The sequence below is a fragment of the Ranitomeya imitator genome, chromosome 1 (genome assembly GCF_032444005.1).
Source record: "Ranitomeya imitator isolate aRanImi1 chromosome 1, aRanImi1.pri, whole genome shotgun sequence".
Lineage (NCBI taxonomy): Eukaryota > Metazoa > Chordata > Amphibia > Anura > Dendrobatidae > Ranitomeya > Ranitomeya imitator.
The window spans coordinates 1,213,949,076-1,214,003,110 of record NC_091282.1 but is presented as its reverse complement, the minus strand read 5'-3'; the positions used below and the strand labels follow the sequence as shown (position 1 = coordinate 1,214,003,110).

Below are 54,035 nucleotides of genomic sequence, written 5' to 3'. Positions count from 1 at the left end.
GGGTGTAATGTGGAGGAGGAATAGTCTGCAGGGTGTAATATGGGGGAGGAGGAGGAATAGTCTGCAGGGTGTAATGTGGGGAGGAGGAGGAATAGTCTGCAGGGTGCAATGTGGGGGAGGAGGAATAGTCTGCAGGGTGTAATGTGGAGGAGGAATAGTCTGCAGGGTGTAATGTGGGGAGGAGGAATAGTCTGCAGGGTGCAATGTGGGGGGGGAGGAATAGTCTGCAGGGTGTAATGTGGGGGGGGAGGAATAGTCTGCAGGGTGTAATGTGGAGGAGGAATAGTCTGCAGGGTGTAATGTGGGGAGGAGGAATAGTCTGCACGGTGTAATGTGGGGAGGAGGAATAGTCTGCAGGGTGTAATGTGAGGAGGAATAGTCTGCAGGGTGTAATGTGGAGGAGGAATAGTCTGCAGAGTGTAATGTGGGGAGGAGGAATAGTCTGCAGGATGTAATGTGGAGGAGGAATAGTCTGCAGGGTGTAATGTGGAGGAGGAGGAATAGTCTGCAGGGTGTAATGAGGGGGAGGAATAGTCTGCAGGGTGTAATTTGGGGAGGAGGAATAGTCTGCAGGGTGTAATGTGGGGAGGAGGAATAGTCTGCAGGGTGTAATGTGGGGAGGAGGAATAGTCTGCAGGGTGTAATGTGGAGGAGGAATAGTCTGCAGGGTGTAATGTGGGGGAGGAGGAATAGTCTGCAGGGTGTAATGAGGAGGAATAGTCTGCAGGGTGTAATGTGGGGAGGAGGAATAGTCTGCAGGCTGTAATGTGGAGGAGGAGGAATAGTCTGCAGGGTGTAATGTGGAGGAGGAGGAATAGTCTGCAGGGTGTAATGAGGGGGAGGAATAGTCTGCAGGGTGTAATTTGGGGAGGAGGAATAGTCTGCAGGGTGTAATATGGGGAGGAGGAATAGTCTGCAGGGTGTAATGTGGGGAGGAGGAATAGTCTGCAGGGTGTAATGTGGGGAGGAGGAATAGTCTGCAGGGTGTAATGTGGGGGAGGAGGAATAGTCTGCAGGGTGTAATGAGGAGGAATAGTCTGCAGGGTGTAATGTGGGGAGGAGGAATAGTCTGCAGGCTGTAATGTGGAGGAGGAGGAATAGTCTGCAGGGTGTAATGAGGAGGAATAGTCTGCAGGGTGTAATGTGGGGAGGAGGAATAGTCTGCAGGGTGTAATGTGGAGGAGGAATAGTCTACAGGGTGTAATGTGGAGGAGGAGGAATAGTCTGCAGGGTGCAATGTGGAGGAGGAGGAATAGTCTGCAGGGTGCAATGTGGGGGAGGAGGAATAGTCTGCAGGGTGAAATGTGGGGGGGAGGAATAGTCTGCAGGGTGTAATGTGAGGAGGAATAGTCTGCAGGGTGTAATGTGGAGGAGGAATAGTCTGCAGAGTGTAATGTGGGGAGGAGGAATAGTCTGCAGGATGTAATGTGGAGGAGGAATAGTCTGCAGGGTGTAATGTGGAGGAGGAATAGTCTGCAGGGTGTAATGTGGAGGAGGAATAGTCTGCAGGGTGTAATGTGGAGGAGGAGGAATAGTCTGCAGGGTGTAATGAGGGGGAGGAATAGTCTGCAGGGTGTAATTTGGGGAGGAGGAATAGTCTGCAGGGTGTAATGTGGGGAGGAGGAATAGTCTGCAAGGTGTAATGTGGGGAGGAGGAATAGTCTGCAGGGTGTAATGTGGAGGAGGAATAGTCTGCAGGGTGTAATGTGGGGGAGGAGGAATAGTCTGCAGGGTGTAATGTGGAGGAGGAATAGTCTGCAGGGTGTAATGTGGGGAGGAGGAATAGTCTGCAGGCTGTAATGTGGAGGAGGAGGAATAGTCTGCAGGGTGTAATGTGAGGAGGAATAGTCTGCAGGGTGTAATGTGGGGAGGAGGAATAGTCTGCAGGATGTAATGTGGAGGAGGAATAGTCTGCAGGGTGTAATGTGGGGGAGGAATAGTCTGCAGGGTGTAATGTGGAGGAGGAATAGTCTGCAGGGTGTAATGTGGGGAGGAATAGTCTGCAGGGTGTAATGTGGAGGAATATTCTGCAGGGTGTAATGTGGAGGAGGAGGAATAGTCTGCAGGGTGTAATGTGGGGAGGAGGAATAGTCTGCAGGCTGTAATGTGGGGAGGAGGAATAGTCTGCAGGATGTAATGTGGAGGAGGAATAGTCTGCAGGGTGTAATGTGGGGAGGAATAGTCTGCAGGGTGTAATGTGGAGGAATAGTCTGCAGGCTGTAATGTGGAGGAGGAGGAATAGTCTGCAGGGTGTAATGTGGGGAGGAGGAATAGTCTGCAGGCTGTAATGTGGGGAGGAGGAATAGTCTGCAGGATGTAATGTGGAGGAGGAATAGTCTGCAGGGTGTAATGTGGGGGAGGAATAGTCTGCAGGGTGTAATGTGGAGGAGGAATAGTCTGCAGGGTGTAATGTGGGGGAGGAGGAGGAATAGTCTGCAGGGTGTAATGTGGAGGAGGAATAGTCTGCAGGGTGTAATGTGGGGAGGAGGAATAGTCTGCAGGGTGTAATGTGAGGAGAAATAGTCTGCAGGGTGTAATGTGGAGGAGGAATAGTCTGCAGGGTGTAATGTGGAGGAGGAATAGTCTGCAGGGTGTAATGTGGGGAGGAATAGTCTGCAGGGTGTAATGTGGAGGAATATTCTGCAGGGTGTAATGTGGAGGAGGAGGAATAGTCTGCAGGGTGTAATGTGGAGGAGGAATAGTCTGCAGGGTGTAATGTGGGGGAGGAATAGTCTGCAGGGTGTAATGTGGAGGAGGAATAGTCTGCAGGGTGTAATGAGGGGGAGGAATAGTCTGCAGGGTGTAATGTGGAGAGGAGGAATAGTCTGCAGGGTGTAATGTGGAGAGGAGGAATAGTCTGCAGGGTGTAATGTGGAGGAGTAATAGTCTGCAGGGTGTAATGTGGGGAGGAGGAATAGTCTGCAGGGTGTAATGTGGAGGAGGAATAGTCTGCAGGGTGTAATGTGGAGGAGGAGGAATAGTCTGCAGGGTGTAATGTGGGGGAGGAATAGTCTGCAGGATGTAATGTGGGGAGGAATAGTCTGCAGAGTGTAATGTGGAGGAGGAATAGTCTACAGGGTGTAATGTGGGGGAGGAATATTCTGCAGGGTGTAATGTGGGGAGGAGGAATAGTCTGCAGGGTGTAATGGGGGGGGGAATAGTCTGCAGGGTGTAATGTGGAGGAATAGTCTGCAGGGTGTAATGTGGGGGAGGAATATTCTGCAGGGTGTAATGTGGGGAGGAGGAATAGTCTGCAGGGTGTAATGGGGGGGGGAATAGTCTGCAGGGTGTAATGTGGAGGAATAGTCTGCAGGGTGTAATGTGGAGAGGAGGAATAGTCTGCAGGGTGTAATGTGGGGGAGGAATAGTCTGCAGGGTGTAATGTGGAGAGGAGGAATAGTCTGCAGGGTGTAATGTGGAGAGGAGGAATAGTCTGCAGGGTGTAATGTGGGGGAGGAATAGTCTGCAGGGTGTAATGTGGGGAGGAGGAATAGTCTGCAGGGTGTAATGTGGGGGAGGAATAGTCTGCAGGGTGTAATGTGGGGAGGAGGAATAGTCTGCAGGGTGTAATGTGGGGGAGGAGGAATAGTCTGCAGGGTGTAATGGGGGGAGGAGGAGGAATAGTCTGCAGGGTGTAATGTGGAGGAGGAGGAATAGTCTGCAGGGTGTAATATGGGGGAGGAGGACGAATAGTCTGCAGGGTGTAATGTGGGGAGGAGGAGGAATAGTCTGCAGGGTGCAATGTGGGGGAGGAGGAATAGTCTGCAGGGTGTAATGTGGAGGAGGAATAGTCTGCAGGGTGCAATGTGGGGGGGGGGAGGAATAGTCTGCAGGGTGTAATGTGGGGAGGAGGAATAGTCTGCAGGGTGTAATGTGGGGAGGAGGAATAGTCTGCAGGATGTAATGTGGAGGAGGAATAGTCTGCAGGGTGTAATGTGGAGGAGGAATAGTCTGCAGGGTGTAATGTGGAGGAGGAATAGTCTGCAGGGTGTAATGTGGAGGAGGAGGAATAGTCTGCAGGGTGTAATGAGGGGGAGGAATAGTCTGCAGGGTGTAATTTGGGGAGGAGGAATAGTCTGCAGGGTGTAATGTGGGGAGGAGGAATAGTCTGCAGGGTGTAATGTGGGGAGGAGGAATAGTCTGCAGGGTGTAATGTGGGGGAGGAATAGTCTTCAGGGTGTAATGTGGGGGAGGAGGAATAGTCTGCAGGGTGTAATGTGGAGGAATAGTCTGCAGGGTGTAATGTGGAGGACGAGGAATAGTCTGCAGGGTGTAATGTGGGGGAGGAGGAATAGTCTGCAGGGTGTAATGTGGGGGAGGAGGAGGAATAGTCTGCAGGGTGTAATGTCGAGGAGGAGGAATAGTCTTCAGGGTGTAATGTGGGGAGGAGGAGGAATAGTCTGCAGGGTGTAATGTGGGGAGGAGGAGGAATAGTCTGCAGGGTGTAATGAGGAGGAGGAATAGTCTGCAGGGTGTAATGTGGAGGAGGAGGAATAGTCTGCAGGGTGCAATGTAGGGGAGGAGGAATAGTCTGCAGGGTGTAATGTGGAGGAGGAATAGTCTGCAGGGTGTAATGTGGGGGAGGAATAGTCTGCAGGGTGTAATGTGGGGAGGAGGAATAGTCTGCAGGGTGTAATGCGGAGGAGGAATAGTCTGCTGGGTGTAATGTGAGGAGGAATAGTCTGCAGGGTGTAATGTGGAGGAGGAATAGTCTGCAGGGTGTAATGTGGGGAGGAGGAATAGTCTGCAGGGTGTAATGGGGGGAGGAATAGTCTGCAGGGTGTAATGTGGGGAGGAGGAATAGTCTGCAGGGTGTAATGTGGAGGAGGAGGAATAGTCTGCAGGGTGTAATGTGGGGGAGGAGGAATAGTCTGCAGGGTGTAATGGGGGGAGGAGGAGGAATAGTCTGCAGGGTGTAATGTGGAGGAGGAGGAATAGTCTGCAGGGTGTAATATGGGGGAGGAGGACGAATAGTCTGCAGGGTGTAATGTGAGGAGGAATAGTCTGCAGGGTGTAATGTGGAGGAGGAATAGTCTGCAGGGTGTAATGTGGGGAGGAGGAATAGTCTGCAGGATGTAATGTGGAGGAGGAATAGTCTGCAGGGTGTAATGTGGAGGAGGAATAGTCTGCAGGGTGTAATGTGGGAGAGGAGGAGGAATAGTCTGCAGGGTGTAATGTGGAGGAGGAATAGTCTGCAGGGTGTAATGTGGGGAGGAGGAATAGTCTGCAGGGTGTAATGTGAGGAGGAATAGTCTGCAGGGTGTAATGTGGAGGAGGAATAGTCTGCAGGGTGTAATGTGGAGGAGGAATAGTCTGCAGGGTGTAATGTAGGGGAGGAGGAATAGTCTGCAGGGTGTAATGTGGAGGAGGAATAGTCTGCAGGGTGTAATGTGGGGAGGAGGAATAGTCTGCAGGATGTAATGTGGAGGAGGAATAGTCTGCAGGGTGTAATGTGGAGGAGGAATAGTCTGCAGGGTGTAATGTGGGGGAGGAGGAGGAATAGTCTGCAGGGTGTAATGTGGAGGAGGAATAGTCTGCAGGGTGTAATGTGGGGAGGAGGAATAGTCTGCAGGGTGTAATGTGAGGAGAAATAGTCTGCAGGGTGTAATGTGGAGGAGGAATAGTCTGCAGGGTGTAATGTGGAGGAGGAATAGTCTGCAGGGTGTAATGTGGGGAGGAATAGTCTGCAGGGTGTAATGTGGAGGAGGAATAGTCTGCAGGGTGTAATGTGAGGAGGAATATTCTGCAGGGTGTAATGTGGAGGAGGAGGAATAGTCTGCAGGGTGTAATGTGGAGGAGGAATAGTCTGCAGGGTGTAATGTGGGGAGGAATAGTCTGCAGGGTGTAATGTGGAGGAGGAATAGTCTGCAGGGTGTAATGTGGGGAGGAATAGTCTGCAGGGTGTAATGTGGGGAGGAGGAATAGTCTGCAGGGTGTAATGTGGGGGAGGAGGAATAGTCTGCAGGGTGTAATGTGGAGGAATAGTCTGCAGAGTGTAATGTGGAGGAGGAGGAATAGTCTGCAGGGTGTAATGTGGGGGAGGAGGAATAGTCTGCAGGGTGTAATGGGGGGAGGAGGAGGAATAGTCTGCAGGGTGTAATGTTGAGGAGGAGGAATAGTCTGCAGGGTGTAATATGGGGGAGGAGGAGGAATAGTCTGCAGGGTGTAATGTGGGGAGGAGGAGGAATAGTCTGCAGTGTGCAATGTGGGGGAGGAGGAATAGTCTGCAGGGTGTAATGTGGAGGAGGAATAGTCTGCAGGGTGTAATGTGGGGAGGAGGAATAGTCTGCAGGGTGCAATGTGGGGGGGAGGAATAGTCTGCAGGGTGCAATGTGGGGGGGGAGGAATAGTCTGCAGGGTGTAATGTGGAGGAGGAATAGTCTGCAGGGTGTAATGTGGGGAGGAGGAATAGTCTGCACGGTGTAATGTGGGGAGGAGGAATAGTCTGCAGGGTGTAATGTGAGGAGGAATAGTCTGCAGGGTGTAATGTGGAGGAGGAATAGTCTGCAGAGTGTAATGTGGGGAGGAGGAATAGTCTGCAGGATGTAATGTGGAGGAGGAATAGTCTGCAGGGTGTAATGTGGGGAGGAATAGTCTGCAGGGTGTAATGTGGAGGAATATTCTGCAGGGTGTAATGTGGAGGAGGAGGAATAGTCTGCAGGGTGTAATGTGGAGGAGGAATAGTCTGCAGGGTGTAATGTGGGGGAGGAATAGTCTGCAGGGTGTAATGTGGAGGAGGAATAGTCTGCAGGGTGTAATGAGGGGGAGGAATAGTCTGCAGGGTGTAATGTGGAGAGGAGGAATAGTCTGCAGGGTGTAATGTGGAGGAGTAATAGTCTGCAGGGTGTAATGTGGGGAGGAGGAATAGTCTGCAGGGTGTAATGTGGAGGAGGAATAGTCTGCAGGGTGTAATGTGGAGGAGGAGGAATAGTCTGCAGGGTGTAATGTGGGGGAGGAATAGTCTGCAGGATGTAATGTGGGGAGGAATAGTCTGCAGAGTGTAATGTGGAGGAGGAATAGTCTACAGGGTGTAATGTGGGGGAGGAATATTCTGCAGGGTGTAATGTGGGGAGGAGGAATAGTCTGCAGGGTGTAATGGGGGGAGGAATAGTCTGCAGGGTGTAATGTGGGGGAGGAATAGTCTGCAGGGTGTAATGTGGGGAGGAGGAATAGTCTGCAGGGTGTAATGTGGGGGAGGAGGAATAGTCTGCAGGGTGTAATGTGGAGGAGGAGGAATAGTCTGCAGGGTGTAATGTGGGGGAGGAGGAATAGTCTGCAGGGTGTAATGGGGGGAGGAGGAGGAATAGTCTGCAGGGTGTAATGTGGAGGAGGAGGAATAGTCTGCAGGGTGTAATATGGGGGAGGAGGACGAATAGTCTGCAGGGTGTAATGTGGGGAGGAGGAGGAATAGTCTGCAGGGTGCAATGTGGGGGAGGAGGAATAGTCTGCAGGGTGTAATGTGGAGGAGGAATAGTCTGCAGGGTGCAATGTGGGGGGGGGAGGAATAGTCTGCAGGGTGCAATGTGGGGGGGGAGGAATAGTCTGCAGGGTGTAATGTGGGGAGGAGGAATAGTCTGCAGGGTGTAATGTGGGGAGGAGGAATAGTCTGCAGGATGTAATGTGGAGGAGGAATAGTCTGCAGGGTGTAATGTGGAGGAGGAATAGTCTGCAGGGTGTAATGTGGAGGAGGAATAGTCTGCAGGGTGTAATGTGGAGGAGGAGGAATAGTCTGCAGGGTGTAATGAGGGGGAGGAATAGTCTGCAGGGTGTAATTTGGGGAGGAGGAATAGTCTGCAGGGTGTAATGTGGGGAGGAGGAATAGTCTGCAGGGTGTAATGTGGGGGAGGAATAGTCTTCAGGGTGTAATGTGGGGGAGGAGGAATAGTCTGCAGGGTGTAATGTGGAGGAATAGTCTGCAGGGTGTAATGTGGAGGACGAGGAATAGTCTGCAGGGTGTAATGTGGGGGAGGAGGAATAGTCTGCAGGGTGTAATGTGGGGGAGGAGGAGGAATAGTCTGCAGGGTGTAATGTCGAGGAGGAGGAATAGTCTTCAGGGTGTAATGTGGGGAGGAGGAGGAATAGTCTGCAGGGTGTAATGTGGGGAGGAGGAGGAATAGTCTGCAGGGTGTAATGAGGAGGAGGAATAGTCTGCAGGGTGTAATGTGGAGGAGGAGGAATAGTCTGCAGGGTGCAATGTAGGGGAGGAGGAATAGTCTGCAGGGTGTAATGTGGAGGAGGAATAGTCTGCAGGGTGTAATGTGGGGGAGGAATAGTCTGCAGGGTGTAATGTGGGGAGGAGGAATAGTCTGCAGGGTGTAATGCGGAGGAGGAATAGTCTGCTGGGTGTAATGTGAGGAGGAATAGTCTGCAGGGTGTAATGTGGAGGAGGAATAGTCTGCAGGGTGTAATGTGGGGAGGAGGAATAGTCTGCAGGGTGTAATGTGAGGAGGAATAGTCTGCAGGGTGTAATGTGGAGGAGGAATAGTCTGCAGGGTGTAATGTGGGGAGGAGGAATAGTCTGCAGGGTGTAATGTGAGGAGGAATAGTCTGCAGGGTGTAATGTGGAGGAGGAATAGTCTGCAGGGTGTAATGTGGGGAGGAGGAATAGTCTGCAGGGTGTAATGTGGAGGAGGAATAGTCTGCAGGGTGTAATGTGGAGGAGGAATAGTCTGCAGGGTGTAATGTGGAGGAGGAATAGTCTGCAGGGTGTAATGTGGAGGAGGAATAGTCTGCAGGGTGTAATGTGGGGAGGAGGAATAGTCTGCAGGGTGTAATGTGAGGAGAAATAGTCTGCAGGGTGTAATGTGGAGGAGGAATAGTCTGCAGGATGTAATGTGGAGGAGGAATAGTCTGCAGGGTGTAATGTGGAGGAGGAATAGTCTGCAGGGTGTAATGTGGAGGAGGAATAGTCTGCAGGGTGTAATGTGGAGGAGGAGGAATAGTCTGCAGGGTGTAATGAGGGGGAGGAATAGTCTGCAGGGTGTAATTTGGGGAGGAGGAATAGTCTGCAGGGTGTAATGTGGGGAGGAGGAATAGTCTGCAGGGTGTAATGTGGGGAGGAGGAATAGTCTGCAGGGTGTAATGTGGGGGAGGAATAGTCTTCAGGGTGTAATGTGGGGGAGGAGGAATAGTCTGCAGGGTGTAATGTGGGGGAGGAGGAATAGTCTGCAGGGTGTAATGTGGGGGAGGAGGAGGAATAGTCTGCAGGGTGTAATGTCGAGGAGGAGGAATAGTCTTCAGGGTGTAATGTGGGGAGGAGGAGGAATAGTCTGCAGGGTGTAATGTGGGGAGGAGGAGGAATAGTCTGCAGGGTGTAATGAGGAGGAGGAATAGTCTGCAGGGTGTAATGTGGAGGAGGAGGAATAGTCTGCAGGGTGCAATGTAGGGGAGGAGGAATAGTCTGCAGGGTGTAATGTGGAGGAATAGTCTGCAGGGTGTAATGTGGAGGACGAGGAATAGTCTGCAGGGTGTAATGTGGGGGAGGAGGAATAGTCTGCAGGGTGTAATGTGGGGGAGGAGGAGGAATAGTCTGCAGGGTGTAATGTCGAGGAGGAGGAATAGTCTTCAGGGTGTAATGTGGGGAGGAGGAGGAATAGTCTGCAGGGTGTAATGTGGGGAGGAGGAGGAATAGTCTGCAGGGTGTAATGAGGAGGAGGAATAGTCTGCAGGGTGTAATGTGGAGGAGGAGGAATAGTCTGCAGGGTGCAATGTAGGGGAGGAGGAATAGTCTGCAGGGTGTAATGTGGAGGAGGAATAGTCTGCAGGGTGTAATGTGGGGGAGGAATAGTCTGCAGGGTGTAATGTGGGGAGGAGGAATAGTCTGCAGGGTGTAATGCGGAGGAGGAATAGTCTGCTGGGTGTAATGTGAGGAGGAATAGTCTGCAGGGTGTAATGTGGAGGAGGAATAGTCTGCAGGGTGTAATGTGGGGAGGAGGAATAGTCTGCAGGGTGTAATGTGAGGAGGAATAGTCTGCAGGGTGTAATGTGGAGGAGGAATAGTCTGCAGGGTGTAATGTGGGGAGGAGGAATAGTCTGCAGGATGTAATGTGGAGGAGGAATAGTCTGCAGGGTGTAATGTGGAGGAGGAATAGTCTGCAGGGTGTAATGTGGGGGAGGAGGAGGAATAGTCTGCAGGGTGTAATGTGGAGGAGGAATAGTCTGCAGGGTGTAATGTGGGGAGGAGGAATAGTCTGCAGGGTGTAATGTGAGGAGGAATAGTCTGCAGGGTGTAATGTGGAGGAGGAATAGTCTGCAGGGTGTAATGTGGGGAGGAGGAATAGTCTGCAGGATGTAATGTGGAGGAGGAATAGTCTGCAGGGTGTAATGTGGAGGAGGAATAGTCTGCAGGGTGTAATGTGGGGGAGGAGGAGGAATAGTCTGCAGGGTGTAATGTGGAGGAGGAATAGTCTGCAGGGTGTAATGTGGGGAGGAGGAATAGTCTGCAGGGTGTAATGTGAGGAGAAATAGTCTGCAGGGTGTAATGTGGAGGAGGAATAGTCTGCAGGGTGTAATGTGGAGGAGGAATAGTCTGCAGGGTGTAATGTGGGGAGGAATAGTCTGCAGGGTGTAATGTGGAGGAGGAATAGTCTGCAGGGTGTAATGTGAGGAGGAATATTCTGCAGGGTGTAATGTGGAGGAGGAGGAATAGTCTGCAGGGTGTAATGTGGAGGAGGAATAGTCTGCAGGGTGTAATGTGGGGAGGAATAGTCTGCAGGGTGTAATGTGGAGGAGGAATAGTCTGCAGGGTGTAATGTGGGGAGGAATAGTCTGCAGGGTGTAATGTGGGGAGGAGGAATAGTCTGCAGGGTGTAATGTGGGGGAGGAGGAATAGTCTGCAGGGTGTAATGTGGAGGAATAGTCTGCAGAGTGTAATGTGGAGGAGGAGGAATAGTCTGCAGGGTGTAATGTGGGGGAGGAGGAATAGTCTGCAGGGTGTAATGGGGGGAGGAGGAGGAATAGTCTGCAGGGTGTAATGTTGAGGAGGAGGAATAGTCTGCAGGGTGTAATATGGGGGAGGAGGAGGAATAGTCTGCAGGGTGTAATGTGGGGAGGAGGAGGAATAGTCTGCAGTGTGCAATGTGGGGGAGGAGGAATAGTCTGCAGGGTGTAATGTGGAGGAGGAATAGTCTGCAGGGTGTAATGTGGGGAGGAGGAATAGTCTGCAGGGTGCAATGTGGGGGGGAGGAATAGTCTGCAGGGTGCAATGTGGGGGGGGAGGAATAGTCTGCAGGGTGTAATGTGGAGGAGGAATAGTCTGCAGGGTGTAATGTGGGGAGGAGGAATAGTCTGCACGGTGTAATGTGGGGAGGAGGAATAGTCTGCAGGGTGTAATGTGAGGAGGAATAGTCTGCAGGGTGTAATGTGGGGGAGGAGGAATAGTCTGCAGGGTGTAATGTGGAGGAGGAATAGTCTGCAGGGTGTAATGTGGGGGAGGAGGAATAGTCTGCAGGGTGTAACGTGGAGAAGGAATAGTCTGCAGGGTGTAATGTGGGGAGGAATAGTCTGCAGGGTGTAATGTGGAGGAGGAATAGTCTGCAGGGTGTAATGTGGGGAGGAGGAATAGTCTGCAGTGTGCAATGTGGGGGAGGAGGAATAGTCTGCAGGGTGTAATGTGGAGGAGTAATAGTCTGCAGGGTGTAATGTGGGGGAGGAGGAATAGTCTGCAGGGTGTAATGTGGAGGAGGAATAGTCTGCAGGGTGTAATGTGGGGGAGGAGGAATAGTCTGCAGGGTGTAACGTGGAGAAGGAATAGTCTGCAGGGTGTAATGTGGGGAGGAATAGTCTGCAGGGTGTAATGTGGAGGAGGAGGAATAGTCTGCAGGGTGTAATGTGGGGAGGAATAGTCTGCAGGATGTAATGTGGGGAGGAATAGTCTGCAGGGTGTAATGTGGGGAGGAGGAATAGTCTGCACGGTGTAATGTGGGGAGGAGGAATAGTCTGCAGGGTGTAATGTGAGGAGGAATAGTCTGCAGGGTGTAATGTGGAGGAGGAGGAATAGTCTGCAGGGTGTAATATGGGGGAGGAGGAGGAATAGTCTGCAGGGTGTAATGTGGGGAGGAGGAATAGTCTGCAGGGTGTAATGTGGAGGAGGAATAGTCTGCAGGGTGTAATGTGGGGAGGAGGAATAGTCTGCAGGGTGTAATGTGAGGAGGAATAGTCTGCAGGGTGTAATGGGAGGAATAGTCTGCAGGGTGTAATGTGGAGGAGGAATAGTCTGCAGGGTGTAATGTGGGGAGGAGGAATAGTCTGCAGGGTGTAATGTGGGGAGGAATAGTCTGCAGGGTGTAATGTGGAGGAGGAGGAATAGTCTGCAGGGTGTAACGTGGAGGAGGAATAGTCTGCAGGGTGTAACGTGGAGGAGGAATAGTCTGCAGGGTGTAATGTGGAGGAGGAATATTCTGCAGGGTGTAATGTGGAGGAGGAGGAATAGTCTGCAGGGTGTAATGTGGAGGAGGAGGAATAGTCTGCAGGGTGTAATGTGGGGAGGAATAGTCTGCAGGATGTAATGTGGGGGAGGAATAGTCTGCAGGGTGTAATGTGGAGGAGGAATAGTCTGCAGGGTGTAATGTGGGGAGGAGGAATAGTCTGCAGGGTGTAATGTGGAGGAGGAGGAATAGTCTGCAGGGTGTAATGTGGGGGAGGAGGAATAGTCTGCAGGGTGTAATGTGGAGGAATAGTCTGCAGGGTGTAATGTGGGGGAGGAGGAATAGTCTGCAGGGTGTAATGTGGGGGAGGAGGAATAGTCTGCAGGGTGTCATGTGGGGGAGGAGGAATAGTCTGCAGGGTGTCATGTGGAGGAGGAGGAATAGTCTGCAGGGTGTAATGTGGAGGAGGAATAGTCTGCAGGGTGTAATGTGGAGGAGGAATAGTCTGCAGGGTGTAATGTGGAGGAGGAATAGTCTGCAGGGTGTAATGTGGAAAAGGAATAGTCTGCAGGGTGTAATGTGGGGGAGGAATAGTCTGCAGGGTGTAATGTGGAGGAGGAATAGTCTGCAGGGTGTAATGTGGAGGAGGAATAGTCTGCAGGGTGTAATGTGGAGGAGGAGGAATAGTCTGCAGGGTGTAATGTGGGGGAGGAGGAATAGTCTGCAGGGTGTAATGTGGGGGAGGAGGAATAGTCTGCAGGGTGTAATGTGGGGAGGAATAGTCTGCAGGGTGTAATGTGGGGAGGAGGAATAGTCTGCAGGATGTAATGTGGAGGAGGAATAGTCTGCAAGATGTAATGTGGGAGGAGGAATAGTCTGCAGGGTGTAATATGGAGGAGGAATAGTCTGCAGGGTGTAATGTGGAAAAGGAATAGTCTGCAGGGTGTAATGTGGGGGAGGAATAGTCTGCAGGGTGTAATGTGGGGGAGGAATAGTCTGCAGGGTGTAATGTGGGGAGGAGGAATAGTCTGCAGGGTGTAATGTGGAGGAGGAGGAATAGTCTGCAGGGTGTAATGTGGAGGAGGAGGAATAGTCTGCAGGGTGTAATGTGGAGGAGGAGGAATAGTCTGCAGGGTGTAATGTGGAGGAGGAGGAATAGTCTGCAGGGTGTAATGTGGTGGAGGAGGAATAGTCTGCAGGCTTCTCTCTCTCTCGGCGTTTCTTCCTCCTTTCCTCCACACACATGGCGCTGAGTGATTTTCCTGTGTTTGCTCTTTATCTTCCCGCGGAAACAAAAGAATCAATATATAGTTCCGGAATGGACGTTGTCGGACGCTTTATCGGGAGCACTGACCGGAAGTCTTGTGTTATTTGGATTGTGTGCACTGTTCATCACATGGAGGGAACAGGTGAGTAATACCCCGATATACAGCGACCACAACTGCACCTCACCCCGATATACAGCGACCACAACAACACCTCACCCCGATATACAGCGACCACAACAGCACCTCACCCCGATATACAGCGACCACAACTGCACCTCACCCCCGATATACAGCGACCACAACTGCACCTCACCCCCGATATACAGCGACCACAACTGCACCTCACCCCGATATACAGCGACCACAACAGCACCTCACCCCGATATACAGCGACCACAACAGCACCTCACCCCCGATATACAGCGACCACAACTGCACCTCACCCCGATATACAGCGACCACAACAGCACCTCACCCCGATATACAGCGACCACAACTGCACCTCACCCCCGATATACAGCGACCACAACTGCACCTCACCCCGATATACAGCGACCACAACAACACCTCACCCCGATATACAGCGACCACAACAGCACCTCACCCCCGATATACAGCGACCACAACTGCACCTCACCCCGATATACAGCGACCACAACAGCACCTCACCCCCGATATACAGCGACCACAACAGCACCTCACCCCCGATATACAGCGACCACAACTGCACCTCACCCCCGATATACAGCGACCACAACTGCACCTCACCCCGATATACAGCGACCACAACAGCACCTCACCCCGATATACAGCGACCACAACAGCACCTCACCCCGATATACAGCGACCACAACTGCACCTCACCCCGATATACAGCGACCACAACAGCACCTCACCCCGATATACAGCGACCACAACAGCACCTCACCCCGATATACAGCGACCACAACAGCACCTCACCCCCGATATACAGCGACCACAACTGCACCTCACCCCCGATATACAGCGACCACAACAGCACCTCACCCCCGATATACAGCGACCACAACTGCACCTCACCCCCGATATACAGCGACCACAACTGCACCTCACCCCCGATATACAGCGATCACAACTGCACCTCACCCCCGATATACAGCGACCACAACTGCACCTCACCCCGATATACAGCGACCACAACAGCACCTCACCCCGATATACAGCGACCACAACAGCACCTCACCCCGATATACAGCGACCACAACTGCACCTCACCCCCGATATACAGCGACCACAACTGCACCTCACCCCGATATACAGCGACCACAACAGCACCTCACCCCGATATACAGCGACCACAACAGCACCTCACCCCGATATACAGCGACCACAACAGCACCTCACCCCCGATATACAGCGACCACAACTGCACCTCACCCCCGATATACAGCGACCACAACAGCACCTCACCCCCGATATACAGCGACCACAACTGCACCTCACCCCCGATATACAGCGACCACAACTGCACCTCACCCCCGATATACAGCGATCACAACTGCACCTCACCCCCGATATACAGCGACCACAACTGCACCTCACCCCCGATATACAGCGACCACAACTGCACCTCACCCCCGATATACAGCGACCACAACTGCACCTCACCCCCGATATACAGCGATCACAACTGCACCTCACCCCCGATATACAGCGACCACAACTGCACCTCACCCCCGATATACAGCGACCACAACTGCACCTCACCCCCGATATACAGCGACCACAACTGCACCTCACCCCGATATACAGCGACCACAACTGCACCTCACCCCGATATACAGCGACCACAACTGCACCTCACCCCGATATACAGCGACCACAACTGCACCTCACCCCGATATACAGCGACCACAACTGCACCTCACCCCGATATACAGCGACCACAACAGCACCTCACCCCCGATATACAGCGACCACAACTGCACCTCACCCCGATATACAGCGACCACAACTGCACCTCACCCCCGATATACAGCGACCACAACTGCACCTCACCCCCGATATACAGCGACCACAACTGCACCTCACCCCGATATACAGCGACCACAACAGCACCTCACCCCGATATACAGCGACCACAACTGCACCTCACCCCCGATATACAGCGACCACAACTGCACCTCACCCCCGATATACAGCGACCACAACTGCACCTCACCCCGATATACAGCGACCACAACAGCACCTCACCCCCCGATATACAGCGACCACAACTGCACCTCACCCCGATATACAGCGACCACAACTGCACCTCACCCCCGATATACAGCGATCACAACTGCACCTCACCCCCGATATACAGCGATCACAACTGCACCTCACCCCGATATACAGCGACCACAACAGCACCTCACCCCGATATACAGCGACCACAACTGCACCTCACCCCCGATATACAGCGATCACAACTGCACCTCACCCCGATATACAGCGACCACAACAGCACCTCACCCCGATATACAGCGACCACAACAGCACCTCACCCCCGATATACAGCGACCACAACTGCACCTCACCCCGATATACAGCGACCACAACTGCACCTCACCCCGATATACAGCGATCACAACAGCACCTCACCCCGATATACAGCGACCACAACTGCACCTCACCCCCGATATACAGCGACCACAACTGCACCTCACCCCGATATACAGCGATCACAACAGCACCTCACCCCGATATACAGCGACCACAACTGCACCTCACCCCCGATATACAGCGACCACAACTGCACCTCACCCCGATATACAGCGACCACAACTGCACCTCACCCCGATATACAGCGACCACAACTGCACCTCACCCCCGATATACAGCGACCACAACTGCACCTCACCCCCGATATACAGCGACCACAACTGCACCTCACCCCGATATACAGCGACCACAACTGCACCTCACCCCGATATACAGCGACCACAACAGCACCTCACCCCGATATACAGCGACCACAACTGCACCTCACCCCCGATATACAGCGACCACAACTGCACCTCACCCCGATATACAGCGACCACAACTGCACCTCACCCCGATATACAGCGACCACAACTGCACCTCACCCCCGATATACAGCGACCACAACTGCACCTCACCCCGATATACAGCGACCACAACTGCACCTCACCCCGATATACAGCGACCACAACTGCACCTCACCCCGATATACAGCGACCACAACTGCACCTCACCCCGATATACAGCGACCACAACTGCACCTCACCCCGATATACAGCGACCACAACTGCACCTCACCCCCGATATACAGCGACCACAACAGCACCTCACCGCCGATATACAGCGACCACAACAGCACCTCACCCCGATATACAGCGATCACAACTGCACCTCACCCCGATATACAGCGACACAACTGCACCTCACCCCCGATATACAGCGACCACAACTGCACCTCACCCCCGATATACAGCGACCACAACTGCACCTCACCCCGATATACAGCGACCACAACTGCACCTCACCCCGATATACAGCGACCACAACTGCACCTCACCCCGATATTCAGCGACCACAACTGCACCTCACCCCGATATACAGCGACCACAACTGCACCTCACCCCGATATACAGCGACCACAACTGCACCTCACCCCCGATATACAGCGACCACAACTGCACCTCACCCCCGATATACAGCGACCACAACTGCACCGCACCCCCGATATACAGCGACCACAACTGCACCTCACCCCCGATATACAGCGACCACAACTGCACCTCACCCCCGATATACAGCGACCACAACTGCACCTCACCCCGATATACAGCGACCACAACTGCACCGCACCCCCGATATACAGCGACCACAACTGCACCTCACCCCCGATATACAGCGACCACAACAGCACCTCACCCCCGATATACAGCGACCACAACTGCACCTCACCCCGATATACAGCGACCACAACTGCACCGCACCCCCGATATACAGCGACCACAACTGCACCTCACCCCCGATATACAGCGACCACAACTGCACCTCACCCCCGATATACAGCGACCACAACTGCACCGCACCCCCGATATACAGCGACCACAACTGCACCTCACCCCCGATATACAGCGACCACAACTGCACCTCACCCCCGATATACAGCGACCACAACTGCACCTCACCCCCGATATACAGCGACCACAACTGCACCTCACCCCGATATACAGCGACCACAACTGCACCTCACCCCCGATATACAGCGACCACAACTGCACCTCACCCCCGATATACAGCGACCACAACTGCACCTCACCCCGATATACAGCGACCACAACTGCACCTCACCCCCGATATACAGCGACCACAACTGCACCTCACCCCGATATACAGCGACCACAACTGCACCTCACCCCGATATACAGCGACCACAACTGCACCTCACCCCCGATATACAGCGACCACAACTGCACCTCACCCCCGATATACAGCGACCACAACTGCACCTCACCCCCGATATACAGCGACCACAACTGCACCTCACCCCCGATATACAGCGACCACAACTGCACCTCACCCCCGATATACAGCGACCACAACTGCACCTCACCCCCGATATACAGCGACCACAACTGCACCGCACCCCCGATATACAGCGACCACAACTGCACCTCACCCCGATATACAGCGACCACAACTGCACCTCACCCCCGATATACAGCGACCACAACTGCACCTCACCCCCGATATACAGCGACCACAACTGCACCTCACCCCCGATATACAGCGACCACAACTGCACCTCACCCCCGATATACAGCGACCACAACTGCACCTCACCCCGATATACAGCGACCACAACTGCACCTCACCCCCGATATACAGCGACCACAACTGCACCTCACCCCCGATATACAGCGACCACAACTGCACCTCACCCCGATATACAGCGACCACAACTGCACCTCACCCCCGATATACAGCGACCACAACTGCACCTCACCCCCGATATACAGCGACCACAACTGCACCTCACCCCCGATATACAGCGACCACAACTGCACCTCACCCCCGATATACAGCGACCACAACTGCACCTCACCCCCGATATACAGCGACCACAACTGCACCTCACCCCGATATACAGCGACCACAACTGCACCTCACCCCGATATACAGCGACCACAACTGCACCTCACCCCCGATATACAGCGACCACAACTGCACCTCACCCCCGATATACAGCGACCACAACTGCACCTCACCCCCGATATACAGCGACCACAACTGCACCTCACCCCCGATATACAGCGACCACAACTGCACCTCACCCCCGATATACAGCGACCACAACTGCACCTCACCCCCGATATACAGCGACCACAACTGCACCTTCACCCCCGATATACAGCGACCACAACTGCACCTCACCCCGATATACAGCGACCACAACTGCACCTCACCCCCGATATACAGCGACCACAACTGCACCTCACCCCGATATACAGCGACCACAACTGCACCTCACCCCGATATACAGCGACCACAACTGCACCGCACCCCCGATATACAGCGACCACAACTGCACCTCACCCCGATATACAGCGACCACAACTGCACCTCACCCCCGATATACAGCGACCACAACTGCACCTCACCCCCGATATACAGCGACCACAACTGCACCTCACCCCGATATACAGCGACCACAACTGCCTCACCCCGATATACAGCGATCACAACTGCACCTCACCCCCGATATACAGCGACCACAACTGCACCTCACCCCCGATATACAGCGACCACAACTGCACCTCACCCCGATATACAGCGACCACAACTGCACCTCAACCCCGATATACAGCGACCACAACTGCACCTCACCCCCGATATACAGCGACCACAACAGCACCTCACCCCGATATACAGCGACCACAACTGCACCTCACCCCCGATATACAGCGACCACAACTGCACCTCACCCCCGATATACAGCGACCACAACTGCACCTCACCCCGATATACAGCGATCACAACTGCACCTCACCCCCGATATACAGCGACCACAACTGCACCTCACCCCCGATATACAGCGACCACAACTGCACCTCACCCCCGATATACAGCGATCACAACAGCACCGCACCCCCGATATACAGCGACCACAACTGCACCTCACCCCGATATACAGCGACCACAACTGCACCTCACCCCCGATATACAGCGACCACAACTGCACCTCACCCCCGATATACAGCGACCACAACAGCACCGCACCCCCGATATACAGCGATCACAACTGCACCTCACCCCCGATATACAGCGATCACAACAGCACCGCACCCCCGATATACAGCGACCACAACTGCACCTCACCCCCGATATACAGCGACCACAACAGCACCGCACCCCCGATATACAGCGATCACAACTGCACCGCACCCCCGATATACAGCGACCACAACTGCACCTCACCCCGATATACAGCGACCACAACTGCACCTCACCCCCGATATACAGCGATCACAACTGCACCTCACCCCCGATATACAGCGACCACAACTGCACCTCACCCCCGATATACAGCGACCACAACTGCACCTCACCCCCGATATACAGCGACCACAACAGCACCGCACCCCCGATATACAGCGACCACAACTGCACCTCACCCCCGATATACAGCGATCACAACTGCACCTCACCCCGATATACAGCGACCACAACAGCACCTCACCCCCGATATACAGCGACCACAACTGCACCTCACCCCCGATATACAGCGACCACAACTGCACCTCACCCCCGATATACAGCGACCACAACTGCACCTCACCCCCGATATACAGCGACCACAACTGCACCTCACCCCCGATATACAGCGACCACAACAGCACCTCACCCCCGATATACAGCGACCACAACTGCACCTCACCCCGATATACAGCGACCACAACTGCACCTCACCCCGATATACAGCGACCACAACTGCACCTCACCCCCGATATACAGCGACCACAACTGCACCTCACCCCGATATACAGCGATCACAACTGCACCTCACCCCGATATACAGCGACCACAACAGCACCTCACCCCCGATATACAGCGACCACAACTGCACCTCACCCCGATATACAGCGACCACAACTGCACCTCACCCCGATATACAGCGACCACAACTGCACCTCACCCCCGATATACAGCGACCACAACTGCACCTCACCCCCGATATACAGCGACCACAACTGCACCTCACCCCCGATATACAGCGACCACAACTGCACCTCACCCCCGATATACAGCGACCACAACTGCACCTCACCCCCGATATACAGCGATCACAACTGCACCTCACCCCGATATACAGCGACCACAACAGCACCTCACCCCCGATATACAGCGACCACAACTGCACCTCACCCCCGATATACAGCGACCACAACTGCACCTCACCCCCGATATACAGCGACCACAACTGCACCTCACCCCCGATATACAGCGACCACAACTGCACCTCACCCCCGATATACAGCGACCACAACAGCACCTCACCCCCGATATACAGCGACCACAACTGCACCTCACCCCGATATACAGCGACCACAACTGCACCTCACCCCGATATACAGCGACCACAACTGCACCTCACCCCCGATATACAGCGACCACAACTGCACCTCACCCCGATATACAGCGACCACAACTGCACCTCACCCCGATATACAGCGACCACAACTGCACCTCACCCCCGATATACAGCGACCACAACTGCACCTCACCCCCGATATACAGCGACCACAACTGCACCTCACCCCGGATATACAGCGACCACAACTGCACCTCACCCCCGATATACAGCGACCACAACTGCACCTCACCCCCGATATACAGCGACCACAACAGCACCTCACCCCCGATATACAGCGACCACAACTGCACCTCACCCCGATATACAGCGACCACAACAGCACCTCACCCCCGATATACAGCGATCACAACTGCACCTCACCCCCGATATACAGCGACCACAACAGCACCTCACCCCCGATATACAGCGACCACAACTGCACCTCACCCCCGATATACAGCGACCACAACTGCACCTCACCCCCGATATACAGCGACCACAACTGCACCTCACCCCCGATATACAGCGACCACAACTGCACCTCACCCCCGATATACAGCGACCACAACAGCACCGCACCCCCGATATACAGCGACCACAACTGCACCTCACCCCCGATATACAGCGACCACAACTGCACCTCACCCCCGATATACAGCGACCACAACAGCACCTCACCCCCGATATACAGCGACCACAACAGCACCTCACCCCCGATATACAGCGACCACAACTGCACCTTACCCCCGATATACAGCGACCACAACTGCACCTCACCCCCGATATACAGCGACCACAACTGCACCTCACCCCGATATACAGCGACCACAACTGCACCTCACCCCGATATACAGCGACCACAACAGCACCTCACCCCCGATATACAGCGACCACAACTGCACCTCACCCCCGATATACAGCGACCACAACTGCACCTCACCCCCGATATACAGCGACCACAACTGCACCTCACCCCGATATACAGCGACCACAACTGCACCTCACCCCGATATACAGCGACCACAACCGCACCTCACCCCCGATATACAGCGACCACAACTGCACCTCACCCCCGATATACAGCGACCACAACTGCACCTCACCCCCGATATACAGCGACCACAACTGCACCTCACCCCCGATATACAGCGACCACAACTGCACCTCACCCCGATATACAGCGACCACAACAGCACCTCACCCCCGATATACAGCGACCACAACTGCACCTCACCCCCGATATACAGCGACCACAACTGCACCTCACCCCCGATATACAGCGACCACAACTGCACCTCACCCCCGATATACAGCGACCACAACAGCACCTCACCCCCGATATACAGCGACCACAACAGCACCTCACCCCCGATATACAGCGACCACAACTGCACCTCACCCCCGATATACAGCGACCACAACTGCACCTCACCCCCGATATACAGCGACCACAACTGCACCTCACCCCGATATACAGCGACCACAACTGCACCTTACCCCCGATATACAGCGACCACAACTGCACCTCACCCCCGATATACAGCGACCACAACAGCACCGCACCCCCGATATACAGCGACCACAACAGCACCGCACCCCCGATATACAGCGACCACAACTGCACCTCACCCCCGATATACAGCGACCACAACAGCACCTCACCCCCGATATACAGCGATCACAACTGCACCTCACCCCCGTCATACATCTCCCCCGTCTACTGCGCTGCGCTCCATCATACAGCAGCTGTGATCTCAGGATGGGGGGGCGCTGTGATCTCAGGATGGGGGGGCGCTGTGATCTCAGGATGGGGGGGTGCTGTGATCTCAGGATGGGGGGGCGCTGTGATCTCAGGATGGGGGGGCGCTGTGATTTTATCTTTAGGGGGGGTGATCACCTTATTTTCGTGGGTGAGGCTGACCTTTTTTGGCGCCTTGTGACATTGTTCGGGGGGCTGCCCTTATGCGGAGCGCTGTGATCTTATCTTCGGGGTGGGGCTGACCTTATATTTGGCACCTTGTGCTCCTGTTTTTGGGGGGGCTGACCTTATGTTAGCAGCGCCGTGACCATATTTTTGGTGCGCCGTGACCTTATTTTTGGTGCGCCGTGACCTTATGTTAGCAGCGCCGTGACCTTATTTTTGGTGCGCCGTGACCTTATTTTTGGTGCGCCGTGACCTTATTTTTGGTGCGCCGTGACCTTATTTTTGGTGCGCCGTGACCTTATTTTTGGTGCGCCGTGACCTTATTTTTGGTGCGCCGTGACCTTATGTTAGGAGCGCCGTGACCTTATGTTAGCAGCGCCGTGACCTTATTTTTGGTGCGCCGTGATCTTATGTTCTGGGGGTGAGGACCTTATGTTAGGAGCGCTGTGACCTTATTTTTGGCGCCTTGTGATCTTATGTTCGGGGGGCTGACCTTATGTTAGGAGCGCTGTGACCTTATTTTTGGCGCCTTGTGATCTTGTGTTCAGGGGGCTGACGTTATGTTTGGCTTCTCAGGGGACGAGGATGATGTCGGATCTCACGTTCTTCACAAGAAGAAACACAAAAAGCACAAGAAACATAAGAAGAAGCATCACCAGGATAGCGGCGCCCCCTCCATGCACTCACAGACCCGCGCCGCTGATCCCAAGACCACCCTGAAACCACAGCTCCGCCTCAAGATCAAGCTGGGGGGACAAGTGTTGGGTACCAAAAGGTAAGGGCCCCCCGGACTGTGGCCGTGCGCCCTGTGTACAGACTGATCAGCTCCTCTCCCCACAGTGTGCCCACCTTCACCGTCATCCCCGAGCAGTCCCGCTCACAGTCCCCCCTTATGGTGGTGGATGAAGACGAGGAGCCGCTGGAGGGCGTCCCCATAGAGCAGTACCGGGCGTGGCTAGGTACGTGGTAGGTGTCGGATGGGGGGTGAGTGTGATGGTGGTTGTGGCACCGAGAGGTCTGTGCTTGTGATGATGGGGAGTGAAGGCTCAGTACGAGGCGACGGTCAGCGGCAGTGAGGGTCGCATAATCCTCCGGTTGTGGACCGTGGCCATGTGTGAGCGGTTCTTCCAGAGGATTGTACATTGTGAGTAGTGCGTCCCCCGCACCGTGGCTCCCCTGTGCCCACACAGTCTCTCCGTGCCACGTCGTCTTTGTCTCTGCCGTGTCTCTGTACCATTAATCGCTTGTGCCATGTTTCCTGTCCCCATGCCGGGTTTCTGTACCGTGTCTCCTTGTTATGTCTCCTGTGCCGTCTCATCTGTTACCCGTCTCCTGTGCTCTGTCTCTGTGCACCGCGTCTCCTGTGCTGTCTCATCTGTTACCCGTCTCCCGTGCCCTGTCTCTGTGCACCGCGTCTCCTGTGCTGTCTCATCTGTTACCCGTCTCCCGTGCCCTGTCTCTGTGCACCGCGTCTCCTGTGCTGTCTCATCTGTTACCCGTCTCCCGTGCCCTGTCTCTGTGCACCGCGTCTCCTGTGCCGTCTCATCTGTTACCCGTCTCCCATGCCCTGTCTCTGTGCACCGCGTCTCCTGTGCTGTCTCATCTGTTACCCGTCTCCCGTGCCCTGTCTCTGTGCACCGCGTCTCCTGTGCTGTCTCATCTGTTACCCGTCTCCCGTGCCCTGTCTCTGTGCACCGCGTCTCCTGTGCTGTCTCATCTGTTACCCGTCTCCCGTGCCCTGTCTCTGTGCACCGCGTCTCCTGTGCCGTCTCATCTGTTACCCGTCTCCCATGCTGTCTCTACTGTTCACCGTGCCAGGTTTTTGTGGCCCGCACCTTTCTTGCCGCATTCCTGTGTCTCGCATCTCCCGTGTCATCTCCTCTGTTCACCGTGCCGCATTCCTGTGGCTCGCATCTCCCGTGTCATCTCCTCTGTTCACCGTGCCGCATTCCTGTGGCTCGCATCACCCGTGTCATCTCCTCTGTTCACCGTGCCGTGTTTCTGTGGCTCGCATCTCCCATGTCATCTCCTCTGTTCACCGTGCTGTGTTTCTGTGCTCACATCCCTCGTGTCATCTCCTCTGTTCACCGTGCTGCGTTTCTGTGCCCGCATCACCCGTGTCATCTCCTCTGTTCACCATGCTGTGTTTCTGTGCTCACATCCCTCGTGTCATCTCCTCTGTTCACCGTGCCGTGTTTCTGTGTCTCGCATCTCCCATGTCATCTCCTCTGTTCACCGTGCCGTGTTTCTGTGGCTCGCATCTCCCATGTCATCTCCTCTGTTCACCGTGCCGTGTTTCTGTGGCTCGCATCTCCCATGTCATCTCCTCTGTTCACCGTGCCGCATTCCTGTGGCTCGCATCTCCCATGTCCTCTCCTCTGTTCACCGTGCCGTGTTTCTGTGTCTCGCATCTCCCATGTCATCTCCTCTGTTCACCGTGCCGTGTTTCTGTGTCTCGCATCTCCCGTGTCATCTCCTCTGTTCACCGTGCTGTGTTTCTGTGCTCACATCCCTCGTGTCATCTCCTCTGTTCACCGTGCCGTGTTTCTGTGCTCACATCCCTCGTGTCATCTCCTCTGTTCACCGTGCTGTGTTTCTGTGCTCACATCCCTCGTGTCATCTCCTCTGTTCACCGTGCCAGGTTTTTGTGCTCACATCCCTCGTGTCATCTCCTCTGTTCACCGTGCTGCGTTTCTGTGCCCGCATCACCCGTGTCATCTCCTCTGTTCACTGTGCCGTGTTTCTGTGCTCACATCCCTCGTGTCATCTCCTCTGTTCACCGTGCCAGGTTTTTGTGCTCACATCCCTCGTGTCATCTCCTCTGTTCACCGTGCTGTGTTTCTGTGCTCACATCCCTCGTGTCATCTCCTCTGTTCACCGTGCTGCGTTTCTGTGCCCGCATCACCCGTGTCATCTCCTCTGTTCACCATGCTGTGTTTCTGTGCTCACATCCCTCGTGTCATCTCCTCTGTTCACCGTGCCGTGTTTCTGTGGCTCGCATCTCCCGTGTCATCTCCTCTGTTCACCGTGCCAGGTTTTTGTGGCTCGCATCTCCCATGTCATCTCCTCTGTTCACCGTGCCGTATTTCTGTGCTCACATCCCTCGTGTCATCTCCTCTGTTCACCGTGCTGCGTTTCTGTGCCCGCATCACCCGTGTCATCTCCTCTGTTCACCGTGCCGTATTTCTGTGCTCACATCCCTCGTGTCATCTCCTCTGTTCACCGTGCTGCGTTTCTGTGCCCGCATCACCCGTGTCATCTCCTCTGTTCACCGTGCTGTGTTTCTGTGCTCACATCCCTCGTGTCATCTCCTCTGTTCACCGTGCTGTGTTTCTGTGCTCACATCCCTCGTGTCATCTCCTCTGTTCACCGTGCCGTGTTTCTGTGGCTCGCATCTCCCGTGTCATCTCCTCTGTTTCCTGTGGCTCGCATCTCCCGTGTCATCTCCTCTGTTCACCGTGCCAGGTTTTTGTGGCCCGCACCTTTCTTGCCGCATTCCTGTGGCTCGCATCTCCCGTGTCATCTCCTCTGTTCACCGTGCCGCATTCCTGTGGCTCGCATCACCCGTGTCATCTCCTCTATTCACCGTGCCGTGTTTCTGTGGCTCGCATCTCCCATGTCATCTCCTCTGTTCACCGTGCTGTGTTTCTGTGCTCACATCCCTCGTGTCATCTCCTCTGTTCACCGTGCTGCGTTTCTGTGCCCGCATCACCCGTGTCATCTCCTCTGTTCACCGTGCCGTGTTTCTGTGGCTCGCATCTCCCGTGTCATCTCCTCTGTTTCCTGTGGCTCGCATCTCCCATGTCATCTCCTCTGTTTCCTGTGGCCCGCAGCTCCCGTGTCATCTCCTCTGTTCACCGTGTCGTGTTTCTGTGCCCACATCTACAGTGCCGTCTCCCGTGGGCTGTGACTGTTCTGCAGTATTAGTATAATACAGTGTTGGGGCTGCTGTATACCGGTTGACATCTTGTCACTGTGCCCTCCTGGCGGCATGTGATGTCTTGGGTCTCCATGTGTCTGTAGATGAGGACAGTAACATGGATCCGCTGCCCTCGCCCGCTGAGGCTCCGGTGTCAGAGCAGGATGAGGAGTTGCGTTGGTTGGACGCTCTTGAGAGGGGAGATCTGGATGTCAATGGCGATCTAAAGAGAGAGACTGACGATACACTGCTGACAGCTCGCCAGGTGAGTGCGGTATAGGGGGTGGGTGGGGACAGTATGTGCGTGTGGTATGGTTGGGGTGTGGTAGGTTCAGTGTGGTGGTGGGGTTGGGGGCGCAGTACATTATGATATGTGGTAGTGGGGGGGTGCGCAATGGGGGGGGTTACGCACAATATGGGAAGGTATGCTTGGTGCGGTGCAGTATGAAGAGGCAGGGACCCCCCCCCCCCCCGTTCCTTCGTCTCTCTCCCTCCTGTTTCCTCGTCTGCCTCCCTCCCATTTCCTCGTCTCCTTCCCTCCCCTTCACTTTCCTGTTCCCTCGTCTCCCTCCCGTTCCCTCGTCTCCCTCCCCTTCCCTCGTCTCCCTCCCCTTCCCTCGTCTCCCTCCCCTTCACCTGCCCGTTCCCTCGTCTCGCTCCCTCCCGTTCCCTCGTCTCGCTCCCTCCCGTTCCCTCGTCTCGCTCCCTCCCGTTCCCTCGTCTCGCTCCCTCCCGTTCCCTCGTCTCGCTCCCTCCCGTTCCCTCGTCTCGCTCCCTCCCGTTCCCTCGTCTCGCTCCCTCCCGTTCCCTCGTCTCGCTCCCTCCCGTTCCCTCGTCTCGCTCCCTCCCGTTCCCTCGTCTCGCTCCCTCCCGTTCCCTCGTCTCGCTCCCTCCCGTTCCCTCGTCTCGCTCCCTCCCGTTCCCTCGTCTCGCTCCCTCCCGTTCCCTCGTCTCGCTCCCTCCCGTTCCCTCGTCTCGCTCCCTCCCGTTCCCTCGTCTCGCTCCCTCCCGTTCCCTCGTCTCGCTCCCTCCCGTTCCCTCGTCTCGCTCCCTCCCGTTCCCTCGTCTCGCTCCCTCCCGTTCCCTCGTCTCGCTCCCTCCCGTTCCCTCGTCTCGCTCCCTCCCGTTCCCTCGTCTCGCTCCCTCCCGTTCCCTCGTCTCGCTCCCTCCCGTTCCCTCGTCTCGCTCCCTCCCGTTCCCTCGTCTCGCTCCCTCCCGTTCCCTCGTCTCGCTCCCTCCCGTTCCCTCGTCTCGCTCCCTCCCGTTCCCTCGTCTCGCTCCCTCCCGTTCCCTCGTCTCGCTCCCTCCCGTTCCCTCGTCTCGCTCCCTCCCGTTCCCTCGTCTCGCTCCCTCCCGTTCCCTCGTCTCGCTCCCTCCCGTTCCCTCGTCTCGCTCCCTCCCGTTCCCTCGTCTCGCTCCCTCCCGTTCCCTCGTCTCGCTCCCTCCCGTTCCCTCGTCTCGCTCCCTCCCGTTCCCTCGTCTCGCTCCCTCCCGTTCCCTCGTCTCGCTCCCTCCCGTTCCCTCGTCTCGCTCCCTCCCGTTCCCTCGTCTCGCTCCCTCCCGTTCCCTCGTCTCGCTCCCTCCCGTTCCCTCGTCTCGCTCCCTCCCGTTCCCTCGTCTCGCTCCCTCCCGTTCCCTCGTCTCGCTCCCTCCCGTTCCCTCGTCTCGCTCCCTCCCGTTCCCTCGTCTCGCTCCCTCCCGTTCCCTCGTCTCGCTCCCTCCCGTTCCCTCGTCTCGCTCCCTCCCGTTCCCTCGTCTCGCTCCCTCCCGTTCCCTCGTCTCGCTCCCTCCCGTTCCCTCGTCTCGCTCCCTCCCGTTCCCTCGTCTCGCTCCCTCCCGTTCCCTCGTCTCGCTCCCTCCCGTTCCCTCGTCTCGCTCCCTCCCGTTCCCTCGTCTCGCTCCCTCCCGTTCCCTCGTCTCGCTCCCTCCCGTTCCCTCGTCTCGCTCCCTCCCGTTCCCTCGTCTCGCTCCCTCCCGTTCCCTCGTCTCGCTCCCTCCCGTTCCCTCGTCTCGCTCTCACCCGTTCCCTCGTCTCGCTCCCTCCCGTTCCCTCGTCTCGCTCCCTCCCGTTCCCTCGTCTCGCTCCCTCCCGTTCCCTCGTCTCGCTCCCTCCCGTTCCCTCGTCTCGCTCCCTCCCGTTCCCTCGTCTCCCTCCCTCCCGTTCCCTCGTCTCGCTCCCTCCCGTTCCCTCGTCTCCCTCCCTCCCGTTCCCTCGTCTCCCTCCCTCTCACCCGTTCCCTCGTCTCCCTCCCTCTCACCCGTTCCCTCGTCTCCCTCCCTCTCACCCGTTCCCTCGTCTCGCTCTCACCCGTTCCCTCGTCTCCCTCCCTCTCACCCGTTCCCTCTTCTCCCTCCCTTCCACCCGCCCGTTCACTCTTCTCCTGTCCGTCCCTCTGTTCCCTTCTTCTCTTTATCTATGTCGCCTGCTGTGTGTGATGTGCTGGTCTCTCCGCAGAGAGCCCTTTTGCAGAAGCAGCAGACCCCTGCTGCCCCTCTGTACCCGCCGGCTGTTTACTCACGCCCCCCGCAGGAGATGTCTCAGGAGATGTTGGTGAAGAGAGAGGAGAAAGCTCGAAAGAGGAGACTGCAGGCGGCAAAGAAAGCAGAGGAGAGTAAAAAGCAGACCATAGAGAGACTGACCAAGACGTCCAAATCCCGGGGTGCCAAGCCGGCCTCTGGAAGAAGAGGGGGCCGCCAGCCTCCGTGCCCCACTATCCGTTACCAGAACAATGCCCACAGTATTACCATGTCTTACCCCGCAGGAGTTCCCCACCCTATCCCGGCAGAACCCCGGGCCGCACTGCCTGCCCCACAGCTTTGCGGTGCCCCCGGCTGCACCAACCCAAAGAAATACTCCTGTTCTAGGACTCACGTCCCGCTCTGCAGTCTGCGGTGCTACCACAAAAACTTGGAGGTCCACAGTCACCAGAACTCTGACCCTTCCCCCCACATGGAAACATCGAGACCCTGACTGAACGGAGAAACCCCAGGATGTCACTCTCAAGGATCCTTCTATAGGTTGTTAACAAATTACCGCAACACCGACCTGTGTCATGTACAGCTCCAATACGTGCAATAAATGTCAGAGTAACTAATGATCATAGGATGGCATGTGTGCCCACAGGGGTGGTGTGATGTGAGTTATAATCTTAGTCCATGTGAGGCAGCATTATAGTAGTGCTATTCATGTACATAGGAGCAGTATTATAGTAGTTATATTCCTGTACATAGGGGGCAGTATTATAGTAGTTATATTCTTGTACATAGGAGCAGTATTATAGTAGTTATATTCTTGTACATAGGGACAGTATTATAGTAGTTATATTCCTGTACATAGGGGGCAGTATTATAGTAGTGCTTTTCATGTACATAGGAGCAGTATTATAGTAGTTATATTCTTGTTCATAGGGAGCAGTATTATAGCAGTTATATTCTTGCACATAGGAGCAGTATTATAGTAGTTATATTCTTGTTCATAGGGAGCAGTATTATAGTAGTTATATTCTTGTTCATAGGGAGCAGTATTATAGTAGTTATATTCTTGTACATAGGGGCAGTATTATAGTAGTTATATTCTTGTACATAGGGGCAGTATTATAGTAGTTATATTCCTGTACATAGTGGCAGTATTATAGTAGTTATATTCTTGTACATAGGGGCAGTATTATAGTAGTTATATTCCTGTACATAGTGGCAGTATTATAGTAGTTATATTCCTGTACATAGTGGCAGTATTATAGTAGTTATATTCTTGTACATAGGGGCAGTATTATAGTAGTTATATTCCTGTACATAGTGGCAGTATTATAGTAGTTATATTCTTGTACATAGGGGCAGTATTATAGTAGTTATATTCCTGTACATAGGGGCAGTATTATAGTAGTTATATTCTTGTACATAGGGGCAGTATTATAGTAGTTATATTCTTGTACATAGGGGCAGTATTATAGTAGTTATATTCTTGTACATAGGAGCAGTATTATAGTAGTTATATTCCTGTACATAGGGGGCAGTATCATAGTAGTTATATTCTTGTACATAGGAGCAGTATTATAGTAGTTATATTCTTGTACATAGGGGGCAGTAGTATAGTAGTTATATTCTTGTATATAGGAGCAGTATTATAGTAGTTATATTCCTGTACATAGGGGGGAGCATTATAGTAGTTATATTCTTGTACATAGGAGCAGTATTATAGTAGTTATATTCTTGTACATAGAGGCAGTATTATAGTAGTGCTTTTCATGTACATAGGGGGCAGTATTATAGTAGTTATATTCATGTACATAGGAGCAGTATTATAGTAGTTATATTCTTGTATATAGGAGCAGTATTATAGTAGTTATATTCTTGTATATAGGAGCAGTATTATTGTAGATATATTGTACATAGGGGCAGTATTATAGTAGTTATATTCTTGTACATAGGGGGCAGTATTATAGTAGTTATAGTCTTGTACATAGGGGCAGTATTATAGTAGTTATATTCTTGTACATAGGAGCAGTATTATAGTAGTTATATTCTTGTATATAGGAGCAGTATTATAGTAGATATATTCTTGTACATAGGGGGCAGTATTATAGTAGTTATATTCTTGTACATAGGGGGCAGTATTATAGTAGTTATATTCTTGTATATAGGAGCAGTATTATAGTAGTTATATTCTTGTATATAGGAGCAGTATTATAGTAGTTATATTCTTGTACATATTGTACAATTATTAGGTTCTGTAGAAGGACGTAGATCTGGGTATTTATTATGATGGAATATAGGCTGAACTGGATGGACAAATGTCTTTTTTCGGCCTTACTAACTATGTTACTATGTTACTAGGGGGCAGTATTATAGTAGTTATATTCTTGTATATAGGAGCAGTATTATAGTAGTTATATTCTTGTATATAGGAGCAGTATTATAGTAGATATATTCTTGTACATAGGGGGCAGTATTATAGTAGTTATAGTCTTGTACATAGGAGCAGTATTATAGTAGTTATATTCTTGTACATAGGAGCAGTATTATAGTAGTTATATTCTTGTACATAGGAGCAGTATTATAGTAGTTATATTCTTGTACATAGGAGCAGTATTATAGTAGTTATATTCTTGTATATAGGAGCAGTATTATAGTAGTTATATTCTTGTATATAGGAGCAGTATTATTGTAGATATATTGTACATAGGGGCAGTATTATAGTAGTTATATTCTTGTACATAGGGGGCAGTATTATAGTAGTTATAGTCTTGTACATAGGGGCAGTATTATAGTAGTTATATTCTTGTACATAGGAGCAGTATTATAGTAGTTATATTCTTGTATATAGGAGCAGTATTATAGTAGTTATATTCTTGTATATAGGAGCAGTATTATAGTAGATATATTCTTGTACATAGGGGGCAGTATTATAGTAGTTATATTCTTGTATATAGGAGCAGTATTATAGTAGATATATTCTTGTACATAGGGGGCAGTATTATAGTAGTTATAGTCTTGTACATAGGGGCAGTATTATAGTAGTTATATTCTTGTACATAGGAGCAGTATTATAGTAGTTATATTCTTGTATATAGGAGCAGTATTATAGTAGTTATATTCTTGTATATAGGAGCAGTATTATAGTAGATATATTCTTGTACATAGGGGGCAGTATTATAGTAGTTATATTCTTGTATATAGGAGCAGTATTATAGTAGATATATTCTTGTACATAGGGGGCAGTATTATAGTAGTTATATTCTTGTATATAGGAGCAGTATTATAGTAGTTATATTCTTGTATATAGGAGCAGTATTATAGTAGATATATTCTTGTACATATTGTACAATTATTAGGTTCTGTAGAAGGACGTAGATCTGGGTATTTATTATGATGGAATATAGGCTGAACTGGATGGACAAATGTCTTTTTTCGGCCTTACTAACTATGTTACTATGTTACTATGTTACTAGGGGGCAGTATTATAGTAGTTATATTCTTGTATATAGGAGCAGTATTATAGTAGTTATATTCTTGTATATAGGAGCAGTATTATAGTAGATATATTCTTGTACATAGGGGGCAGTATTATAGTAGTTATAGTCTTGTACATAGGAGCAGTATTATAGTAGTTATATTCTTGTACATAGGAGCAGTATTATAGTAGTTATATTCTTGTACATAGGAGCAGTATTATAGTAGTTATATTCTTGTACATAGGAGCAGTATTATAGTAGTTATATTCTTGTACATGGGAGCAGTATTATAGTAGTTATATTCTTGTATATAGGAGCAGTATTATAGTAGATATATTCTTGTACATAGGGGCAGTATTATAGTAGTTATAGTCTTGTACATAGGAGCAGTATTATAGTAGTTATATTCTTGTACATAGGAGCAGTATTATAGTAGTTATATTCTTGTACATAGGAGCAGTATTATAGTAGTTATATTCTTGTACATAGGGGGCAGTATTATAGTAGTTATAGTCTTGTACATAGGAGCAGTATTATAGTAGTTATATTCTTGTACATAGGAGCAGTATTATAGTAGTTATATTCTTGTACATAGGAGCAGTATTACAGTAGTTATATTCTTGTACATGGGAGCAGTATTATAGTAGTTATATTCTTGTACATAGGAGCAGTATTATAGTAGATATATTCTTGTACATAGGGGGCAGTATTATAGTAGTTATATTCTTGTATATAGGAGCAGTATTATAGTAGATATATTCGTGTACGTAGGGGCAGTATTATAGTAGTTATATTCTTATACATAGGAGCAGTATTATAGTAGTTATAGTCTTGTACATAGGGGCAGTATTATAGTAGTTATATTCTTGTATATAGGAGCAGTATTATAGTAGTTATATTCTTGTACATAGGGGGCAGTATTATAGTAGTTATATTCTTGTACATAGAGGCAGTATTATAGTAGTGCTTTTCATGTACATAGGGGGCAGTATTATAGTAGTTATATTCATGTACATAGGAGCAGTATTATAGTAGTTATATTCTTGTATATAGGAGCAGTATTATAGTAGTTATATTCTTGTATATAGGAGCAGTATTATTGTAGATATATTCTTGTACATTGGGGGCAGTATTATAGTAGTTATATTCTTGTACATAGGGGCAGTATTATAGTAGTTATATTCTTGTACATAGGGGCAGTATTATAGTAGTTATATTCTTGTACATAGGGGCAGTATTATAGTAGTGCTATTCATGTACATAGGGGCAGTATTATAGTAGTTATATTCTTGTACATAGGGGCAGTATTATAGTAGTGCTATTCATGTACATAAGGGCAGTATTATAGTAGTTATATGATTGTACATAGGGACAGTATTATAGTAGTTATATTCTTGTACATAGGAGCAGTATTATAGTAGTTATATTCTTGTATATAAGGGCAGTATTATAGTAGTTATATTCTTGTACATAGGAGCAGTATTATAGTAGTTATATTCTTGTATATAGGAGCAGTATTATAGTAGTTATATTCTTGTACATAGGGGCAGTATTATAGTAGTTATATTCTTGCACATAGGGACAGTATTATAGTAGTTATATTCCTGTACATTAGGGGCAGTATTATAGTAGTTATATTCTTGTACATAGGGGCAGTATTATAGTAGTTATATTCTTGCACATAGGGACAGTATTATAGTAGTTATATTCCTGTACATTAGGGGCAGTATTATAGTAGTTATATTCTTGTACATAGGAGCAGTATTATAGTAGTTATATTCTTGCACATAGGGACAGTATTATAGTAGTTATATTCCTGTACATTAGGGGCAGTATTATAGTAGTTATATTCTTGTACATAGGAGCAGTATTATATTAGTTATATTCTTGTACATAGGGGCAGTATTATAGTAGTTATATTCTTGTACATAGGAGCAGTATTATAGTAGTTATATTCTTGTACATAGGGGCAGTATTATAGTAGTTATATTCTTGCACATAGGGACAGTATTATAGTAGTTATATTCCTGTACATTAGGGGCAGTATTATAGTAGTTATATTCTTGTACATAGGGGCAGTATTATAGTAGTTATATTCTTGCACATAGGGACAGTATTATAGTAGTTATATTCTTGTACGTAGGAGCAGTATTATAGTAGTTATATTCTTGTACATAGAAGCAGTATTATAGTAGTTATATTCTTGTACATAGGGGCAGTATTATAGTAGTTATATTCTTGTACATAGGGAGCGGTATTATAGTAGTTATATTCTTGTACATAGGAGCAGTATTATATTAGTTATATTCTTGTACATAGGGGCAGTATTATAGTAGTTATATTCTTGTACATAGAGGCAGTATTATAGTAGTGCTTTTCATGTACATAGGGGGCAGTATTATAGTAGTTATATTCATGTACATAGGAGCAGTATTATAGTAGTTATATTCTTGTATATAGGAGCAGTATTATAGTAGTTATATTCTTGTATATAGGAGCAGTATTATTGTAGATATATTGTACATTGGGGGCAGTATTATAGTAGTTATATTCTTGTACATAGGGGCAGTATTATAGTAGTTATATTCTTGTACATAGGGGCAGTATTATAGTAGTTATATTCTTGCACATAGGGACAGTATTATAGTAGTTATATTCTTGTACGTAGGAGCAGTATTATAGTAGTTATATTCTTGTACATAGAAGCAGTATTATAGTAGTTATATTCTTGTACATAGGGGCAGTATTATAGTAGTTATATTCTTGTACATAGGGAGCGGTATTATAGTAGTTATATTCTTGTACATAGGAGCAGTATTATATTAGTTATATTCTTGTACATAGGGGCAGTATTATAGTAGTTATATTCTTGTACATAGAGGCAGTATTATAGTAGTGCTTTTCATGTACATAGGGGGCAGTATTATAGTAGTTATATTCATGTACATAGGAGCAGTATTATAGTAGTTATATTCTTGTATATAGGAGCAGTATTATAGTAGTTATATTCTTGTATATAGGAGCAGTATTATTGTAGATATATTGTACATTGGGGGCAGTATTATAGTAGTTATATTCTTGTACATAGGGGCAGTATTATAGTAGTTATATTCTTGTACATAGGGGCAGTATTATAGTAGTGCTATTCATGTACATAGGGGCAGTATTATAGTAGTTATATTCTTGTACATAGGGACAGTATTATAGTAGTTATATTCTTGTACATAGGAGCAGTATTATAGTAGTTATATTCTTGTATATAAGGGCAGTATTATAGTAGTTATATTCTTGTACATAGGGGCAGTATTATAGTAGTTATATTCTTGTACATAGGAGCAGTATTATAGTAGTTATATTCTTGTACATAGGAGCAGTATTATAGTAGTTATATTCTTGTACATAGGAGCAGTATTATAGTAGTTATATTCTTGTACATAGAGGCAGTATTATAGTAGTGCTTTTCATGTACATAGGGGGCAGTATTATAGTAGTTATATTCTTGTACATAGGAGCAGTATTATAGTAGTTATATTCTTGTACATAGGGGGCAGTATTATAGTAGTTATATTCTTGTACATAGGGGCAGTATTATAGTAGTTATATTCTTGTACATAGGGGCAGTATTATAGTAGTTATATTCTTGTACATAGGGGCAGTATTATAGTAGTTATATTCTTGTACACAGGAGCGGTATTATAGTAGTTATATTCTTGTACATAGGGGCAGTATTATAGTAGTTATATTATTGTACATAGGGGCAGTATTATAGTAGTTATATTCTTGTACATAGGAGCAGTATTATATTAGTTATATTCTTGTACATAGGAGCAGTATTATAGTAGTTATATTCTTGTACATAGGGAGCAGTATTATAGTGGATATATTCTTGTATATAGCGGTCAGTACTATTGTAGGTGCCTGTGGTTCTGCTCGGGTATACGCTGTATTCCTTACGTCTTGCAGCTGGGGGTGTACAGGCAACAGGGCACAAAGATGTCATCCACCTTTGGTCCAGTCTTTTCTCCTTGGTTCCTGGTTTGGGTGTTTCTCCTGATGCTGCTTCATGTGTGCCAGGGGCAGTCATACCGCCGGTGCAGCTACACAGGGGCGCAGAGGAGCCCCAGACACTGGCACCTATTTTAGCTCGGTCTGTCCCCGATGACCTTCATCTGTAATGTATTAGTGTAGAGACCTGTGGTCACATCCTTGCACTGTAATACACACCACCGGCCAATCAGAGGCTGGCATGGCAGTGATGTCATAGCCATGGTCGGTACGCTGACGACAGTCTCTGCTCCCTTATTGAAGAAGCAGCCGTGGGCGCGGAGGAAGGTAAGTATATTTTATGTGTTAAATAACAAGGAACAATATTACAAGAAAGGGCCCAGGATGAGGACATTTTATGGGATCGGTCCAAGGCTGGGGGGGATATTACATGGATGGTAAAACACACATGTATTTCACAAGCTACTGTATAGCCTGTAATGTATTCAGCCCATGAATCCGTATGTACACTTCACCAGAGGCTGCATCACCATTAACAAGAGGCACCACTAACCAAACACCACCATGGAGACCACGAAGATCAAGGAGATCTCCAAACAACACCACGAAGACCAAGGAGATCTCCAAACAAGACCACAACGACCAAGGAGATTTCCAAAAACACCAAGGAGATCTCCAAACAACACCACGACGACCAAGGACATCTCCAAACAACACCACGACGACCAAGGAGATCTCCAAACAACACCACGACGACCAAGGAGATCTCCAAACACCACAACGACAATCAAGGAGATCTCCAAACACCACAACGACCAAGGAGATTTCCAAAAACACCAAGGAGATCTCCAAACAACACCACAACGACCAAGGAGATCTCCAAACAACACCACAACGACCAAGGAGATCTCCAAACAACACCACAACGACCAAGGAGATCTCCAAACAACACCACGACAATCAAGGAGATCTCCAAACACCACAACGACCAAGGAGATTTCCAAAAACACCAAGGAGATCTCCAAACAACACCACGACGACCAAGGAGATCTCCAAACAACACCACGACGACCAAGGAGATTTCCAAAAACACCAAGGAGATCTCCAAACAACACCACAACGATCAAGGAGATCTCCAGACAACATCACAAAGACCAAGGAGATCTTCATACAACACCACGAAGACCAAGGAGATCTCCAAACTCCACCATGACGATCAAGGAGATCTCCAAGTGAGGTTGAAATACCGGATTACGTACCGGTAATGCTCTTTTATAGAGCCCACGACAGCACCCACTAGAGAGAGGGGATCCGCCCCTAGGAACAGGAAACCTACAGAGAGATAAAAGGGGCGGCCCCCCCTCGCTCCTCAGTTGTTTTACAGAGAATAGGAGGAACCGCCGCCAGGTTTTAGTTAACAGGTTCGGGTATATCCATATATATACATATTTACAACCTCATACTATATTTTCTAATATTTACACCTCACCAAACAAGCACCATGTGCAACTATATACAGAAAAGGGAGGGATGTGAACGGGTGCTGTCGTGGGCTCTATAAAAGAGCATTACCGGTGAGTAATCCGGTATTTTCTATTCGCCACGACAGCACCCACTAGAAAGAATTGCAGAGACTATAGACTGGGTGGGTTTACTGAGTCAAGGACCGATACACCAAAAGTTAGATCAGAAGCAGAGGATAGATCTAATCTATAATGCTTATAGAAGGTATTCGGTGAAGACCAAGTTGCAGCCTTACATATAAGGTCTATTGGCACATTCGCCCTTTCTGCCCAGGAAGTCGACAAGGCTCTTGTAGAGTGCGCTCCCACATGTATTGGAGGATCTTTCCCTCCAGCCTTATACGCCAAGACTATGGCCTCTCTGATCCAGCGAGATAATGTGTTCTTTGTGACTCCGGCACCCTTGGTTTTACCCTGAAAAGACACAAAAAGAGCCCTACTCTTCCTCCAGTCCCTAGTTCTCTCTAAATAGGCTAAGACAGTCCTTTTTACATCTAGGGTGTGAAGTCTTTCTTCTTCTGGAGTTGAGTGGTTCTCATAAAAGGTAGGTAACTGGATCTCCTGGGATCTATGAAAGGTAGAAGCCACCTTAGGGAGATAACAAGGATCTGTTTTTTAAAAGTATCCTATCTGATGTTACCACAAAAAAGGGAGGATCTATAGATAAAGCATGAAGATCACTTACTCTTCTGGCAGAAACTAATGCCACTAATAATACCGTTTTTAAAGAAATATTTTTTAGTGAGGCTGCATGGAGAGGCTCAAAAGCTGATTGAGTCAATGCATTTAAGACTATTGATAGATCCCACTGAGGAACCCGAGGTATGCTAATTGGTCTCGATCTCTCACAGGCTGATATAAACCGGGATATCCATTTATTTCCTGCTACATCAAAATTAAAAAGAGCTCCTAAGGCTGACACCTGCACTTTCAGAGTGCTTACAGAGAGTCCTAATTCCAGACCTTTTTGTAGAAATTCCAATATTGGAAATATAGGAATATCAGCGGAAAGTTGTGTAGTATGGAATTGAAGGAATTTCCTCCAAATTCTGACATAAATCCTGGTAGTTGAGGGTTTTCTACTTTTCATCAGAGTATCTATTAACCCACTAGAAAACCCCCTGAGATTTAGTAACTGCCTTTCAAACTCCATGCAGTTAAATTCATGCCCTTTGCCTGAGGATGAAGGAACGGACCCTGAGAGAGCAAGTCCTTGGATTGAGGCAGAATCCACGGGTCCGACACTGACATCGCCCTCAGCCATGAGAACCATGGCCTTTTGGGCCAGAATGGGGCTATTAATAGAATTCTTGCTCCTTCTTCTCTTATTTTTCTTATTACCAAAGGTAGTAGATTCCATGGAGGAAAAGCATATGCCAGGTCGAAAGTCCAGGGCACTTGGAGGGCATCGAGTATGTCCGGCTTGTCCTCCCTGTTTAGAGAGGCAAACATCCTGACCTGTCGGTTGGCTCTTGTGGCAAACAAGTCTATTTGAGGAATACCCCATTGCGCTGTTATCATTTTGAAAATTTTTCTGTTTAGCATCCATTCCCCTTGATGAAGGGTGTGACGGCTCAGAAAATCGGCACGAAAGTTGTCTGTGCCCCTGATGTGAACTGCTGATAGTGATAGCAGATGACCTTCGGCTAATTCCATGATGTCTGATGCCAGCTGCCTGAGTCTGTCCTACCGCGTACCTCATTGATGGTTTAAGTACGCTACTGCCGTGGTGTTGTCGGAGAACACTCTTGTGTGAGAGCCGCTGAGCTGAGGAAGAAAATGAAGTAGGGAATAGTATATTGCCCTCAACTCTTTGACATTTGAAGAACTATCCAGTTCCGAACTAGACCAAAGATCCTGAACCCACTGATCCTTAAAATGTGCCCCCCAGCCTTTAGGACCAGCATCTGTGGTCACTATACTAGAGGGGGAAATTATCCAGAGAACCCCTTTTGAAAGGTTTTTCTGATTTAACCACCACCTAAGGGAGTGTAATACTTCCGTTGTTAGATAAACTGTTCTATCCAGACAGCCTCTATTCTTAATGTCCTCCTCTAATATAAATTTTTGTAGAGGCCTAGTATGAGCCTGTGCCCACTGGACCGCAGGAATACACGATGTCAGAGAACCTAGTAATGACATGCTCTGTCTGAGTGACATACTACGATTTTCTATTGCTAAAGATACCTTATCAACTATGGAGATTTTCTTATCCTCAGGCAGCTTACAAATCTGGTCAGCTGAATCTAGAAGGAGTCCAAGGAATTTCTGACACTTAACCGGCTGAAGTCTAGATTTTTCCCAATTAACCAGCCACCCCAGGGATTGTAAGGAAACCACTACTTCCCGTAACCTCTGCTCACACTGTAGGGGGTCTTTACCCACAATCAATAGGTCATCTAGATATGGAATGACTAAAGTATATTTTACTCTTAGGAAAGACATAACTTCCAATAGCAATTTTGTGAAAACCCTTGGGGCCATGGATAATCCGAAGGGCATCGCCTTATATTGTAGATGACGAATTTGTCCCTCTATACAGACTGCTACCCGAAGGAACTGCTGGAATAAATGATGTATAGGAATAGGATAGTAAGCATCCTTAAGATCCAATACTACCATGTAACAGTTTGGAAATAAATTCTTTATGGCTGAACGAATGGATTCCATTTTGAATGTTTTAGGCCTTATAAAGGAGTTCAGCTTTCTTAAATTAATTATGGTTCTGAAAGAACCATCCGGCTTATTAATCAGAAACAAGGGAGAATAAAATCCCCTCCCCCTCTGGGAAGATGGGACTTCCACTAGGACTTGTTTGCGTAGGAGGGTTTTAACCTCTGTTTCAAGTGCCTCTTGCTGAGGCCTGGATCTTAAGGTGGTAAGGAGGAAGGAATCCGGAGGAGTTCTAATAAAGTCTAATGTGAGGCCTGAAGATATTAATTTAATGGCCCAAGTATTTATTGTTATCTCTTCCCATTGTTGCCTAAACTGTTTTAATCTTCCACCCACTGGAGGAATATAATTACTGGAATTTGTCGGCTGGCTTGAATGGACGTTTATTAAACAGGTTTCCTTTTTGTTTAAAATCCTTATTGTTCCATCTGTCTCTGAAGCCTCCCTTCTTTCCGAATGGTGGCTTCCTGAAGGCCCTTCTGTAAGATGGAACAAAGGGATTAGGGAATCCTTTTTTCCTTTCACCTGCCTTCTTGAGTATATCGTCAAGGACTGTTCCAAACAGGTACTCACGCTGACAGGGTATGGCACATAATTTTGATCTAGATTGGGCATCTCCTTTCCAGTTTTTTAGCCATAAAGCCCGCCTAGCCGTGTTGGAGATATTAGCTGTTCTGGCCGCCAGTCGTAGGGAGTCAATAGAGGCATCCGATATAAAGGCAGCCGCACCCTTGATCAAAGGGATAGACGCTCGTAACTTCTCCCTGGGATACACCATTTTTAATATTTTGCTCCAGCTGATCCAGCCAGACTAACATTGATCTGCCAGTACATGTGGCTGCAATTGCCGGTTTGAATGCCGTGACACAGGCCTCCCACGATTTTTTAAGGAGCGCATCTGATTTTCGGTCCATGGGATCTGTTAAGGAACCTGCATCTTCCACGGGCAAGGAGAAACGGCGAGATGTAGATGCAACTGCAGCATCGACCTTTGGTATTTTGTTCCATGTACTTAAATCTTCGTCATCAAATGGGTAGCGCCTCTTACAGGGTATTGGTACAAAACCTTTTTGACCTTTACCCCATTCCTTCTTAACGAGGTCCTTTATGGCCTGGTTTATTGGAAACACGTGGCCTTTCCGTTGGGAAAGACCAGCAAACATGATTTCCTGTGGTGTTTGGGGTTCTTTTGACTCCGATACCCCCATCGTATTTCTCACCGATTTAACCAAGTTGTTTATGCCCTCAGTTGGAAAGCAAACAAAGTCTTCTTCCCCTGAAGAATCAGACAGTTGAGAGACCTCCGAGTCGACCTCCCCACTCTCTGCTGACGTGTCAGCTCTAGGTGAGGATACTCTTCTTTTCTTTTTCTCGGTATTAATCGAGGAAGAACCGCCTCCTAACGACTGAAGTTCTTCCCTAATTATGAGCCGTATCTCGTTCATTTTCACCGATTCCTCCTGCCGTAAGGTGTTATCTATACATGCCTGACATAGACTCTTAGTATAGGAGTCAGGCAGGGGTTCGGTACATATAGCACATTGTTTGTGCTTACTCTTTCCCGTCCTTTTTGCCTAAAATAATACAAGCAAAGGAATCAATATATACTTCAGTGAAGTATGCGTACACTCACCCAGCGTATTAATTTTACCGGCTGCGGGGTTGTCTTAGTTTGGGATGTGGAACGGGATGATTTTCTTCCCGATTTATCAGTGGAGTCACTTAACTTAAAGTGTCCACTGCTGTTTTTCCTGGTTTCGCTACTAGGTACTAGTGGCTCTTCCATGGAGTGCACACGGACCTCCTCTTGGGATGACATAATGCACACTGACTGCACTTCTCATCCTGACTATTATAGTGTAGCCACTCCTGCATACATCCCCATCCTGTTTTTTTTTTTTTTTTTTTACTCACAAGTCCGGCATCCAGACGCTGGGATCGCATGGGGGAATCCAATATGGCGGTTCCCCCGGAAATGGTACTCTGACACCGCGACCCCGGAAGTTCAAGCTTCCTTCCATGGGACGCCGACGCTACTGCGCATGCGCCCGCGTCTCTGCAAACCGGAAGCGCTCTCAGCGCTGCTTCCCACCATGTCGCCTCTTACCTCTGGAGGGAACGGAGGGAAGATTCCGCCCAGGGACACCACACCGCTGCTCAGCTCCACTCAGGAGGGCATTACCACAGGTATCCACACTGCGCCGTGCCTTTCATTAGCACTTACCCAACGGTGTCCCAGCAGGGAGACCGTTGGTACCTTCAGGCTTCCCTGTCAGCCGCACCAGATGAGGGGGGAGCCCGCAGGAACATTCCCCCGACACTGTCCACCTGCTCTGGGACCCCTGTCGCTCAGCAGAGTCGGTACAGGCAGTAGCCCAGGCAGGCCTTCCTCTTCTTAGCCATAGAGTTTTTCTCTGTGGGTTCCCTTCTAGGAACAGGAAACCAACTGAGGAGCGAGGGGGGGCCGCCCCTTTTATCTCTCTGTAGGTTTCCTGTTCCTAGGGGCGGATCCCCTCTCTCTAGTGGGTGCTGTCGTGGCGAATAGAAAAACTGTTTATCCCCCAGACATGGATTATGGCGTGGGACAACGACGGACAGGTGAGGGTTATGGTTGTTTTTTATTTTTATTACAGGAGAGGAGGGCATCGGTGGAATTAGATGTTAGCCTTTTTCTCACCTATGTACAACACGGTGCATTTTTCATGCGTTTTCGCTCCAGTTTTCCGCGTGGAAGTGGGCCATAACCACTAGGGAATCCTTTATGCACGCTAATGACCGTCCTGACGTGTTGTGCACATGATCAGAACTCTTAGAACAGAGTGAGATTGAGCAAGACGCTGGGACCGACGTCTTTGCTGAGCAGACTCCACTGCGGCTGGAACAGAATGGGAGACCGCAGTGGAGATGGCTCGAGATTCCCCCTGTGCAGAAGCGGGAACTCGACCTCTAACATTAAGTGATTTGACCAAGGAAGGAGACGGGCACAAGGGGGCATTCTTTGCGTCTGGAGGAGAGAAGGTTTTTCCACCAACATAGAAGAGGATTCTTTACTGTTAGGGCAGTGAGAATCTGGAATTGCTTGCCTGAGGAGGTGGTGATGGCGAACTCAGTCGAGGGGTTCAAGAGAGGCCTGGATGTCTTCCTGGAGCAGAACAATATTGTATCATACAATTATTAGGTTCTGTAGAAGGACGTAGATCTGGGGATTTATTATGATGGAATATAGGCTGAACTGGATGGACAAATGTCTTTTTTCGGCCTTACTAACTATGTTACTACGATCAGTAATCTTCCTTGAGTATTTGCAGTGCCTTTTTATCTGCAGCATCCCAATTCTACTTTGTGTGGATTTTTTAATTGAGTCCGTTAAATCCGCAGCAAAAACGCAGGTATAAAAATGTTTCCGGATTTGCTGAGTTTTTGTTTGCGTTTTCCAGCTTCCTATGGTGTTAACGACACGGTCATCTATGTGACAACGTGGGAAACACCGGTGTGGAGGCTCTTACCGGCAGTAACACATCCGCCGGTAAGACTGCTGGTCAGAGCCTCGCGGGATCATGCTGGCAGATGTCATCGAGACCCCGCAGCTCTGACTGTGACCCACAAATTATTATTTATTTTTACTGTTTGGTTCCAGCCTATGTAGGTTCATCCTGTTAATGCTCCTACATAGTGACAATGTCTGTGTGGTTTTTTCTTTTAGCGGCTTAGTAATGAAATCACCCTCATTACTAAGCCTAGGGCTTGGTGTCAATGATAGCTGCTGACACCAAGGCCTAACCCCATTACCCTGATGCTACTGCATCAGAATGAAAAAGGTGGTGTAGAACCAAGAAATTACATCACACAACTTTTTTTTTTTTTTTTAATATCTTTAATTAGCTCAAAAAGCCTTCATTGCTGTACAAAAACACACCAGAAATTGCTGCAAAATGCGAGTTATTGCTGCCAAGAGATGCAGAAACCTTACAGAAATCTCTGCAAGCAAATACTCAATGTGCGCACAGCCAGAATAAAGTCATTATTTGAAATTAAAAAAAAGTTTTCCTTTTTTATTTAAAAATAACCATACGATTAGTACAGTGACTTGCAAAAGTATTCAGCCCCCTGGAACGTATCAACCTTTTCCCACATATCACAAAGATGCCAAATGTAAATTTTCTGTGAAGAATCAACAACAAGTGGAACACAACTGTGAAGTTGAACAAAATTTATTGGTTATTTTACATTTTTGTGAAAATTTAAAAACTGATAAGTGAATATATGCAATATTATTTGGCCCCTTTACTTTCACTCCAAAAGTTCATTGTGGATCTCTGAACGATCCAATGTCCTAAATGCCAAATGATGATAAATAGAATCCACCTGTGTGTGACCAAGTCTCTGTATAAGGCCATGTTCACACTTTGCGGTTTTTACCGCGGCGATTTTGATGCTGCGGGTCCGCTGCAGTTTCCATTGCGTTTACAGTAACCTGTGAACCCTATGGAAACCGCAAACCGCTGTGCACATGCTGCGGGAAAAACCACGTGGGAACGCAGCGGTTTACAACCCGCAGCATGTCACTTTGTGCAGAATCGCAGTGATTCTGCACCCATAGGAATGCATTGATCCACCATGCGGGAAGTAAGCGGATAATGTGCGGGGGGTACCCGGGGTGGAGGAGAGGAGACTCCTCCAGGCCCTGGGAACCATATTTGTGGTAAAAAAAAAAAATTAAAAAAAATAAGCTATACTCACCTCTGAAGTCTCAGCGCTGCACGCTGCCATCCGGTCTCAGGTTTGCTGTGCGACCAGGACCTGCGGTGATGTCGCGGTCACATGACCGTGATGTCACGAAGGTCCTTCTCGTACAGCATCTTTGGAACCGGACCGCCGCCTGCAGATCCGAGGAGATCGGGACGTCAGAGGTGAGTATATCATGATTTTATTATTTTTAACATTAATATTGATGCTGCATATTGCTGAATATGCGGCATCAATAGTAGGAGTAAAATCCCGCAGCGGAACCCGCAGGACAAACCGCGATAAATCTGCAGGGATAACCACAGCGGGTTTGCCCTGCAGATTTATCAAATCCGCTGTGGGAGCACCCGCAGAGGACCCGACGCTACGTGTGAACATGGCCTAAGGGTATGTGCACACGATGCAGATTTAGTGCAGAACCGCACTGTGATTTACAGTACAACGTAAATCAATGTGAAAAGAAAAAAGCTGTGCACATGGTGCAGAGAAATCTGCGCAGAAACGCACAGAAACTGCATCAAATCTGCAGATGCAGATTTAGTGCAGAAAATTCCGCACCACATTTCCTACGTGTGCACATCGCCTAAATGCACCTGCTCTGTGATAGTCTCAGGGTTCTGTGTGGAGACCAAGGAACACAGCAGGCCGGTCCGTGATACTGTTGTGGAGAAGGTTAACCCCTTTCTGACATCAGTCGTACTATCCTGTCGAGGTGGGATGGGCCCATATGATTACCAACGGGATAGTATGTCATGTGCGATCAGCCGCACTCAGGGGGGAGCGTGGCCGGGTGTCAGCTGACTATCGCAGCTGACTTTCAGCACTATGTGCCAGGAGCGGTGATGGACGGCCCCCGGCACATTGCGATCAAACATGATTGCAGTGTTCTGCAGCCATATGGAAGCATCGCACAGGGAGTGGGCTCCCTGTGTGCTTCCCTGAGACCCTTGGTACAAGGTGATGTGCTCACCGTGTACCGAGTGTCTCCTCCCTGCAGGATTCGGATCCAAAATGGCTGCGGGGCTACTTCTGGGTCCTGCAGGGAGGTGACTTACCAGCGCCTGCTCAGAACAGTGCTGTGCAAAGTGTCAGATCAGCAATCTCACCCTATAACATGATGTCCCCCTGGGGCAATGTTATAAAGTAAAAAAATAAATCATCCCAAATAGAGAAAAAAAATATTCTTCCAATAAATACATTTATCTAAATAAAAAAAGAAAAAGTAAAAGTACACATATTTAGTATCGCCGCGTCCATAATGACCCGACCTATAAAACTGTCCCACTAGTTAACCCCTTCACTGAACACTGTAAAGAAAAAAAAAAAGGACAAAAAAACCGCTTTATTCTCATACAGGGTTAGAGGTGTGACTAGTGTCACTGTTGGGATTAGGGTTAAGGGTGTGTTTGGATTAGGGTTTGTTATAATTGGGGGTTTCCACTGTTTAGACACATCAGGGGCTCTCCAAACGCAACATGGCGTCCGATCTCAATTCCAGCCAATTCTGCGTTGAAAAAGTAAAACAGTGCTCCTTCCCTTCCGAGCTCTCCCGTGCGCCCAAACAGGGGTTTACCCCGACATATGGGGTATCAGCGTACTCAGGACAAATTGGACAACAACTTTCAGGTCCAATTTCTCCTGTTACCCTTGGGAAAATACAAAACTGGGGGCTAAAAAAACTTTGTGGGAAAATTTTTTATTTTCACGGCTCTGCGTTATAAACTGTAGTGAAACACTTGGGGGCTCAAAGTTCTCACAACATCTAGATAAGTTCCCTGGGGGGTCTCGTTTATACACAGGACAGAGCTGACATGGAGGAGTCTCATCTATTACATTATATATATATATATATATATACAGGACAGAGCTGACATGGAGGAGCCTCATCTATTACATTATATATATATATATATACACAGGACAGAGCTGACATGGAGGAGTCTCATCTATTACATTATATATATATATATATACACAGGACAGAGCTGACATGGAGGAGCCTCATCTATTACATTATATATATATATATATACAGGACAGAGCTGACATGGAGGAGTCTCATCTATTACATTATATATATATATATATACAGGACAGAGCTGACATGGAGGAGCCTCATCTATTACATTATATATATATATATATATACAGGACAGAGCTGACATGGAGGAGTCTCATCTATTACATTATATATATATATATATATACAGGACAGAGCTGACATGGAGGAGCCTCATCTATTACATTATATATATATATATATATACAGGACAGAGCTGACATGGAGGAGTCTCATCTATTACATTATATATATATATATATACAGGACAGAGCTGACATGGAGGAGTCTCATCTATTACATTATATATATATATATACACAGGACAGAGCTGACATGGAGGAGTCTCATCTATTACATTATATATATATATATATACAGGACAGAGCTGACATGGAGGAGTCTCATCTATTACATTATATATATATATATACACAGGACAGAGCTGACATGGAGGAGTCTCATCTATTACATTATATATATATATATACAGGACAGAGCTGACATGGAGGAGCCTCATCTATTACATTATATATATATATATACACAGGACAGAGCTGACATGGAGGAGTCTCATCTATTACATTATATATATATATATACAGGACAGAGCTGACATGGAGGAGCCTCATCTATTACATTATATATATATATATACACAGGACAGAGCTGACATGGAGGAGCCTCATCTATTACATTATATATATATATATATACAGGACAGAGCTGACATGGAGGAGCCTCATCTATTACATTATATATATATATATACAGGACAGAGCTGACATGGAGGAGTCTCATCTATTACATTATATATATATATATATATATACACAGGACAGAGCTGACATGGAGGAGTCTCATCTATTACATTATATATATATATATACACAGGACAGAGCTGACATGGAGGAGCCTCATCTATTACATTATATATATATATATACACAGGACAGAGCTGACATGGAGGAGTCTCATCTATTACATTATATATATATATATACAGGACAGAGCTGACATGGAGGAGCCTCATCTATTACATTATATATATATATATATACACAGGACAGAGCTGACATGGAGGAGCCTCATCTATTACATTATATATATATATATATATATACAGGACAGAGCTGACATGGAGGAGTCTCATCTATTACATTATATATATATATATATATATACACAGGACAGAGCTGACATGGAGGAGTCTCATCTATTACATTATATATATATATATATACACAGGACAGAGCTGACATGGAGGAGCCTCATCTATTACATTATATATATATATATATACACAGGACAGAGCTGACATGGAGGAGTCTCATCTATTACATTATATATATATATATATACACAGGACAGAGCTGACATGGAGGAGCCTCATCTATTACATTATATATATATATATATACACAGGACAGAGCTGACATGGAGGAGTCTCATCTATTACATTATATATATATATATATACAGGACAGAGCTGACATGGAGGAGTCTCATCTATTACATTATATATATATATATATACAGGACAGAGCTGACATGGAGGAGCCTCATCTATTACATTATATATATATATATATATATATATACAGGACAGAGCTGACATGGAGGAGCCTCATCTATTACATTATATATATATATATATATATACAGGACAGAGCTGACATGGAGGAGTCTCATCTATTACATTATATATATATATATATATACAGGACAGAGCTGACATGGAGGAGTCTCATCTATTACATTATATATATATATATATACACAGGACAGAGCTGACATGGAGGAGTCTCATCTATTACATTATATATATATATATATATACAGGACAGAGCTGACATGGAGGAGTCTCATCTATTACATTATATATATATATATATACAGGACAGAGCTGACATGGAGGAGCCTCATCTATTACATTATATATATATATATATACACAGGACAGAGCTGACATGGAGGAGTCTCATCTATTACATTATATATATATATATATATATACAGGACAGAGCTGACATGGAGGAGCCTCATCTATTACATTATATATATATATATATACACAGGACAGAGCTGACATGGAGGAGCCTCATCTATTACATTATATATATATATATATATACACAGGACAGAGCTGACATGGAGGAGTCTCATCTATTACATTATATATATATATATATATATACAGGACAGAGCTGACATGGAGGAGTCTCATCTATTACATTATATATATATATATATATACAGGACAGAGCTGACATGGAGGAGCCTCATCTATTACATTATATATATATATATATATACAGGACAGAGCTGACATGGAGGAGTCTCATCTATTACATTATATATATATATATATATATATACAGGACAGAGCTGACATGGAGGAGTCTCATCTATTACATTATATATATATATATACACAGGACAGAGCTGACATGGAGGAGTCTCATCTATTACATTATATATATATATATACACAGGACAGAGCTGACATGGAGGAGTCTCATCTATTACATTATATATATATATATATATATACAGGACAGAGCTGACATGGAGGAGTCTCATCTATTACATTATATATATATATATATATACAGGACAGAGCTGACATGGAGGAGCCTCATCTATTACATTATATATATATATATATACAGGACAGAGCTGACATGGAGGAGTCTCATCTATTACATTATATATATATATATATATATATATACAGGACAGAGCTGACATGGAGGAGTCTCATCTATTACATTATATATATATATATATATATATACAGGACAGAGCTGACATGGAGGAGTCTCATCTATTACATTATATATATATATATACAGGACAGAGCTGACATGGAGGAGTCTCATCTATTACATTATATATATATATATATACAGGACAGAGCTGACATGGAGGAGTCTCATCTATTACATTATATATATATATATATATACAGGACAGAGCTGACATGGAGGAGCCTCATCTATTACATTATATATATATATATACAGGACAGAGCTGACATGGAGGAGCCTCATCTATTACATTATATATATATATACAGGACAGAGCTGACATGGAGGAGCCTCATCTATTACATTATATATATATATACAGGACAGAGCTGACATGGAGGAGTCTCATCTATTACATTATATATATATATATATATATACAGGACAGAGCTGACATGGAGGAGCCTCATCTATTACATTATATATATATATACAGGACAGAGCTGACATGGAGGAGTCTCATCTATTACATTATATATATATATATACAGGACAGAGCTAACATGGAGGAGCCTCATCTATTACATTATATATATATATATACAGGACAGAGCTGACATGGAGGAGCCTCATCTATTACATTATATATATATATATACAGGACAGAGCTGACATGGAGGAGCCTCATCTATTACATTATATATATATATATACAGGACAGAGCTGACATGGAGGAGTCTCATCTATTACATTATATATATATATATATATACATACAGGACAGAGCTGACATGGAGGAGCCTCATCTATTACATTATATATATATATATATACAGGACAGAGCTGACATGGAGGAGTCTCATCTATTACATTATATATATATATATATATACATACAGGACAGAGCTGACATGGAGGAGCCTCATCTATTACATTATATATATATATATATATATATACAGGACAGAGCTGACATGGAGGAGCCTCATCTATTACATTATATATATATATATATACCAGGACAGAGCTGACATGGAGGAGCCTCATCTATTACATTATATATATATATATACAGGACAGAGCTGACATGGAGGAGTCTCATCTATTACATTATATATATATATATACAGGACAGAGCTGACATGGAGGAGCCTCATCTATTACATTATATATATATATATATACAGGACAGAGCTGACATGGAGGAGCCTCATCTATTACATTATATATATATATATACAGGACAGAGCTGACATGGAGGAGTCTCATCTATTACATTATATATATATATATATATACAGGACAGAGCTGACATGGAGGAGCCTCATCTATTACATTATATATATATATATACAGGACAGAGCTGACATGGAGGAGTCTCATCTATTACATTATATATATATATATACAGGACAGAGCTGACATGGAGGAGCCTCATCTATTACATTATATATATATATATACAGGACAGAGCTGACATGGAGGAGTCTCATCTATTACATTATATATATATATATACAGGACAGAGCTGACATGGAGGAGTCTCATCTATTACATTATATATATATATATATACAGGACAGAGCTGACATGGAGGAGCCTCATCTATTACATTATATATATATATATATATACAGGACAGAGCTGACATGGAGGAGCCTCATCTATTACATTATATATATATATATATACAGGACAGAGCTGACATGGAGGAGCCTCATCTATTACATTATATATATATATATACAGGACAGAGCTGACATGGAGGAGTCTCATCTATTACATTATATATATATATATACACAGGACAGAGCTGACATGGAGGAGTCTCATCTATTACATTATATATATATATATATATACAGGACAGAGCTGACATGGAGGAGCCTCATCTATTACATTATATATATATATATACAGGACAGAGCTGACATGGAGGAGTCTCATCTATTACATTATATATATATATATACAGGACAGAGCTGACATGGAGGAGCCTCATCTATTACATTATATATATATATATATACAGGACAGAGCTGACATGGAGGAGCCTCATCTATTACATTATATATATATATATACAGGACAGAGCTGACATGGAGGAGTCTCATCTATTACATTATATATATATATATATATACAGGACAGAGCTGACATGGAGGAGCCTCATCTATTACATTATATATATATATATATACAGGACAGAGCTGACATGGAGGAGTCTCATCTATTACATTATATATATATATATATACAGGACAGAGCTGACATGGAGGAGTCTCATCTATTACATTATATATATATATATATATATATACAGGACAGAGCTGACATGGAGGAGTCTCATCTATTACATATATATATATATATATACAGGACAGAGCTGACATGGAGGAGTCTCATCTATTACATTATATATATATATATATACAGGACAGAGCTGACATGGAGGAGTCTCATCTATTACATTATATATATATATATATAACAGGACAGAGCTGACATGGAGGAGTCTCATCTATTACATTATATATATATATATATACACAGGACAGAGCTGACATGGAGGAGTCTCATCTATTACATTATATATATATATATACACAGGACAGAGCTGACATGGAGGAGTCTCATCTATTACATTATATATATATATATATACACAGGACAGAGCTGACATGGAGGAGCCTCATCTATTACATTATATATATATATATACACAGGACAGAGCTGACATGGAGGAGCCTCATCTATTACATTATATATATATATATATACACAGGACAGAGCTGACATGGAGGAGCCTCATCTATTACATTATATATATATATATATACACAGGACAGAGCTGACATGGAGGAGCCTCATCTATTACATTATATATATATATATATACACAGGACAGAGCTGACATGGAGGAGCCTCATCTATTATATTATATATATATATATATACACAGGACAGAGCTGACATGGAGGAGCCTCATCTATTACATTATATATATAGCTATATATACACAGGACAGAGCTGACATGGAGGAGCCTCATCTATTACATTATATATAGTATATATACACAGGACAGAGCTGACATGGAGGAGCCTCATCTATTACATTATATATATATATATATACACAGGACAGAGCTGACATGGAGGAGCCTCATCTATTACATTATATATATATATATATATACACAGGACAGAGCTGACATGGAGGAGCCT

General features: G+C 47.6%; 1 protein-coding gene across 1 annotated transcript; it reads left to right on the top strand.

The window, feature by feature from the left end:
- Window positions 1–13,597: 13,597 nt before the first annotated feature.
- Window positions 13,598–30,201, top strand: INO80B (INO80 complex subunit B). Its single transcript, XM_069745014.1, has 5 exons — window positions 13,598–13,774; window positions 23,761–23,959; window positions 24,025–24,143; window positions 27,208–27,368; window positions 29,559–30,201. Exons 1-5 carry the CDS (start codon window positions 13,609–13,611, stop codon window positions 30,072–30,074), a joined length of 1,161 nt encoding a protein of 386 aa, XP_069601115.1. The 5' UTR covers window positions 13,598–13,608; the 3' UTR covers window positions 30,075–30,201.
- Window positions 30,202–54,035: the final 23,834 nt, after the last annotated feature.

What these genes read in the sequence shown, in the direction of transcription:
- INO80B (XM_069745014.1), top strand. Translation starts at nt 13,609, where the DNA reads ATGGCGCTGAGTGATTTTCCTGTGTTTGCTCTTTATCTTCCCGCGGAA. An exon ending in GCAGTACCGGGCGTGGCTAG is followed by an intron (nt 24,144 to 27,207) that starts GTACGTGGTAGG and finishes ATGTGTCTGTAG; the next exon opens with ATGAGGACAGTAACATGGAT. An exon ending in CACTGCTGACAGCTCGCCAG is followed by an intron (nt 27,369 to 29,558) that starts GTGAGTGCGGTA and finishes GTCTCTCCGCAG; the next exon opens with AGAGCCCTTTTGCAGAAGCA.